Source organism: Pyrgilauda ruficollis, unplaced genomic scaffold (genome assembly GCF_017590135.1).
Source record: "Pyrgilauda ruficollis isolate IOZ18807 unplaced genomic scaffold, ASM1759013v1 scaffold9, whole genome shotgun sequence".
NCBI lineage: Eukaryota > Metazoa > Chordata > Aves > Passeriformes > Passeridae > Pyrgilauda > Pyrgilauda ruficollis.
In genome coordinates this window covers 2,377,818-2,436,455 of record NW_024531043.1, presented here as the reverse complement: position 1 = coordinate 2,436,455, position 58,638 = coordinate 2,377,818, and the positions used below count along the sequence as shown (strand labels likewise).

General features: G+C 47.8%; 2 protein-coding genes across 2 annotated transcripts; one reads left to right on the top strand and one right to left on the bottom strand.

The window, feature by feature from the left end:
• Positions 1-21,781: 21,781 nt before the first annotated feature.
• On the top strand, positions 21,782-32,604 carry GGT1 (gamma-glutamyltransferase 1). The gene is made up of 12 exons (XM_041488702.1): positions 21,782-21,953; positions 22,610-22,737; positions 22,967-23,056; positions 24,044-24,236; positions 25,374-25,531; positions 26,378-26,527; positions 27,026-27,162; positions 27,987-28,174; positions 28,979-29,106; positions 29,398-29,510; positions 30,535-30,648; positions 31,806-32,604. Exons 1-12 carry the CDS (start codon positions 21,796-21,798, stop codon positions 31,947-31,949), a joined length of 1,701 nt encoding a protein of 566 aa, XP_041344636.1. The 5' UTR covers positions 21,782-21,795; the 3' UTR covers positions 31,950-32,604.
• Positions 32,605-34,813: 2,209 nt separating this feature from the next.
• Positions 34,814-52,105, bottom strand: GGT5 (gamma-glutamyltransferase 5). Its single transcript, XM_041489030.1, has 12 exons — positions 51,795-52,105; positions 45,382-45,512; positions 43,755-43,844; positions 42,136-42,325; positions 41,680-41,837; positions 41,120-41,269; positions 40,584-40,717; positions 39,998-40,200; positions 39,488-39,579; positions 38,593-38,702; positions 38,147-38,254; positions 34,814-37,943 (listed from the first exon to the last, which is right to left on the bottom strand). Exons 1-12 carry the CDS (start codon positions 51,953-51,955, stop codon positions 37,797-37,799), a joined length of 1,674 nt encoding a protein of 557 aa, XP_041344964.1. The 5' UTR covers positions 51,956-52,105; the 3' UTR covers positions 34,814-37,796.
• Between the last annotated feature and the right edge of the window lie 6,533 nt (positions 52,106-58,638).

Here is a 58,638-nt window from a genome sequence, read left to right as displayed (position 1 = left end):
TGAAGCAAATGCTGGCATGTGTCTCTTCCAGGGGCAGCCTGTGGTCCAAGGGGCTGCTTTTCTGCCCAGCCACCTGCCTTTGTTTGGGGCACAGAGGTGGCTCTTGCCTGCAGATGCTTTCACAAGGCTGTTGGGATGTGTAGGGGAAGGCTCTGGGACCTCTCCAGGCATTACCATACATTAGACCATTTAAGAAGCTGATCTACGACAGGAAAAACATTGGAGGAAAGCCTTGCAAGGACTTAAAATGTACCTTGCCATGGGGCTGTGGCACTTCCAGCTTTTAAGAGGCAGAAATGTCTCATCTTATAATACATCCCTCTGGAATCCCCTTTATTTTTTTTTTTTTGTGTGTGTGTCTCATGAAAATATTTCTGAAGAGCTTTTAGAAAACCTGGCTTAGAAGCTCCCCACTTGAAAGCTATGAGCTGGAGTTATGGTTTCTTAAAAGAATTAAACCATCTTAAGCCCCTGCAGGAGAGGCTGAAGGCAGCACCCGGTGATGCTAAGCTTCTTTTGGAATTTAAAACCACTAAGTGCACAGATTATACTGGCTCTAAGCACCTTAGCAAGCAGTTCTAAACCACTGAGGGCAACCACAGGCCCTCAGGGGAGTGTATGGACCAGGCACTGGAGGCCAGGCTGTGGAGTCTGACCTGAGCAGACACAGGGCATGGAAGTGCTGCTGCCTGGTTTGAGGGGTGCTGCAGGGGAAGATCAGTGCTCCCATCACTGGTTCTGGCAGAGGGAAACAAGTCCAGCCAGCACATGGCACGATAGATGTCCTTCTGCTGAGGAGGGTGGGCTCCCTGACGAAGACTTCCATGTTCTGCAAAGATCTCAGCACTTCTTAAAATGTGTTTACAGTTCATGGAAGGGCTGGAAAAGTGACCATCTGGTTTTATTTCTTTTCAGTTTGACTTTATTTTCTCCATTTATATCCAAAGATAAAAAGACATCTCTTGCCTAAAAAAAACCCCAAATGTTTGAAGAAGCAGAACTTGGAGTGGGAATTGAGGCATAAAAGCCTTTTTTGAGCATTTCCTTCTCTGCCCAGCAACCTTTCAGAGCCAGGTTGTTACACACCAGTGACCCAGCATTTAGATTTAGATGGCTGATCAGGAGCAGGTCTCTAAGCCTGTCAGGGAGAGCCCAGTGTGGAAGGGGCATCTCTGGCTGTTCTGCAATTCTCAGCCCCTGGACACTGAACTGGAGCTGTCCCCAGGACCTAGCATGAGTCTCCAGGTTTTGCCCAGGTCACCAGTGCCACCCACTCCAGTATTTAGAAGGTAAAAGCCACCGAGCCAAACTGACCTACTGCCTTGTTTGCACCATGGGTGAATTTGGATTTTACACTGCAGGCATCTGAATTACGTTTGTCTCTCACCTACAAAGCCTGAGGGATTCCCCTGTGGGGTTTGACCCAGGTGATCTCTAACCCCACTGCATCTGCAGGGCAGTGCCAGGAGCAGACAGACAGGAAAGGGTAGTGCTGCTGGAAAAGCAAACAGGCTTTTCCTTGGAGACTTGTCTGTGTCATTAATACCTGGCATCACTGAGCTGCTCAGCACAAAAGCTCTTTTGGGCTTTGCCAGGCTCAGGTTTGGTTTGGATAACACCCATGTGTGCCACTTGTGCCCTGTGCACAGAGCTTGCTGCTCAGTGCCACCCTGCACATGCTGTCCCTCGTGCCCTGCCATGGATGGAGCCATTCCAGGCAGGCTGTCCGAGCCTGTGATCCTCAGCAGAGGCATTAACTGGGTTAACCTTTGAAGTAAAGTGAATTTCTAATGTCAGAACAGCAGAGGCCAACATACAAACTTCCACCTTCCCATAGTTTTTTTTTCTGTCACCACAGAAAGCATTTTGGCTTTTCCTGTGCTTACCACAGCAGTTTTGTGTGGCTTAGCCCTTGTTTGCCTCATCGCGTCAGTCCACACGGTTCATTGGGAAGGAATTTCATCCACACCTTAAAGAAATTGAGGAAGATGAAGCTGGGAAGGTTCTGGGGTGCACGTCCTGCCTCAGTGATTGCAGGCAGCAGTGCTGAAAAGGAAGAAAACCAGGAGGAAGAGTGAGCTGCTTTAGAGGAGCTACCTTGTGACAAATGCTTTAAGAGCAGTGACTAAGTGCTTCCCTCCTTTGCACCATCATCCCACAGGACAAAGGAAAGGTGCTGGGTGCCACTCCCCAGAACTGGCCTGAACCCAGAGGGACCCCTGATGGTGTCCCTGGCTCTGGCTGTCTCTCTCCACACTCCAGGGATCAGGTGCTTTTTATTGTCCTGGAGGATGATGACCAAGGTGCAGCCTCACAGTGAAACGGGACAGGCCCTCCCAGGGAGGATTTCCACCCTCCTTTTGAGGCAGTTTAAGCCAAACCAGGTATATTCAGTGGGCCTGAGCTTGGTGAGGAGGGGCAGACAGGAGCAGGGGCGCGGATGCCACAGCATCCCTGCGGCGCTTTGGCCGCACAGGCCGGGGTGTGAGGGGGTGCAGCAGGGCAGTGGCAGCGGGGACACCCCGTGGAGGGGACACCCCGTGGAGGGGACACCCCGGTGGGATGGCAGCGCATTCCCCGTGGCAGCAGCCCCGCTTGTGCCAGCGCAGCCCCGGCCGGGCTCCCCGGCAGCGCCTCCCGTCTGTGCCATCTAGTGCCCAGCGCAAGAACTGGGACTGACCAGCCTCTCGCCCGCAGGGGAACGGCCCGGCTGCTCTGGAGAACAGGCTCTCCTCTCCCTGGGCCCGGCAGGGATGCGCTGGCACGACCCCTGAGATGCCGCGGCACCCTTAGCTCCAGGTAGGAGCGGCCGCGGCCGGGGCGGACGGAGGAGCGGCTCTGCCCGGGGGCTGCAGGTGAGCTGGGCGGGGGGAGAGCTCCTGCCACAGGCTCCAGGCAGGCACTGGAAGGCTTGCAGCTCTTGGGAGTCCTGCCTCTGCTTTTCAGGCCTTGTGCCCCTGTGTGCTCTAATGCTGCGCACGTGTTTTAAGGGATGAAAATAATGACCTCTGACTGGAATTCTCCTATTTGGACAGATTTCAATGCTATTCCAAAGGAGCTGCAGTTAGTTGTATTTGAGTGAACAGCCTAGACTGAAAACACTTTATTTTTCAGTGTGTTGGGCATAATCTTTGTTAGGTCATTTCTTAGGTAAGTTCCGTGTACTAAGTTATTATTATTCTCAAAAGTTTCCATGGCTGTAGCTTGATTTGCCAGCTTTGATTCTTAACTCTGCCTCTGTCCTCTTTATCCTTTTCAAAGGAATACTTTTCCTCTTTACAGACCCAGTTTCATTTATAAGCTTTAAATGAGAGCCAATGAATCAGGAGCTAACAAATTCTTGCTTCCTTCTTGCTGCATTTTTCCCCCCAAATCTTTGTAAGAGATTTAATGGTGGTGTAAGGAGCTTCTAACTCAAACCCATCAATATATACCTATCCTTCATATTGGTTTATCACAGCCTGGCATTACATATTTCTCTATAATGGATTTCATTAGCTGTTATTTGCCCTGTTTCACAGATGTTTTCAAGTTTTGAGTTTTCCACAACTTTTGCTGGCTCCGTATGTTATCTTTATTATTTCATTGCTGGGTCACAAGTAAATATATTGAATATGCTGCCTCTGGCATCCATAGGACACCCCACTCAACTTTTTCCACTTGAAGTTTTGATCATTCATTTTTCTCTTGTAATTTGTATTGGATTAAAAATGATCACCTGATAGCTGCTTCCCAGGACATCCTGTTAGTGACTTCAGGAAGTTAGTGGTAAAACTGCTCAAGGAGCAGATGAGCATGTCCTTGCTCTTGGGATCACATCCAATATCTGTGAGCTCTGCTTCTCTTCCCTTGTGAACTTGTCTGTGGGTTTGCCTCTCCAGGATATATTGCACAGGCACATTGTGCTGCTTCTGAAATGTAACATTTCCTACTGATTTTTTTTTCCCTTGGTACCTAAGTAAGGCTGACTGCTTAGGAAGTCTTGGGAGCCTTTTCAAATATGAAAAGGTAGCAGTGCCTCTTAGCACCTGATAGGTAACTGGCTGTAGTGAAAGCCTGGTGGTTTTGGAGCTGGCATGCTTAGAGCTCTCCTGGGCCTGCTATTGATCTTGGCATGTTCCTGCTTTTGAAGGGACTGATCTTTGAAACTAGGCTCCAGGAAATCATTTAAGGGTGTGTTTGCATCCTGCTGAGCACTGAAACTGTGAGGATTTCAGTAGGAAGGAAACTCATCTTGAAAGAGACACAGTCTTTATCTTCCTTCCCTAATTAGCATCCATCTTCCTGGAGGTGATACCCTCCACAGCATCCCCTTGGCAGCAGGAAACCAGTGCTGGGGTTAAGCCCCACTTGCCCAAGGCTTACCTGGTCCTGTGCCCTGAGAGCTCTGTTTCTGAGGTGCCTGAGCTCGGGGCAGGTTCTTGCTGTGCTGTTTGCACACCTGTGGTGCCCTTCTGCCAAGACCAAGTGTTGCAGAGGCACAGCTGGTTCTCCAGCGGGCTCCCAGCTCCTCACAGGTCTGTAAGCTCTTTTATTGATGTCTCTCAGTTCTTTGGAACTCAGTTTCTAGGGCTTTACACCTTCCCCTGTGTAATCCACTCCCAGGTCTGTTGTGTGCCACAGTCAGGCTTTAAAGTGTTTGGGTACCAGCAAGAGTCTATTCTGTGGTTTGTTCCCAGAGCTGCTTAATTTTAACAGGGAAGCCCAAAATCTCTGTTTTGCATGAAAACAAATGGAGGCTTGGACAGGCATTGTGCTAAATTATTGCAATAATTTAGCACCAGAAACAGGAGAAACCCCCAGTGCTGTAACCCCAAGGCCACCTTCCCCACCCCCTGCAGCAGAGTCAGGGTGGGTGCCCAGCTGTAACTGGGGAGGTTTGGTGTAGGAGGGCCCCCTCCCCTGTGCTGAGGGGGTGTTTGGCCTCACCTGCATCATCTTCATCTTCTCTTGTGGCATGACAGGGCTGTGTCTGGGCAGGGCTCAGCTGAGCCCAGCTCAGGAAGGGGTTGTGTGACAGCTGTATCCCCAAATGTCCATCCCAGCTTTAATTACTCTGACACTGCTGCCTGGCTGTAATTAGCAGTTGAGAAAATCTGAGTGTGATTTTAATAAGCTGAGAGTAATGCAATTTGTCTTTTCTGTATGAGATGCTTTGCAAATAAAAGCTGTAATTAAAAAGCACAGGCACAGGGCAAACAGCAACTGTGCCATGGGTGTGTGGCTGCTCGGTGTGCAGCGTGCCTGGCACATGGCCTGGCCTGGCACAGGGGTGCCCCTTTGGGACAGTTTTCATCATGGGGCTCCTGAGAGAGTGTAAAAACTGCAGCATGTAAAAACTACAGGATTTGGCTCAATTGTGGCTTTTACAAAAGGCTCTTCCCTGTCTTCACAGATGCCCTTTGATATACTGTTGGTTTTTGATAAGAATAAGTCTCCTGGGTGTCCTCCTCCCCATTGCTTTTCATTCCTGTCACTATTGTGTTTCTGTGTTCTCACCCAGGAGCCCAAATTAGCTCAAGGCTGGTGGGATCTCTGTGGCAGAGGCCAGCAAGGCAGCCAGGGTGGCATGGGGGGAGTCAGGAAGCCTTTTCAAGAGCAGCCAGCTTTTCTGGTAACCTCAGATCTGAACAGTCAGACCAGGCCCTGGGCTCTGCCTCTCTTTCCTGCTCCTTCCTGCTTTCTTTAAAAAAATCCATATCTATAAAAGGATAATCTCTTTTATCTAGTCTTCTGTCTCTGCACAATTCTGTCCTGCCCTGCTGGAGTTCAAGGTTCATTTCTGGCTGTGGGAGCTCTCACAAGGAAGCAACCCTGTTAAACCCCAAGGTCTGTTTCCCACAAACTCCTGTGACACATCAGGCTGACCTCAGTGCAAAGTGTTCCTCTTCCTCAGGGCTGTGGGGCGGCTGTGAGGGGACAAGGTGGGAGACAGAGGCACAGCAGCTGTCAGAAAATGATTGTACCCACAGCATCACAGGGCCAGAGCTGTTGGCTGGGGAGAGTGGGAGCACTGCTCCAGCCTGCAGGAAGCCCTTTTACCTCTATCTGCAGGGGAAGGTGAGAGCCTTTCCCAGGAAAGGCCACTCTACCCCCTGCAAAAGTCCATTTGTACCTGATGGTGCTCTGAAAGTTTAGGAGGTGTCTGTGTTTGTAGTACCCTGCTCTCGACCTGTGGGAGTGCACTGCCTGTGGCATCCCCTGCATTGCCATTTCTCCCTGGGAAGGGCAGGGGGGCAAGGGGCTCAGGTGGATAGAGAGGGGTTTAAGCAGCTTTGTGCTGTGCCATGCAGGTGTGGCTGGCCCTCTCTGCCAGCTAATTGCAGCCCTGGCACCTTGGGCAAACAAACCAAGCCTTCCCCAGAGATCGGGGCAAACATGGCAAGGGCACCCGTGGGTCCCACTGGGAAAGCACTGGGAAAGCAGCAGCATCTGCCCCACGCCAGCCCAGAGAGGCTGAGCAGCCCCTGTGTGTGGCAGGGGGAGAGCTGCTGGGGCTGAGCTCCTGTGCAGGGCTGTGTGTCCAGCCCCTGCAGCCCGTGTGCTCCTCCCAAAGCCAGGTGTGTGTTCCCAGAGCCGTGCTGGTGCAGGCTCTGCCTCCAGCCCAGCTGACCTCCTCACACTTTCCTACACAGGTTCCAAGTGCTTTGAGGCAGAGGTTTGTATTCTGCTCTCTCATAAGCAAATGGCCATTTCTGGTGCCCTTTGCAGCACCTGGACAAGCAAGTCCTGAAGGAGGCAGGAGATGAAGCAAGCAGGGATTCTTCTCTGATCTGTACTTGACATGTGAGTCCTGTTCTCCTGGTAGCATGAGGCATCTTTCAGGACAGGAGACTTGTTGGTGTTTGACCTATCCTTTCCTCAGTCCTGTGTTATGCTCTGCCCAGAGGAGGAAATGCTGCAAGCACCAAACCTGCCAGATTTCTTCTTTCAGGTGCAGAGGCCAGTTGAGACAGGCTCCTGTCTCTGGAGTCTCCTTTTGTAGGAACCTTGTGAGTGCCCTCCTGGACAGCACAGAGTCACCCAGTGGTGTCAGTGCTCAGCCTTGGGCTGGTGGAAGCTGAACATGCTCAGCTGCTTTGCTGTGGGGGGCTGTGAGAGGAGCCTGTCCCACGGTACAACAGTGCCCATCCCACAGGTGGGCTGTGCCTCGTGGTGTGCACCAAGACTGAACTGTGCTGTGTACTTCTCTCCTAAGGTCAAAACTGATGGGTTGCAAATGGCTACACAGACATGAACTGTATTGCCCAAGCCTTAGCTGGGCTAAATATGAGCCTGAAGCACTAGGACAGTATTGGATCTGCAGTGAGTGACTTCTTTAGAAAGAAAAATTCATTTATTTCCTGAGGCTGTTGGTCTAGGGAGCAAACCCAGAGCGTATGAAGTGCTGAGAACCACTGGAATAAAAGAGTTGTATGTCCAGATTCTCATTTAGGGCATGAGCTGTCTTGCATGGTGTGCACCTTTCCTGTGTAGTGCTGTATGAACTATTTGTATGTCTGCTGAGCACCCTCCTCACCTGCCCACAGCAGGAAAAGTGGCTCCAGTGTAAGGGTCCATGAAACTCTTGCTTCTGGGTTCATCCCCAGGATAGGTTTGCCCTCTGAAACCTGGCAGTAGTGTAGCCAGAATGTACATAGTCCCTTTCCACTCAGTGCAAATTAGAGCTTTATCCACAGCCTTCTCAGGGGCTCAGTGGGATTTCTTCCCTCACAGCACCTAACAGCCATCAGTGGCTCCTGCCTGGGTTGATTCCCACCACTCTGTGAGCCCAGTGCCCTGCAGTGCTGGCAGAAGGCACCCCCAGGGCTGGGGAAGCAGCTTGACAAGTGGGGAGAACAGATTTGGGGATGGCTGCACTGCTGCTGTGCCCACCCCTCTCTGAGAGGCTCTGCCCTGACCCTGCCATGGGGTCCCGTTGAAATCTTGCCACACTGAGGTAACCCAGGACAGATTCTGGTTTACCAGGACATGCTGAATTTGATGCTGAGGGGTTTCATTTGTTGCTCCAGTGGCAGTAGAGAAGTAGAGATCAGAAGTAGAGCTGATCCTTCAGCAGAAACTGCTGAGAAAGGAACAAGAAGTTGTGGGGCTTCTTGAGAAGCCCAGCTCTCCCAAGGCAAAGTTTGGGTGGGCTGCACACAGATCTCTGTGGGCCAGTGTTCATTCCTGTCCAGGAATAACTTCTGAGCCTCACGTCTCCAAGTCCTACTGATTATTAAGCAGAATGGAAAGTGGACCTTGGCTCTCGCTGGGAAAGTCTGAGTTCTGCTGATTTTAGAGCCCTCTTCCTTAGGTTAGACTTTAACGGTGAATAGTTACCCAACAACTTTCTAACAATCTGCAAGTTTTCCATTAAGTGGCAAACACTTTGAACTTCCCCCCAGCACCTCTGTTGCAATCTAATCTGCTGTCATTTTTCCCAAGGAGATGGAGGGTGCTACCTCCACGTTTTATTAATTTCCTGTTTCCAGTGGAGGAGAGACCAAAGCCGTGAGGAACACTGAGCACAACATCCCATGGAGCTCTAGGCACAGTGCAGTAGATCAGTGTCAGCTTCTGCTGTCACTTCCAGCTGCCTCTGCATTTACTGTATATACCAGGCATGTGACAGAGAAGAAAGGTGATGTCTTGGAACATGGTTAAGGAATCTGGGGAAAGTTTCCTTATTCCAGCCCAGGCACTGACCTGCTCTGAAGCCCTGGGCAAGATTGTCTCTGTTGTCCTGTCTCTGAAATGAGGATATGAATGCTTTTATCATGTGGGCCTGTAAGGCTCTCTGGCCCTGATAGCAGCTTTAAAATGCTGTTAAGTAGTGATTTTTTTTTTTTTTTTTTTTTTTTTGTGGTGATGAGGATAAGAATTCAGCAGTCTGGACAGGTTGTGGACTTTGCAGATCTTCTTGTAGGTGCAGCAAGTACTGGTGGCTCATATTTGGTAGGCAGCTTTGCACAGTCTCCCCTGTGTCTCTGTCTCATACCATGAGTATCAGTGGAAAAATAGGGGAAGGGACCTATTATGACTCTGTTCTTCCTCTTTGTGTTTACAGTTTGGTTAGAGTTTACTTTGTCACCCACCCAGCGTGTTTAGGCTGTCTCCAAACAATGCTGTAAAAAACATGCTGCACCTTGAGCGAGTGGGGAGCTTTCCTTGGGATGGATGGGGTCTGCTGCAGTTGTGGCTGTACTGAAGACAGTCTGGGTCAGATTCTTGTTTGGATAATGATAACAGAACACCTTAATGTTAATTGTTGCTGTTTCATACCCAATAGCTCCAAAGCCAGGCCCTCCCCAAAACAACAGAACAAGAGGGAGTAGTTCATTGAGATTATGTAATTTGCAGAAGAGTGCAAATATAGTATATCTTACATCTGTAACAGAGAGATAGTTTGTCCTGGATCTGAAAAAATCTCTTAGGCAACATTCCTGGCAGTTAAAAGGAGTTCTCAGTTGTGTATCTGCTTTCAAGTCCCTTGACACTGTCAAAGCAGACCCATTCCTCAGGGTAAGAGAGACCCAGACTGTGATGCGCACAGGAATGCTCCTTGCAATGTTGTAAATACCTCCTTTACTGGAGCATCTCTGGCTAGAAAAGTAACCTGTGAATGGTAAAGGCACTGTTCTTCTCCAGTTCAGTTCACTATGCATTGCACAAGCAGCCCTTCTTGCAAGGGCATTCCCAGATCTCCCTTCCCCACCCAAATCTGAGAATTACCCATGGGGGTTCCTGTCAGTACGAGGCTTTGGTTCTCAGAGCTGGTGGCATTTGTTTGTTTGCTCTTGCATGATCCTGTGAATCTTGGTGCAGTTCCTGGTAGAGGACAGTAACTCTGTGAATTCCACTTTGTGAAAGCCTGGACTGGCTCCTGCCTTTTCCAATTGCCTCATCTGAGAGCCCACAGAAACGTCTTGTTAGACCTGGACTCTCCCTTTATACAGCAATGACAGACCTACCCAATTGATTGTTGATTGTTTATACAGCAGTTACAGACCTACCCAGCCTTTGAGTTAGACAAACCTTGTCCTAATGCCTGATGTGGCTTTTCATGGTCAAACAAGCCCTTCAGTGAGCAATCAACAAAACTGAAATGAAGGAAGTCAAAAATTATTTCCCCTTTGGACAGCAGTGGTACATCCTTGAGAGATTTCCTCTTCATTCACAGGGTTCAAGATTTCCTCTGATGGAGAAGGGGAGGATGTGCCTCTCAAGTGCTTCCCAGGTCAGTGTCCAAGACACCACCATTTATGGGATGCACGTTTCTTCTCCTCTACAGAGCTCTCAGCCCCTATGGCCATGGAGCTGGGCAGTGCTCCAGCATCAGCCAACTTGGAGGAGTGTAGGAATGGGATTTTCCCTGTCAGGATGGGTACGGGGTCACCAGTGCTCTAATGCAGAGAGTGTCCTCCTTGTCAGGACTTGTGCCAGGGAAAGCCAGCAACTTGGCAGAGAATTGTTTGATGCATGAAGAAAAGAAACAACTCTGCCAGTACAGATTCACTCCTGGGACTACCTAACATCAAAGTATTGTCTCCATTCAACTCTGATCTTTGCTCTCCACCCTCTAGACTGTTCCCTTTACCGTGAGAAAGTACAGCACGGAAAGTGCTGGACCACTCTGTTCTCATCTTGCCCTGTGAGCCAGCAATTCTTCAGGGACAGGGAGGGGGAAGGGTGGCATGCCTTTACTGCTCAAAGATAGGGCTTCATTACATCACCCTCCCCGCCTGACCACTCCCATATATGAAGCCTTGCTGCCACTCAGCTCTGTGTGACTGGTCTTGTTTTTGGAGTCCCTACTTCTGGGAGCTCTTGAGGAATAAGGGGCAAGAGAGCCAGCCAGAAACGCCTTCTTTTGGTGAGCTTCACTGGCTGAAGGTGAACTGCATCCAGGGAGAACAGAGCTTTTAAAGTAGTGAGTAAACAGCTGATTTTATCTTGTCATCTCCATATTGGTTGGATTGGCGTGTGAAATAGAGGAGTTGTTTATTTCCCTTTATTGCGTACCTTTCTAGCTCGTTAATCCTATTTCATTAAAGGGTGCCTTTGTTTCACAAGCCTTCAGGCTCAGGTTTGAGGGGCAAGTGTTTCTCTCTTGCAAAGATGGATAGGACTGGATGTACTGTGTTGCTTTTGGATTGGCTCAGTTAGCAAAGGCAGCAGGGTCTCTGTCCAAGCAACCTGAACAGCTGCTGAGCCACCCTGTAGGGGAGCTTCTGTGGCTTGGCAGGGTCAGCAGCACGTGGACTGGTGGCTTCAAGGACTGGGGCTTCTGACAGGCTGAGATAAGAGCAAGGACATGGAAGTCTAGTGAGCTGGGATCTCAATTCCATCCTGGGGAAGACATTTCACCTCTGCATGGCCCGTCCAACCCTTTGAAGTTACTATCTACCACCCAAGCTGATGTTGGTCTCTGCTCCTTTTTGGGTTATAAAGGTCTATGGAAAGGTTGGTGCAGGCTCATTGGCCTGAGTGTCAGGTTTTGCAGGTAGTGTAAGTGACAAGGATTGCTGATAAAAGAAGTGTTGTTTTGGCAAACCGACAGAAGAAAGGCTCCCAAAATCACCAGAGAGATCAGAGCTACACAAACTTGGAAAGGCAGATTTCATGGGGTCCTAAAGATGAGAAATTCTGACTTCAGTCAATGTCCCTCTGGCAGGTGGTGCCCATCAGAGGAATCAAGGTCTAAGCGGCTGAAATCCATAGATCCTGGATCCCTCTTCTTTCCATGTCATTCTGTGCTTCCTGAAAAATGTAAGCTCTGTTAGTGTGGGAGGTCAAGCACTGGCAGGTTTCTTACCTGGTACCTGGGGGAAAGGCCAGGAGGCAGGTGCAGAACCAGAAAAGCTGCAGGGACAATGGGATGATGCTGAGGGTGTGATCCAGAAGCAGGGTGGGAGGGCAATGCTGTGGGAAAGAACAGAGCTCCTGGTGCAGAGCAGGCAGAGCACTCAGTAGAGCTCAGGTCAGGGGATCATTTGTGTCTGTGGAAACTGGCCTGTGAAGGACGAAGAAATACTCTGAAATAAATCAAGCAGTTCACGTTTAATTCTTGGTAAAAAAAAAAAATAAATCTGTTGCAAAGAACTATCAAGGGCAACTGTATTTGTATGAAAATGAGCAGATTCTGCCCAGGCAAATGAATATTTAGTCATATGAAGGACCAGAACAGCACCTGTGACACTCTCTGCTCATTACCAGACCAAAAGAATGGCCCTCTCCTAGGTGTGTTTAGAATTTCCTGATCCAGGTGTCCACAATAAACAGGAGTGAGATCAGGAGAGGCACAGCCATTCAAACCAGCTCTATGGTCATTAAGGCATTCACCTACCTGTTGTAGAGTCTTGGTTTAGCAAAAATAGGTGAATTTAAGCAGGTAGCTACAAATTTTTTTCAGTTGGAAACAGCTCTTTTCCAGCTTCAGCTGAAGTCTCTGAAACATCTTCAGTGAATTCAGTCTTGAGTTCATTTATTATAACAGGAATCCAGGGTTTTTGGTGGCCTCACCCACCCATCCAGATGCTCTACAGTCTATAAAATACACAGTTATCTGCCATGGCAGGTACAACATTACATAAACCTTACACAAGCCCTTCTGCAGAGCACCAGGAAAGTCTAAACTTCATCTGTGTTCTGAGAGTTTTGATGTGCATGTGCGGGACTGGTCCAAGTGCAGCAGTCAGGTGAGACTGGGGAAAACCTCTAGCCTTGAGAGAAAAGGCACAGTACATTTTTTGCCCTTCACTGTTGTATTGCACCAAGTCACAGATTCTTACACTTCAGTTTCCCCTTTTTCTGTTCTTTCACCTTTTTTGTCCTCCTATCTTCATTCATTTATTTTGTCCCACTTTGTTCCCACTTTCTCTGTTTTTCCCGTCACCAGTTTAGGTTTTCTTCTTTCCCTGTCTCCAGCAGCCCTGTCCCTTTTTATTTGGGAATGGTGAGGCTGAGGGGAAGCTGTGTGGGACTGTGTTGCTGAGCTCATTGCTGGCTGCTGGGGAAAGGCAGTTCTGTCAGCTGCAAGAACACAGTCCTGGCAGAAAGGCTTTGCAAAGATTAAAGGGCTTTATAAAGCTGCCAGATAAATGGTACAGATTTATGTAGGTTTTGGAAACTGCAGAGCTTGACATAAAAGTAATGAGTAAGATTAATTTGGGACAGCAGAGAGATAAGACTGAGGAAAAATGAGAAAAGAAGGCAGAACTTTGGACAGAGGACAGCCACCCTGTTCTGGAAGGGAGAAGCAGAAGGGCTTCTTCTGCAACAGCAACCAATGACCTCCAGGCACTGAGGAGCCCCAGCAGTTCACTCAGCACTGTCCCAGCAATGCTGCTGCATCTGCCTCTGGGCTTAGAAGGATATAACCAGAACTGGTTAACCAGTGTGGCTGGCAAGAAAAGGTTAATAAACCTCCCTGTTTACCAGTTATCTTCCACTTGCTTACCTTTGTCCCAGGGAAAAGTGTGCACCTGTGAGTGATTATGAGAAAACAGGTCACTAAAATGAAAGCATGCGGGTTCAGTGTGTGGCTCAGGTGAGTTCCAGTGAAAGCAGCTCTCACTGGAAGGGAAGGAGGTGCTTGGGCTGTGGACAAACATCTTCTTGTTTATTTTCAGCTCTGTAAGGCAACTTTTGTGTCCCTGCTCTTAGCCAACTCAACCTTTTGCACACTAGGCATATTTTCCATTCTTAAAGTACCTTTTCTTTAAGTCTCCCCTAGTGACTTGTCCAGGACTTTTCCAAGACTTTTTCAGCTGTGATTTCTTTTTTGAATCAGTGTTTCTTAGGTCATGTTTAGCCTAAATTAGAACTGTCTGCTACCCATACAGCTGACAGGTAGCTTCCACTGGTTGCCCTCATCATGGAAGAGTAGAGCAAGGGGTCAAAAAGGGAACTGTTATTTAGTAGGAAGAAGCCTCGTGTGCTTATTAACAGCTCTGTGTTAGTGGGCACTCGAGGTGCTGTTTTTAATGCTCATGTTCAGTAGTATTGGACTGCAACACTGCTCTGTTAGAGGGGAAAGACTTCCTCATGGGAAAAATAGCTAACCTGCAACAAGAGGTAAACCTAAGGTACAGAACCTTGTAACAGCATCTATTCCAATAATGCACTGGGATGTTAAAACATTGGGAAATGGAGGCCTTGGGTTGCTTGTTCTGCCATAAAAAGTAGGAGTCTAAACTGTTGACCTGGTCTGTGCTCTGTGAGTCTTTGCTGGGTTGCTTCATGAAATACCTTCAGAAAAAATCAACAGGGGTGGGGGGAAAGAAACAAAAAGAAAAATTCCCCGAAGTGCCTGGGGTTGCCTGATGCTTTTCAGTATCTGCAAGCTCCGTGACAAGAGGTGTGAAGGCATTGCTTCATGTGCTGAAAGATGCACTCCTGTGTTGCTCAAGTTTCAATGTAACAGCATATGCTAATTTTTGGGAAATTAAAGGTGGCCATGCCATGAACATCACAGTTGAAAGAAGGTGGCAAGTCCTTCAGGAGATTTTTTTTTTTCTTTATTTGTAATGGGTTGAGAAGAGCAAGTCAGCAATGCACCTGCATTAAAAATGGCATTACTGCTTGAGCTGTGGCTTTGCAGCTTGAAACATGCAAGGCTGAATTATAACAGGGCTCTCCATTCTATTAGTGCCTAGACAGAGATGCCTGATAGTTGCCAAATACTATGTATAGCTGAAATGAGGTAGCTGTGCATAGCACAACCTGTACACAGCAGTGTTCACCCTTTGGAACTGCAGGCACTGACTTCAGGTTTCACAGCTTTCTCTGACCCCATCTTCAACTCCACTTGTGCATAAGTGAAAGAGTAACTTGCTGAGGAGCATCCAACTTGTTCCAGCTCTGTGCTGGTAAGAACATGACACTGCATTGTCCTTGAAGGAAAGAATTTGCTTCATTTTGTTGGGTCACTGATATAAACCCTGCCTTTCAGCTGTGGGGGTGAAATATTACAGTGGGATAAATATGATTTGGAACTGGGTTTTCTTACAGCCTTTCCATGTCACCTTGCATCCTCTGAGACAAATGTGACAGGGAGACTCTTGTCTGACCTAGACCCACTTCAGGGATGTAGCAACTTTAGCACTATGAAAATATTAAGAATAGAACCTGGTACCTGATGCCTATAGGGTCAGTAAATTAAGGAAAGGGTTCTGCTCAGTAGACTGCATCTTAAATTCCCCTGTTAGTATTAAAGGTGTGACAGGCTGAAAGTGCAGGTTGATTTATTTGGGGCAGAGACCAGACACCTTTCCATGCTGTCTGCTTTTTCAGAGGATAGCTGTGTGCTCCTGTCACAATCTTTTTTGTTGAGCATGATGAGTCTCACATCAATAAATCAGACACAGTGAGAGGGGTGTGTGTTAACAGCTGAATGTGGCCTGGACTCTTAATATGTAGTTCAGACTGGCCTGTAGGAACAGCAGATACATCAAATCCTTCTGAGCCTGCAGAGTACTTTCTGTGCCACTATCTACTTTCCAGAAAGCTTCCATTTTTCACTCAAGACCTCTTGGGTAATAGCAATATAACTGAAGGGGCCTGTTCTCTTCATACAATATCTTGAAAAGGGTATTTGAAAGTCACCTTTGAAAAATGGGCACAGGCTCTATTCCCTCCAAATATCTCAGGGCTGAAATGCTCATGTTTTTTAGTACTGATTTTTCCACCTCTAAATGTTAAAGAGAACTCCATTTTGTGGCTATTATAGAAAAAATGATGTATTTTTAGGCAGGGAAAATATCATCCTAAAGCTTTTAGTCTTGGAACTTGGCCAAACTTTGTTAATGAGTCAGTGTAGCACAGCTACTGTCCTTCTGCAGCAAGTGGAGATGTGATGAGTCAAAGGTTGGAGTGGGGCAGGGGGCCTGGACTGGTGTGGAGCTGAGGCATTAACCTCTTGCCTGACCCCTGTAAATCCAGCATCTAACAGTGCTGACTGCCATCCAGGCAGACTTTGCTTCATCCTGGGTTTGCAGAGAGCCTTCTGGCTAAAAGTCAGTCTTAAAACATGTGGGCTTGGATCCTCACTGTGCCCGAGTTTCAGGCAAGCTGTGATTTGCTTGTGTTACATTCTGGTTGGTCATTCAGCATTCCTGGATGGGCATTGAGCTTGTGCTCAAGGGAGGGTCTGGGGTTTCTGGCAAGCCATAGACAGACACAGTGGCCTAAGTTTGAGTAGCTGAGTCCATAAAGTCCAAGGACAGTTTGTACAGCTCCTTACCTCTGGGTTCTGCTGGGTTTTGTGCAGGTGAGCTGCAACTTGGAGCTGCAGCTGTGCTTCCAGACTTGGCACAAGCAGACATGGAGGATTGTTGCTTAAAACCCTCCATGAGATTTAGTGATGGAGGGCAGGTTTCTTCATCCCTGCCTTCCTGCTCTGCCAGAAGGTGCTGCCGTGGCAGCAGGCCAAGCGGAACAGGCATTGCATCTTCTTGTTGCAGCTGGAGTATTAATGTGATGCCAGTTGAAGGTGGCGTGGCTGTGGTTGCTGAGGGCAGCTGTGGGAGCTGAGCAGGTGCCCTGGCACTGCCTTGGCACACAGGTTATTCCCACCAAGTGTAGGCACAGCTGAATCTGGCGGTGTCTGGGTTTTAGCTGAAGGGACAGACTCCAAATCCAGTCTGTCTGTGAACACAAGGGTGTAGGCAGGAGTGGTGTGAGGGTACCTGGCCATGTGGAGACACCATGTGTTTAGAATCACAGAACCATTTAGGTTGGAAAAGGCCTTTAAGATCATTGAGTCCAACCATTAACCCAGGAGTTCCAAATCACCACTAAACCATGTTCCCAAGTGCCATATCTGCATTTTTTAAATCCCTCCAGAGGTGGTTACTCCACAATTTTCTGAAGCAGCCAGACCACCATTTCAGTGAAGAATTTTTTCCTAACATCCAATCTAAACCTTCCCTGGTGCAACTTGAGTCCATTGTATTTGCTCAGTTGCTTAATCAGAGCTTCAGAGCAATGAGGTGAAATATTTGTACCACATAGTAACCAAATCCAGGAACACAGAATGATTCTGCTGTTGATAAACAATCTTCGTGGATCCTAAAATATGCATTTTGAGAGGTGTGGGTTCTTGACTCTTCACCTAGTCAATGATTACTTCTGCATTCCTCTGGTACTGTGAATTCAGACATAATGAGTTTCAATGGGTTCATCTGTGTGAGCAGAGCAATACAAATACCAAATACGAGTTTTGGAGAGCTTTTAAGGGAAGATAAGTGATTGCTGCTACTCCTACAAGGATGTTTTGCCCCTAGGAAAGGGTTCACTTCCTGAGAAAGGACATTCAGAGGAGGTCAATACACACAGGTCTGTGCAAAAGGACAGGATCAACTGGCAAATACTCTTGAGGTAAGGGGGAAACAGGAATTACCTTCACTGAGCCATTCCCCTCAGCCTGGAAGTGCTGTGTGGGATTTCTTATTCAACAGAATGTGTGAAAATGGGACTTTTTTAGGAAGCAGATGAAAGCTTGCCAAAAGAGAATGATGGGACCAGACTAACCAGTCTGAATGAGTTCAGGTCTAACAAACAACTTCTAGTTTAGTGGCAAAAAAGCATCTGAAAACATCTTTTGCTACAGTTGGGAGAACTGAGCTATTTTGGTGAAGCATTTTGACTTTAAATTGGGAGTGACCATAACAATAATGGTTTTTATGGGTTTCTAAAACTTTAATAACTTGTGGTTTTGAGATTGAGTTTGCCAGTTGTGGATTTCTGGGAGGTCCTCAACTAGGAAACACTGGGGAATTCCGTATTTACTCCACCTTTATGCTTTTTTTTTTACTTCATAGTTTATGCTGAAGTGTCTTAAAAAATATTGGATTTGATGCTAAAATTTCTGCAGGGAGACATGAGGGATTTTTAAGGAAAAAGTTTCTTCAAGAGGAAATTATTGTCTCTCTCTCAGTGAACTCAGAGTTTGATGTACATTGGGCAGAATAATACATGCCATGTGGCTTCAGAAAGCCTGTGCCTGTGGAGGAGTCACAAACTGTGATTACAAGAGCTCTCTTTGAGTCACAAGAGCTCTCCTGAGCAGCACCTGGGGCCCAGCTGAGCAGCCCCTTCACTCACGGACTCGGCACTCAGTTCTTTCCAATGTTGATTATCTCAGCAATGAGCAGGGACCACTGATCCCCACTGAAGCCTTTCTCCTGCAGACTGATGTGTGTCCACACGAGTCTGCAGTGCTGGGGTTAACCAAGAGGGGGGTGCTGGCCCCTGGTCAGGAACCCACGAAGGCACTGTCAGTGAGGAAGGCTTTAAATGAGTTGAATGGAGTTGTGTTTCTCCAGGGACTGCTTTGTCCTCCTGCTTCAGGTGGGAGCAGTGCCTAGGTCTGAATTTGGAAGCCTCTTTGGGCTTCTTCATGGCTTGGCTGAACCTCTGTTTTAGTTCCCTTATCACTGGTGGAGCTGCAGGCTGTGCAAGACTTCCATTAAAATATCTCCTGATGGAATGTCACAGTTTGTGATGTGTCACAAGAGCATGGCCTGTGTCTTGTGACAAGAGTCCAGATGTCCAAACTATCCTTGCATTTCTTGTGCTGCCTGTGGAAAGTAGGGGAGGATATCTCAAAGCTGATGGCCCAGTGGTGGCTGCTGGCTGCGAGCGGGAGCACAGGGAACTCTCAGGAGAGGGTGCAGGGGTATGGAGCTCTTGCAAGATGAGTTTAAAGCAGAAACCTCTTGGGTTTGAGTTTGTGCTTAAAGTTTTAGGTGTTGTCAGTGGATGCTTCATTTACTACTTCATTTGGGAACAAAGCAGTGCCTGATCATGCCTGGGGTCCTTTGTCATCTTCTGGTATCCCACTGTTCTCTCCCTACTGCTCTCTGGCCAGTACATCTCCTTCTCCTCTTCCAATTCTCCTGGCACTTTCCCTGACCATGGCAGATTCCTTGTCTCTACACAACACCCCAGCCCTCTTGGCAGAGATGTCAGGCCCTGCATCTCCTGCCTGACACTAACTAGCAACCCCCTGTTGCACTGGGGTACTTCTAATTCAAAGCCAGTGTCATGTTTAAATAAGGTTGTGCATGTTGTGACACACCAAAGCTCAAGGGGGCTGCTTGTACAAGCACAACCCTGCTGCTTGCTGGTCCTCCCCCTCTCCTAATGTAAAGTAAGGCAATCAGGCTACTTTTAAAATTCCATAGCTAAAAGTGGCTGGTGGACCTTTATAGCAGTGAGAAATAATTGTATTGCTTTTAATTGCTTTATAGCCCCTATCTTCTGGAGATATTTTGCTGCTGCCAAAGCACTCTGTGACTGAAGCCATGCTTCCAAACAGCTGGATTTGGCAGAGATATGGAGATTAAAGGCAGCCTCAGCAGACAGTAGCTGGGGAGCCTGCTCAGGTTGTAGCCTGCAGCTGCTGCTCCACTGCCATTAATAAATCATAATGGGGACTCAACTCAGAGCCAAGGTTCAAACAGACCATTGGTCCAAAAACTCAGCTGGCTCTGCAGTGTGCCTGCCCAGGGCACAAGGAGTATGGAGGGGTGGGTTAGCAGTGGGTATCTGCAGGCTCCTGATCCTTCTCCTGATTTCTGTACATCAAACCAAATGCACATTTGGCTCTGCTGTGCCACAGCTGGGAAGGCAATGAGGGCTGTGCTTCCCTCTGGGGCCAGGCCTGGGATGGGCTAAGGAGCTTATGGAAGGAGTAAAGGTGGAGAGGATTATCCTCAGCTGGGGTTGCTCTCTGCTCATTGCTGGAGAAGAGAAATCTGCAGGTCTGGAGCTCATACACCTGCTGCTTCCTGAGCAGGATCAGTGTGACAGATTGCACAGATACACCTTCCTTAGGAGCATTCCCTTGAGTTACAGAGGCCCAGGGTGGTGCCACGGTGCAGCACAGGTCAGTGTCTCTGCATGGCAGCCTCTGAGTGTTGCTGCCCAGTGGTGCATGTCTTATCCTCATGCCTGGCAGGCCAGGAGCTGTGCCTGAGTCACATGAAGTTGGTTGGAGGGCTCTTTCCAAGGTCTGTGCACTCAGCAGGCAGCAGGACACAGCATGGAGCTCTTCTGGGTCTATGGGATGCTCACAGGTGTGATCCCATTCCAGAGAGGAGGTGAGAGCAGAGGCAGTACCTGGAATTCCCCCTTCTCTCCTACTGTCAGAGTAACTTGCCTGAGGAGGCAGCAAAGCTCTGCAGGGGCCCAGCAGTGAGACAAGCAGCTGTGGAAAAGAGCTGCAGAGCCCCAGCCAGGAGCTCAGGGGTTAACTCAGCACTACGGGGCTTGAGTCAGCCCAGGCTTGAAGGACAGCCCAGCACAGAGCAGCCTTCAGACCAAACAAAGTACCTTCTGCTGAGCTGGGGCACAGATAAAAGATCCCATGGCATTTCTTGTGTAGCTTGGAGGAGACTGCCAGTGCTGAAGCTGAAATATCTCTGCCAACAAACAAAACTGTCTTTAAACTCTGAGGCTGTGTGTGAGCTATTGTTGGGGACATAATGGCTTCTCTGTTTCCCTGCACAGTCATTGCTCTGCAAACACATCACTGGTCTCTTTTAAAAGTGGTTGAGTGTAAATTAAGTTCTAAAACCTGGAAAGAGGTTTCCTCCATTTACTTTTACTACCCTCAGCTGACACTTGTTTACAGAGCAGCACATACAGTAGATTTACAGCTGCTTTACCTGGATGGAGATGGGCATCTTTAGTGCTCAGGCTGAGACTGACAGATACAGGGCTCGGACAGCAAATGTGTATCTCCTGGTTTAAGGCAGGGAGTGAGGCTGGGGGGGCTACTCGCTAACCACCCCCCTCTAAGAAAAAGTTTTGGTTTGGCTGGCCTGGCCAGTTTCCTCTAGTTAGCTCAATGCTGGCACACTCACTGCTGCCTAATCCTGAGTGTGTGGCTGCTGCAGGGCACTGAGTGCTGCCCTGGCTGGGGGAGTTCACTCTGCCTTGGGCTGCTGGGCATCCACAGTGGGGTTGGTGCATCTGTTCTTCACCACAATTCCATGGACTGGCTTTTCTCTGAGGATGGCAGATGCTCTGGTAAGGTAAAGGACATCTTGGCTATTGTGCTGAAGTTGTGGTAAAAACCCAGAGCTGCAGTACAAAGGGGTGAGGTGGTCTCTGAAGGCAATATGATTAATTTAGGTCTATTTTGCTGGAATGGTCTTGTAATGGAAAAGAAAATGGATCAAAGAGTAGCTGCTCAAGCTGTATTTGCTGAACTGCCTGTCCCAGGAAGGTGGCAGTGACTGTCCATCCCCTCAATAACTCTGCACAAAGAGCTCCTTGGCATTCTGTGCTCACTCTCACATGAGCTGCAGCCCCGTGCAGCCCGAGAGCAGCTGAGTGCAGGACTGGGACACGTGGGGACCTGAGCACTGGCCATGGCCCTCTGGAGGTGCTGGGCTCATTGGGAAGGTGCTCTGGCCCCAGGCAGGAATGGGTGCTGTTCTCACACTGGGCTCTGCCAGGCAGCTTTATCCAAGGTTGATTCCTAATGACCTAGATGTGTTTTGTACTGGTCCTTGGCAACCTTCCAGACAGAGACTCCTCCATAGAAAGGCATTTAAAAGCAGATTATGTGAAGTTAAATTTTTTAATTTTTTTAAATTTTTTTGTCCTGAAGATGATGTTAGCAATGATTGACAGCAGTTGTGTTCTGCTCCTTGGATTCTCTTCTCACCTCTGCATCTGGAGGTCTCTGTGCTGTTTCCTGCCTGCTGCAAGGCAGGCTCTTACCCGGGTGATAGCTGCTGGTTTGAGGATATGAAAGGAGGTGGCAGCAGGGCTGACAATCCTGTCTCTTTCCACAGGAAGATGAAGACACGCTGTGTGGTGGTGGCAGTGGTGGCTGTAGCCCTGCTGGGGCTGGTCCTGTTCCTGGGGCTGTTCTTTGGGCTGCGCTCAGGGGACACACACACCTACAGCAGGGCGGCCGTGGCCACCGACGCGGGGCCGTGCTCCATCATTGGAAGGTACCACTCACTGTGCCCTGCCTCTCATCAGCTCTGACAGCTCTGGCATGAGACACAGCTGCTGCTGCCCCCATGTTCAGGTGCAATCCTTGCAGTTGCCCAGCATGGATAATCAATCCCTAGTCTCCCTGTAGAGAGGGAGACTCTCATGGTAAAAGACCCCAGCTTTTACCATGCTTGACCAGCTTTACTGCAGTTGCTCACAGACAACATAGCAGGCAAAGGTTCCTTGGATCCATTAACAATGAGAACAAGAGTTTTCTTTCTTGCTTCTTTAAAAAAAAAAAAAAAAAAACATTTATTGAGATATCCTTCAGTTCTAGTCTCAAGTGCTGCAGATCCAAGGCTCCTCAGAAAACTGTAATTTCCTATGACAGTGTAATGGATGTGTGTGGAATGTCTGTCCCTACATGTACTCTGTCACATCTCACTGTTTTCAGGCTGGTTTGGATGTGTCTCTAATGAGGGCTGACCTGGTCTGCACACTAACCACTAAGGGTCTGTTCTCTCTGGGGACAGAATTCCTGAGGAACACATAGGCTGGGTGTGGACAAATGTGCCTCAGAGAATCTGTCATAGCTGCTCTGACGTGGTGCATGCACTGCTGACAGGGAGCTGAGACACTGTCACATGTCACCTTCCCTTCTGCTGCACAGGGACATCCTCAAGCAAGGGGGCTCCGCAGTGGATGCCGCGATTGCAGCCCTGCTTTGCGTGGGACTCATGAATGCTCACAGCATGGGCATTGGAGGGGGCTTCTTCTTTACCATCTACAGCAGCACAGGTAAGGGACAGGGCCACACGCAGCTGGGACAGTTGGAGAACTTTATCTAAGGCAGGTGGTTTATCCTACCTGAGGGCAGGTAAACGACTGATGCTCACAGCCTCTGGGGGAATGTCCTCAAAATAATTGCCAAGAGACTGGCTCATGTTGGCCACAGTCCTCCAGCAGAGACCATGGCTGTGGGCTGAGTCCAGAGATAAACGTCATCTTCCTTGCTCTGTCATTAAAGGAAAAGTGGAAATCATTAATGCAAGAGAAGTGGCTCCAAAACGAGCATCGATGGACATGTTTGGGAACAACACACAGCTCTCTCTGAAAGGTATGGCAAAGGCTGTTTCACTGCTTTGGGGGGACCACAGAGCTCCAGCATTCACTGCTACCAGCACATCTACAATGAGAACATTTCTTATGGTTATGTTCTTGCCTACCTAGAGGATTTCTCACCTAGAAATATCCTGGAAATATCCTCTTACACAATCTGCAAACTCTGGTCTGACAAAGAAGCTAAGAACAATGCCCTTTAAACTAGTCAGGGACCCCATCACTTTCTGCTTTTCACTTTATGAAAAAGCAGCTGAATGCAAAGCACTGAGTATGACCTGTTCCACATGTGCCATCTTTTCTTTCCACCTCTTTGAATAAATCTTTGTGTGGAACACCTTGGGTTTTGTCACTTCAGGTTTCCTCCCTAAATTACTTCTTGTGGTGGCTTCAAGTGATGGCTTGGGGTCTCCAGAGAAGTTTCCTATCAGGAAAGTATTTTCTAATAAGAAATAGAAAGAAATACTAACTAGTTCTCTTCATGGTCACTCTTCTAAGCAAGAAGGAACAGCACCTTGGAGGGGGTTTGAGCAGTGTGTTGAACTTCCAGAGATGCTAGTGGAAACAGGATTGAAGCAAGCTGCTGCATCACTGTGAGATGTGGAATCAGTCTGTTCCAGTTGTAGTTACAATGCTGCAACAAAGTGTTTGGTTCAAGACATCACAGTCTGTGTCCTCTCCCCATGATAGCTTCTGTGTTCTGAGCAGCTTTGCTCTGGTGCAGAGCCTATGGAGGGAAATGACCCTAAAACTGGAGTTACCACAAAGAGGACAGAGGGGTTTCAGCAGTTCAAAATACGTAGGCAAAAATGTCAGACCAAATTATCCTGTTAATTCTGTTAATTCTCACAAGCTGAGCAGGTCACAGTACACACAAGCCCTGCCTAAAACCAGGGCTGGCAGAGATGCCTGCCCTACCTCCTGCTCCATCAACCACTTTCTTTTCTTGCTGTGGGAGACTTAACACATTCCTTTTCTGCTCCAGGAGGACTGTCAATTGCTGTTCCAGGAGAAATCCGTGGCTATGAGCTGGCTCACAAACGTCATGGCAAACTGGCATGGAAAGACCTGTTTCTGCCCAGTATCAAGCTGGCAAGAGAAGGATTCCCTGTTGGGAAAGGCCTTGCTGCAGCCATCAAATCAAAAGAGGAGGCAATTGAAAGCAATCCCTTGCTGTGGTAGGTAGAGCAGTTGCTGTTCTATGCAGAGAAATTTGGGGTGGCTGCATCCAACCTGCAAAGTCCCTGTGTTTGTGCAATGCAGTGTCCATGAGGAGTGTGCATCCCCTGCAGTAACCACACTCACTGTGCCTGCTGGTGTCACTGCAGACACCTAGAGGTGCTAAATCATGGGGAATGTTCAGTCCTGACCTTTAAAGGGGGAGAAATTCTACTCCTGAAGTCCATTTGTCTGAGCAAGGTGGAATTAGAGTACGTGCTGGGATCAGTGTGCCCAATGGCAATGTATTTTCTGAATCCCTGCTTTTCCTCATGCTGTAAGTGCACCAAGCTGATCTTACCTGCATTTGGAGTAATTGCAGAGTCTCCTTGAACATCTCATCTGCTGTCAGGCAGTGGGAATTTGGATCACCTCTTACTCTACAATCAGCCTTCCTCAAGCACTGCCTCTGACCATCCACTTCTGGCAAAGACTTTGAGCATGAAGGGTTTTAAATACTCCTCACTTCTTACAGTCAAACCCTTAGTGCTTATGTCCAGCCCTGCTGGAGATCATGCTTAATTCTCTCTTCTCCTTAAAATCTCTGCCAGCTGCAGGTTTGTTTCCTATCTAATTGGTAATGTACACCCTGGTCTATCTCCTGTCCTTCCATCAGGCAGGTCCACAGCAGCACAATCATGATCCATCATGAGGGAGCTAGAGAGGAAACAATCTATCTTAAAGTGATCTATCAAACAGGGACTGAAACACTTCTGGATTTACTGGAAACTTTGAACCTCATAGCTTAATAGACTGTGCTCTGAACTGCACTGCTGAGATCGAGGACTGTGGCCCCTACTGTACATCTTAAGGCACTTGTTGCCTTGGGGTGGGCAGGGAGGGTGGTGCCATGGTGAAAATCCCTGCTGCAGGCCCCATTGAGCAAACTGAGCGTGTGAAATTACAGGTTGTAAAACACTGTTCAATTTGGTGTCCCAGTGCCAAGATCTGAGGACCCCTGGGCTGTGGCTCAGGCAGTTTCCTTCTCTCCAAGAAGCACCTAGCATGAACACTCATGCTGGTTCAGCTGCCACAGACACACGTAGTTTTGAACTTGTCTCTCAGACCTGATCTTCTCCATCTCCTTTCTCTGTTAGTGAAGTGTTCTGCAAAGGAGGAAAAATTGTGCAAGAGGGCGAAACCATCAAGATGCCCAAACTAGCCAACACCTATGAGACTATAGCAAATGAAGGAGCAGATGCCTTTTACACAGGAAGCCTGGCAAAGCAGATCATTGCTGACATCCAAAACACAGGTGAGAACCAGGACATCTGTCTCAAGCAGCAGGAGTGACCACACTGCTCAGAGCCCAGGGAGGAGCCAGTGATCTGCAGAAACCTTGGGAGAGGTCAACCCTGAAATGCTGCCTCTGAGATCTATGGCAACAGGACACCCAAAAGAAGTGCTTTGACACATGTGTTTGAAAGTCAGAAAGGGAGAGTGTTTGCTGTGCATTTCTGTATCACAGAGCCTCCCAAGTCTGTGCAGCTCAGGCTGCTCACAGAGCCTGAATCCAACGGGTTTGTGCCTAAAACTTTACATACGTGGTGGTCCTGTGAACTCTGAGCTGTTTGGTCTCTCGGTACCACTAGATGGTGGCAGTATCCTGTCCTCACCAGCCAGCACTGGCTAGCTTGGTGAACTTCCTGTGAATAATTTACTGGCTTTATTTGTGGTAGATAATTACTTACTCTCTTCCCCCTTCAGATAAGAAAGATGATGGAACACTCAAATTATTCTGCCTGTGGGATGCCACAAAGTATCTGCACCCAAAACTGCATTTTTGTCCTGTAAACAGAATTCTTAAGGACATTTTGTAGCCTGACACAGCTGGTGTCCTTTGTAAAAAAAGATGGATCACCAGAGTTGTGGCTGCTGTAAATCAGCCCAACTTTGTGCTTAGACTATCTGAGCCTGAGATGGATCTATCAAGGAGTAAATCTCCTGGGCACACATCTTTGCTTTCTTCACCTTATTACTTTTTGGATTTGTCCATGTTCCCTCCAGTCCTTGCTGTGATTCATGGTGGTCATGGAGTATAACCTCCTCTTCCCACCAGAGATCACATAAGCCCACATCTCTAGTTTCCTTCTCTTTCCAGGGGGAATTGTCACTTTGGAAGACCTGCGGGACTACAATGCCACAGTGATTGAGGACCCCATACAGATCAAACTTGGGGAGTTCACCCTCTACACACCCAGTGCCCCCCTAAGTGGCCCAGTTCTGGCCCTCATTTTCAACATATTGAAAGGTGAGAGTGCCACAGAGCAGTGCCCCACATGCAGCAGGAGCTGGGAGAGCTCCAAAGACATCACCCTTTTTGGGGGAGCAAGGCCTCCCTGGTAGCCCTCCAGCAGGTGAGAGGTCTGAGGGCCCAGGAGAGATCAGAGATGCAGAAACATTTCTCTACTGCTGGAAACTCAGGGATGTTGCCTTCCTACCTGAAATACAGGTGCAAGAGGAAAAATATTTTCCTGATGGGGGAGCTTCCATGATACTTGTATGGGTGGAACCTAACATGTACTTGAGGCTTCTTTGGAAAATACCTCTGCAAGTACAAATTCTGCTGGTGACTCCCACAGTGCTGAAAACTACCAGAGCTCCTGAGTTCTCCATGTGGAGATTAGGACAGTCCAGTGACTGCATCTCTGTAGAGACTGGGCTTCAAGGTTATACATTTGACACAGGCGCATTAGCAATCCATTGACCCCGTGCTTTGTGTTCACAGTTGTTTGTCCTCTGTTGCCAGGATATAATTTCTCTGCTGCCAGCATCAAAACCGTGGAGGAGAAAGGTCTGACCTACCACCGCATCGTGGAGGCCTTTCGCTTCGCCTACGCCAAGAGGACTTTGCTGGGAGACCCAAAATTTGTCGACATTACAGAGGTACCTGGCAAAAGCCTTTTCTTTCTGCAACGCCAAAGTTGACTGGAATGTGGCTTAAAGTTTTTGGGTGACTCCACTTTGTCAGGCATGCTCTGTGCCAGTTGCTGTTGACGGGCACTGAAACAGCTCTGAGTCAAAAAGTGATGTCCTATGTGGCTCGTGGCTGAGCTGTGCGGGCTGTAAATGGAGGCAACCTTCCTGCTGTAAGGAAAAGCAAACTTCTCAATTCACCAGGACAACTGGAGTACATTTAGGTCTAACTCTGCCTGGTTTTATAGTGTTTGAAGCCTTATTCACTATATTCCCAGCTTCCTTGTGGCTCTCTAACCAGAGTCTTGCCTGTAGTAAAATGGAGCAGCAGATGGGAAGAGGTGACACTGGCCCCAGCTTTGCACTTTGTGCTTTACTTCTGTGCCTGCAAAAGCAGCAGACACTGAGCCCAGCCCAGCTTGATGAACACAAGTTTTCAACTTACAGAGCTCTGGTCAGACCTTGCCTTGTCCCAGTCCGATCCCATTCCTCTTGTCCCTGAAGCAAGTGTAGCCCTGCTTGCCTCACAGCAGTGTGGAAGCAGCTTTCCGTAGCACTGCAATAATGGATGCTGATCAACTTCACACAAAGTGGCGACTTTAACAGCTGCTCCTGTGACAGCTAAAATGATCTTTTGCTACAGTGTCTATCTTCCAAGAAGGAAGACCCTGGGGGAGAACTGTAGCCTCAGTGCTGTGGTTTGCCACTGTTGTGTGGTCTGAAGTACTGGATATCAGCCTCATGACTACGTGTCTCTTAATCTGCTGAGTAACTGCACTGGGTTTCTCTGACAGACAATCAGAAACATGACATCCGAGTTCTTTGCGGATGATCTCCGGAGGAAAATCACAGACAACACCTCCCATCCAGTTGACTACTACGAGCCCGTGTACTACACTGGAGACAATGCTGGTACATCCCACGTCTCCATTGTGGCTGATGATGGCAGTGCTGTGTCCGCCACCAGCACCATCAACCAATAGTAGGAGCTCAGACATTCCTTCCCTGTAGGCCTTTGCCATCTTCCTAGTGCTGGTTCTCGGTTTGGTACCAACACCACTGAGCTGTCCCCTCTGGGGCGGGGTAGGGGTCAGTAGTGCTGGTGATGGGCACTTCTGCTGAGCTTGCAGGTCAGTGCTCAACACAGAGGCCTCGTGCTTGTGTCAGAGGACAAGATAGGTCCTCTCTCTTGTTGAATTGAATCACAATATTCACTGCATCTGGATCTTCTCATAAGCAGAGCTATTGCTGCTGGTTCTGATTTCCCAGGCTTTTGGAAGGAATTTGAGCTAATACAGCTGGCCTGGAAGCACAGCGTTTGGCTGTGAGTGCTGTCAGAAAGAGCTGTGTTCACACATATGGCCTGGAGCCAGGGTGTGAAGCTTATTCTTATCCATAGAAAATGTCTCCAGCTCAACACACCTAAGCAAACCCCCTGTCATCCCCAAATATGCCAGCCTTTGAGCTGTGCTGCCTCTGAATGGAGTGCAGTACTGCTCACCTGGAAGGGGCAGTGGTTGTACGGAGGTGCTGTGCTGCTTTTCCCCATGGGGTCCTTCAGGGGAGCTGTAGAAGGGCTCTGCGCTGCCTTTCCTCTGTGTGTAGCTGTATACTCACGGCATTAACTGCTTCCTTCCCCTAGGGGTGACAGAAAGTCCTTTACAATGGGAGGGAGTGGAGCGTTACTCCAATCAAATCCCAGGTTTCCAATTGCAGTAAATTCAGCTGAAGCTCTGCCTAGATTTGCTGTGGTTTTGACCTGACTTTTACAATTTGTTTTCTCCAGCTTTGGCTCTGATGTACGATCCAGCGTGAGTGGAATCATATTTAATGATGAAATGGATGACTTCAGCTCACCTTACATAATCAATGGATTTGGGATCCCTCCTTCTCCAGCAAATTTCATAGCTCCAGGTAGCTGTAAACTACCTTCCTGACCCAACCTTTTGGCTGTGTGTGCATGCTCACACTGCAGCATCTGTGCCATGGGACACAGGCCTGGGACCTGCAGGGGACAGGGACAGGAGACAGTCAAGAAGGAGATGAGTGCAGGAGATGGTGAGATCCCCGAGGACTGAGCAGGACACAAGCGGAGTCAGGAAGGTGGATACTGAGGCTCTGGGCTTAGATGTGGAGCAAGAGCTGGAAGTTTGTGAGCTGCAGGTAGAAAGCTGAGCCTCTGTGTTGCCTCTGTGTCCCCAACAGGTAAACAGCCAATGTCCTCCATGTGCCCCTCCATTCTGGTGGATAAAATGAAACAGGTGAAGATGGTGGTTGGTGCTTCTGGAGGAACGAAAATTACTACAGCAACAGCATTGGTATGTGATGGTGTGGGCAAATGGGGGCAACACGAGGCAAAATGGGAGAGGCAGCATTTGGGGGGACTCTCATCTGCACCTGTGACAGGCTCATGGCTGTGGCTCCCTGCTGGGGGCCAGGGGCTTGAAAAGGAGGTTCCTGCCTGGCATTCTGAGGGCCAGACCTCAAACACCAACATGCCAGGGCTACAAAAGGTCTGCTATTAAATTGCCTCCTTTAGTGACTCCAGTGTCTCCTTTAGTGATGTTTTCTCTGGCAAGTTGTTCTTACCACCTGCACAAGATTTGCTATAAGTTCTGTTCTCTGCATCTCCATGAACCTGTTTATCTAGTTTAGAGTTGTTCCCATCCAACATCTCAAACTTTGGATCAAAGTCACACAGAGAAACTAAATAAGAACTCAGCTCAAGAACAGTGTCAGGCCTGACAGGCAGGGCCTCTGTGAGCTGCTGTGGCAGCCACTCAAACCACCCAAGAGTGACTGCAGCAGTGACTGTCCCTTGTGCCAGCAGCACCAGGCTGAATCTGGCTTTTTGGCTGAGGTAGAGGAGAAGTCTGTAAAAACCACTACAAACAAGTTCCTAAGCCCTGGACTCTGAGAGTGTTCTCACTTCCCAGCAGCTCCAGCCTGCAGTTCAGTCCTGTAGAGATGAGCCAGGCCCAAGGGAACTGGTTGTACAATAGCAGGAAGCTGTACATGTAGTGTTTGCTGAGGTGACTCTGGTGTGCTTAGTTACAGCAGCATAAATCCAGCCACCATAGCTTAGGAATCTGATCCTTTTCCTGTGTTAATTTTAGTCACTCATGGTTTCTTTATGTAGAAATCCTCCTAAGCATATACAAGCTGCAATGTACCTGTGTTTTGCTTAGCCAAGAGAAGAACGACTGAAAGTCACGTAACCCAGAAATGGTGCCTTTTGTGTGCTCTGATGAGCATCCTTGAGGCACCTCTGCCTGTGTGGCTCCAAGGGCCAGACTTCTCTGAGCACAAGTAATTAACATGAAGGCATTTTGCTTCTCACAGGCAATCATGAATTCCATCTGGTTTGGTTATGATGTGAAGAAAGCAGTGGAGGAGCCCAGAATTCACGATCAGCTGTTTCCCAACATTACGGAGCTTGAGCAGCAAATAGAGGAGGTTGGTGTCACTAGAGCCATACATGGACTTCTATGAGCTGGACCCCTAGTGCTGGGAAGGAAAGCACTGTGGAAAATCATCAGGTTTGGCCAAGTGTTCCTAGGTGAGCAATAGTAAAGCTGGTACAAGTCTAGTGCTGAGTCACAATAAGCTCAAAATGTTCAAAGTGCAGCGTCAGTCTGTCACACAGGTGTGAAGCCAGTGCACTGACGAGTGACTTGTCTCTGAAACTGAGCATCTGCTTGCAGTGATGTTTGGCACAAAGGACTTGCAAAACAGCAAATCACATCAGGGCCCAGACCATCCAGCAGTCTAAATCCAGTCAGTCTCAGGGAACTCTTGTCCTGCTGAGTAACCTCATGATGAATCTGGAAGGCCTGGCCCAGAGCTAGCAAGGAGGGATGCCCACAGGGACCTGGGAACAGACTTGAAAATATATTCACAGTAAAGATGTCAGCACAGTACTGTCAGTTGCAGAGCTGATGGCAAGGTCTGCCTTGCTCTCCAGACCACTCACCTGAGCTGGCAGCTTCATTCACCCTAAGAAGCTACACATCCCCAGAGGCCTGAGGCAGGCACAGGCGTTGTACATATCTCATGCGTCTGTATCTGCCTCTTTGTACCTTCATACCTCTGTGCCTCTGTGTTTGGGAAAACAGTCCTACATAATGCATTTTTCTTATCAAACTCTGCAGAAGTTCCTCTGTTAATAAGCTTCTTATGAAGGTAACACCTGAGGTATCTGCCAGCACTGGGGAGGATGCCCTGCTCTCTACAAGTCCTGTGTTTTCCACCACTGCCAACAGGATCCATCAGTCCTGGCTGTTAGTGTGTGAATATCTGTGACCAAGAATAGTATTGGTAACCCACACTGAGCACCACACATATCAAATTCTGAATTCCACTTCTTCAAAAGTAGGGCATCCCAGAAGGCAAAGGGAGGAGGAGGAACAACACGTAGCCCTGTGTGACACAGGCCCTGAGTGCTGGCTGGTTGTGGGGGATGCAGATTGCAGGGTGCAGCAGGTGCATTTCCCTGTGTGCTGTGCTCACACAGCTGTGCATTGCAGGGTGCAGCAGGTGCAGTTCCCTGTGCATTGCAGGGTGCAGCAGGTGCATTTCCCTGTGTGCTGTGCTCACACAGCTGTGCATTGCAGGGCATCGAGCAGCAGCTGAGGAAGAGGAGGCACGACACGGCGCGGGTGAGCGGCGGCGCGGTGGTGCAGGCCATCCTCAGAACGGAGCGCGGCTGGGCCGCCGCCTCCGACTCGCGGAAAGGGGGCTTCCCTGCGGGCTACTGACCTGGCTCAGCTCCTTCTTCCAGCGCTCTAGTGACACCAAGGTGTGTTTGGGGGGAAGATCCTTTAGATCTGCAACTCAGGGACTTCTCACAGGAAAGAGAACACATTTGCCTGTGATTCTGTTGATGGAACTGGGACAGTTCTCTACAGCCATGACCGAAGTGCCTCATGCCACAGCCGTCTGCTAAGACAGGCACGTCCACCAGGACGTGCAGTACTTACTTGAAGCGTCTGTTCTGCCTTGAAGAGTTTGTTCCCTGCCTCCTCTCCATCCCACAAAGACAGATTGGGTGCCCAGTTTCTGCAGAAGGTCCAGCTCACTCAAGCTGCAGGAAGCGTTTCCCTTGCACGGTGTCAGCTACCTGGAATGTCCCTGTCACTGCTAGAGAAGATATTTGTTTCCTGTTGAGTAGGTGGGGGTTACAGGACTCTGGGACTGGGTTTTCTAAGTTACAAACTAATAGGCCTGTGCCATAGCAGGAAGCCCAGCTCTAGACTGGGATAAGCCAAACTCACCACTCTGTTAACAAAAGCTGTTTCTGCATTTCACCCAGTTGATTTTTGGAGGTGAGTGGGAAAATGGGGAAACGGCTTCAAACTTTTTTATATTTCTGTTGAGAAGGTCTAAAGGGAAGATGCTACCTGTAAAACTCTGAGCACAACTGAAATAAATACGGAGTCACACGTTTTCCTTGCCTGCACTGTTGCTGCAAAAAGGGATGGTGAGAGTCTGTGAAAGAAGCTCTTCTGAGACTTTTGTTTTTTCTTCACTGCTTTGATGAAGTAATGAGTAAACAATAATAGTTACATATCCAAAACAAATTTGTTTTTCTCTACTTTGCTTTTTATGATGTTGTACTGCAGACGTGAAATATTTGAGTTTGGGGAAATGAAATTTCAAAAAAGGGCATGCTGCAGCTACTCTTGTTTAAAGGTAAGTTACTATTAACCAGACTTTTAAGGACCTCCCAGAAATCCCTGTCTGATATGGAGCAGCTGAGAGTGTTTGTTACCTGCATGAAGGGGTTTGGTGTTCACCTGCCAGCATGGACCAATACATCACATCACATAAACTTAGCCCAAGATCAAAACCAAATGATCCAGGGGGTTGTCAGGCTCTAGTGGTGTTTTTGAAATCCTTGATACACAAGTGGCAGTAAGTTAGCTCATCTCTTTGGCTTGTTGAAACTTCCTGTCAGTTTGTAAGAACCTTAAAATACAGAAGAGAAAATGAAAGTCTGAAGTTTTAAGCATCATGCAGTCTCTTTCCTAGAAGTGTCTGGAGTTGAGGAGAGCCCAGTTTCACAGAATAAAGTGATAGCTTAAATCAGAGTCATGACTTTGACATACATATTTGCTTATATCATTTGACCCAAATGAGTGGCTTTTACCAAACGTGCCCCTGGTGTGCTCTGGCTCCTTTTCCTGAGCTATTACTGGTGGTGCTGCTTTAGGTGCAGCAAAGGCAGTGACTGTAAATGACCTCTAGTCACTGTGTTCCCTCTCGTTCCCTCAAGAGACCAGTTTGGGGCCAAGCCTGTGTCCTCTTATTGCCAAACTAAGACTTTCACTTTTCCACTTCTTGTAATTCCACTTCTCGTGTTCCTCAGTGTCAGGCTGCCTTTGGAATTGGGACTATAGCTGAGTTCTTTCTTGGCTAGGTGTGACCTGGGAAATAAAGGAAATTACTGCACAGCAAAGTAAGCTTATTGGAATCTTACAGTCTCTACAGTTAGTCCAAAATAGGAAGGAAATTGACTTCTGGGAAGTGCCTGTTGGACAATCCTGATTTCTGATACAGGTCTGAGTGGCTGCTGCTGGGCTGCATCTAACGGTTTGTGGTGCAGCGGTTGTTCTTATGTTCCTGAATTTCTTCTTGCTAGTCAGAAAATTTCCCCCATTTTTATAACGTGCGTTAAAACGTTTCCCCTGTGGAAAGCTTAAAACACTCCTAGTTACAACTGTTCTTATATAAATGCATTTGAATTCTTATATAAATGCATTTGAATTCTTGCTTCTGCAGAAGTTGCTTTGTTTAGTTGTTTTTTAACGGTAGGAAAAACAAAGGAAGGAAGAGGAAGGATTTGTTAAACTGGGCTACAGCTGCAGAGGAAGGATTTGTTAAACTGATTTGTTATACTGTAAGCTTGCACTTACCCCCTATGTTTTTAAAAAGCTGTGGATACTTCTGCAAGCTGTAGTCATCTGCATGTCATTTAGACACATCTGTACACGAAGCAGGCACTTCTGCCACCTGCTTGAAGACCACATCCCAGTACTCACCCCAGAGGTCTATCCAGAGAAACCGTGGCTGTGCCATGCCTGGAAATATTCAAGGACAGCTTGGATGACACTTGGAGCAGCTGGGTTTAGTGAGTGACATCCCTGCCCTTGACAGGAGGATCAGAACAAGGTGGTCTCTGAGGTCCCTCATCATTCCATGTCCCATCTCTTGAATGCAACCACCTGGCCCTGCTCCTGGGTGCACACAGTGTGTTGGTGTGGGCTGCCTGCCCCAGTGCAGGGCATGGAGAACAGGACACATCCCATGAGTGATTCCAGCTGATGTGAAAGGAAGCTGTACCATCAAAAGGCAATTCAGATCATGAGCTGGAGGGTTCACCTCTTGCCCCTATTTTTCAGGCTGACATTAGCACAAGTTTCTTTTGGCAACCATCCAGCCTCTGCAAGGGAACAAAACTCAGCAGTGAGAGACAAGTGGCATGAGCTGCACTGTTCCTCAACTTCTCCAGCAGCATGTGAGGCTCCAGAATGAACAACTGTTACTGCTGGAAACACCTGCATGGAGTCCTCTGTGCTTGTGTGATGGGGTAGGCAACAGGTTTAGAGGAGAAAATCCCAGACAGGTTTAAAAACACTTTATTAAAAGTATAACTTAAAGACTTCATTAGAAAATAGAGCAGCTTCTGTACAACGATGCTTTTAAAGTCCGTGTATGTTGATTTCAGTACAAAAATAATGCTCTCTTTTTGGGAGGAGCAGGAATATGGAGAGACCAGACTGAGAGGCTCTTGACCCATGCAGATTTCAGCAGCAGTGAGGAGGTGGCAGGGCAAGAGCAGAGGTGCCAAAGCAGGTGCAATCTCAGCTTCACCAGGTATTCTGCTAGGAAGGACTGCAGGACTGGAAGTCTCTGCCACGCTGAGAGATCTGCACTCCCATTCCCTTCTGTCTTGCAAATTAAATCTGTGATGGGTTTTTAACCTGCTTCACTGGCTCACTTGCAAAATTAATAGCAAAGCAGTTAAACTGAAGTGAGTACTGGACTAAAGATAATATTCCTATGTCTTTGTGGTGGGAAGTAGCTGTGATACTACTGCACTGGAAAGGTGATAGGCTGGAGTGCTGCAGGGTGCTTCACCCTAAGGTGTGTGTCAGAAGCAAAGGTAATGGAAGACTTGGTTACTTGGTGACTTGGGTTTTCTGCAGTGAAACATGATGGAGAGGGCCCAGAGCACTGCTGAAGGTGGTCCTAATAGGGAAGCTGGGAGTGCTTTCCCTGTCTCCAGCCAGTGCCACTCTCAGTTGCTGCCTGTAAACTCTCGGCTCAGTGGGGTTAGCTGGAAATAACCCCGGTTCTTGCCAGAGGCAGCATCCGGTCTGGGCTGTGCGTCTGGTGCTGCGGCGGGAGCTGCAGACGGAGTCTGGCGCCTGTCAGTGCTTCCCCTGCACAGCTCCGGCAGCTGCTATTCCTGACACCACCACCGATGCACCCAGAACTGCTGGCTGGGACAGGGGAGTGAATCAAGGCAGAAAATGTCAGCAAATTAGGTAGATTTGGTTTCTTTGGTGGTCATAGTCAATGTAACCCCTTCCAAGGGAACATAAAACCTGCCCTTTGACAGCTTTTGGGGCTGTTTCCTCTCCCATTCAGCAGCACTGTGATGCCACCTCACAGGGTGCCAGGCCACTTCCACAGTGTGGGTGAGCAGCTCTGATGGAGAAACCAGCAGTTCTTCCTGAATTGGAGGATTTAAGATGAATTCCATTTGGACAAGGAGGGAGCAGGGCAGTGCATGGAGCTGGCTGCATCCATGAGTAACGCGATTTCCAGCTGGGTGATTGAGTGCTTGTGGTTATGATCTGGTAACTCATCAATCATTCACTGATCCAGCAGGGGCTGTGCTGCAGTCCTTGGGGTAAAACTTCTGAAGGAAAATACATGTCTGACTCTGGTCAGCTTCCACTAAAATGCAAGTGAAGGCTGAGATTTCAGTAAATGGATGGCTTTATTGGACAGGCTTTGTGGGTAAAAACATTGGCGTAAAATCTAGCTGGCCCTGTTTTAATTTGTGTTTTTAACAGTGTGTGCTTGTTATGATTTATCCCAATTTACAGAGGGATTCTATTTGTTGGAGAACTAGGAGTCCCATGGGCTCTGTGTGAGGGGGAGGGCTCTTCTAGTGCCTGGCTCTGGTTTCTTTCTCTTTCAGACACACACACAGCACTTGCCCATAGGGCAATCAGGCTCAGAAGCTTTCAGAAAATGGAATTTTGCAGGATTCTGGGAATTTGACCCTGCATATTTGAAGAACTTTGGGGGTTTTCTGGGTTTTAGGTTTTATTTTCATAAATGTTTGATTATCTTGGTCATTTTGAGCAGGGCAAGGCTATGGATTAACTGCAAAAGACCTTTTGCATCCAAGTGCAAAATCCAGGACCTGTTGCGTTCAGGTCTCTTCTCCAAAAGTTTTCTCTTTCTCTGATAGTTCTTAGAGTCCTACAATGCCCTCCGTGTGGTTTGAAGGGAACACTAGGGACAACAGGCTGTGGTAAATAGGGATTTGGAGCATGTAAGATATGGGAGAACTCTGCTAATGCCTGATCACTTCTCAGCAGTCCTGGTGGTTGCCTGGCCAGGCTGAGCTCAGGGCTACAAATGGCATCTCCTGATCACGTATACTTCACAATTTGAAGAAAGTTCTAAAGTTTCCAAAAGCAACATTTCCACTGCCTTCCTGACCTGCCTTCCCAAAGACTGATGTACCAGTGTTGAGGAGGGAGAACTGGCACAGACTGGGACCCATCTCACCACAGGGAGAGGCACCTCCAGGGAGTTCAGCTGAAGCCTGTTCGTCCCAGGAGCAGGGAAATCACATGCCCCCATGGGAGGCTATTCTCAGAGTCACCGTGTGCAGGGCTGGAGGAAGTGTTGGTGCAGTTACCCTGAGCTTGTGGTTGGGTGAGCTTTGCTCCCCTGAGGCAGGGAGCAGCAGGCAGGGCAGCACTTGTGCCATGGTGTGATTTCATCTGCCACTTTGGGGAAAAGCTGAGCTTCTTTGGATGGGAAAACAGAGGGAGAGTGTGGAATTTTGATCTCTTCCCTTCCCAAATCCATGCTCTAAGCCTGAATGCTTCAGATTTTAAAATCCTGACCGTACAGATGCTTCTTGTTCATGGCTAAAATAGTTATGTATTTCACATTGCTAAGCCCCAGCAATAAACTTATTGTGGAACAGCCTGAAAGAAACTGAGATTCCATCAGGAATGGAAGATGCAGCTGGGCCATTTCACAGTGTTCTCAGTCGGGTTTGGACCAATTTTCCTTTCACACTTTGTATTCTCTCATTCTGAGTAACTGATGTGCTCAAGAAATATGTTCTCTGTGTATCACATAAGTAATGGAAGGTGTAGCTCTAAACAAGGTAGGCTGACCTCTCCTTGTACTGCCTGAGGGTGACCTGCAGTCTGCTGGAATTAGATGTAATCACAGGCTGTGCCCATGCTCCAGGAGACATCCTGATGGGAACAGGAAATTATGGGCATATCCAAGCAAAGCATGTTCTGAGTCTCCTGTGGCTTTGTGGATCGTGATGGCATTTCACACTAATATCCAGCCGACTTCCCCAGCTTCCTTTTATCAGAGTAAGCAGAAATGCATTTTCCTTCCTTGGAAATTCCCTGTACAACATTCATTGCAAATTTATCTTTCTTCTCTTTATGTCCTCTTCCCAGTAGGCCAGTCCTAACCTCCTGTGGGGGGAGAGAAGAGGAAATGGAGTGAATGGGGCAGGGGCCTGAGATCTTAACATTGCCAGGTGTGAAACTGTACGATGTGTGTGTGGAGCCTGGTTGAGGAATTGAGGTTTTAAACAAGAAGGAGGTGAGCCAGAGGCAAAATAAAGATTACCCAGGAGAGTTACAGAAGCAATCTGCTCCCCACCAAGGCCACTCACCTTGCTGAAAGACTCCTCAAATAGGACACTGTCACCCTGGGTGTGCATGACAGGAGCTGAAATGGCGTGTTCCAAGTCGTAACCAAACCACAGCTTGTTTATAATCGCCTGCAATAAAACAAATCCCACACTGCCCAACTGGATATAAAACCTGGGCTCTCCAACCCAGGCTGCACTGAGCCAGACCCACAGTCCTACCAGCCTGGTGTCCTGCTTTCATGGTGACCAATACTAGATGCTTGGGGCAAGTAAAAGAATAGGATGGGCATGTAATACTTCCCAGAATGCTTTCCCTGGCCTACAGTCTCAGCCTTTAGTGACTTCTAAATTGCAAATTAACAAAAGCACGGGGAGTCAGGATCCAAGGAGAGGTGAGTAGGGACTGACCATGGCTAGAAATCTGAGAGGGCTGAAAAAAGTGGCAACTTGCCGTGGGTTTCACTTACCATGGTGGTAGCACTGATAATCCAGCTCCCTCCAGCTCCTCCAATCACCAGCACGTCTCCTGACTTAGAGATGAGGATGGAAGGCACCATTGCTGAGGGAGGCTTCTCTCCTAGAGCAGAAGCAGATATTATTCTTTCCCTGTGGCTCTAAACAGGGTAGGAGGAACACAGGTTCATCTACCTTGCCTTTCTTTTGTCCCCCACAGAAAAACAAGCTGCTGCTCCTTCCTCAAGATGCTCAAGACTTCCAGAAAATTTTCCTTGTAGTGAAAGCCCATGTCCCAGGAAACTGGGACCTTTCTGGCATAAGCTAAACAAGCTTCTCTTGAGGCAGCACAGGGCATCTTACAAGTATTCAGAACTTGTTGCAGCTCATTCAACCAGATGAGGAACCCTTAGCAGAAATCCTGCCACAGCAGCACTGGTGTCCTCTCCCAGCAGGCTGAGGAGGATGCAGTAGGGACAGCTTATGGCACAGAGCCATGTCTGCACCAACACTGCTCTGTCACAGAGCTTGGTGCAAGCCTGTAGCAGCTCTATACTCAGAATCAGAGATGAGCCTAAAATATCAGCAGGCTTGTCTTAGCAGTAGTTTCTCGACTTCTTCCCTCCCCTTCCCATCAGCCAGTGATCAGCTTCAGCAGTTTTTTTTTTAACCTCTGATTTCTCTGGTTAGAAACCAGAACTCCTGTGTTTCCATACAGGGAGATATGTGAGAAGACACAGACACACTACAGGGCTTTATCCTCTTTTAGTCTGAAATAAACTTGCTCTCATCCAGATCTAGGAAAGAAAAGAGTGTCTGTAAGTTTACAGTTTGTCCCTGCCCACTTGTGCAGAGCCTGTGTATCCAGCCCCTGGCCCTGTCCTTTATTCTGAGGATGAGGATGCTCACCTGGTTTAATGCTTCTGTTTGCTATGCAGAAGTCAGCAAGTTCATTATTTAAAATGATCCCAGTTTGGTCAGAATACACAAAGGAGCCAAATCTGCAGGGAGGAAAGATGAAGTCTTTTAGTGCCCAGGGTTCTCCTATTATGGATGACATTTACTGCACATGGCACCCTGTAAGTAACTTCTGTCTCCTCCCAGCCTGCAAGTGTCCCAGTGAGGGTGTCCAAAAGGAATTTGTGCTGCTGCTGGTGACAGAGATAAGTTCCCTGTTACTGGTGCCACGGAAATTCAGCAAGAGCCTCAGCAAGTTCTTGCATCCTCCTGAATTATGACAGCTCTTGGAGTTGATGCTCACAGATCTTTGCTGTCACATGAAAAAGGCACTCACAGCTCAGAAGCTGCCTAAACCAGTGAAACCCAGGGGTTTTGCTTTGCTGGTAGCCAGCCCTCACAGCTCCCCTGTGAAGCTGGCACGTGGCCTGTGTGACTGTCCCCAAGCCCCGGGCTACTCACGGGTAGTTGATGGTGCTGGTGGCCGACACGGCGCTGCCGTCTGCAGCGAGCACAGAGATGTGGCTCGTGCCCATGCTCCTGTGGCTCTCCTGGTAGAGGGACTCCAGCAGGCTGTAGTGGCTCAGGGGGTGGTCACCACGAATATCTATCTTCTGCCTGGCAGACTCAGCAAACTGCTCAGACAACAGGGTCCCCACAGGCACCTGCCAGCACAGCAAGGACACTGAGCTGGTCACCAAAGCACAGGCCTGTCTTTGGGCTCAGGAACTGAGCCCCAATAGTCAGAGCCTGGGGCCCTGGAGTGGCAGCATTCAACCCCAGGCCACTCTCATCCCAGAAAATGGACCAAGCTCAGCACTGAGGCACCTCAGCATGGGCAGGAGCATGTGCATGCCCTTTGTCAGGCAAGTGAGTGCCAGCCTACAGCTGAAGCTGCAGAGTAAACAGCTGATCCTGCCCCTGCGTTGGCCAACTCAGTCTTCAGTAGCAGCTCTAAGTATTTTCTTTCCTTCCAGGCTGCAAAGAAGGAGCATGTCAGATCATTGTTCGGTGCTGTAGCACTGTACCCACACACCATGGAGCTCACCTGAGCTTCAGAGAAGGCTGGGTCACTCATGTGGGGTCTTAGCATGTTGCCAAACTTCAGGGCCTCTGCAATGTGGTGATAGGTCTTTACCTTCTCCTCAGGTGTTGCCAGTGATGCTTTGTGGAATTTATACTCTGTGGAGCAGGATGACATAATTTTGTTAATAGGCCCAAGGCAATGTTTTTTCAAGAAGTGCAAAAAAAAATCTCCTCTTCCTACCCCAGTTCTTATCAGATTTCCCCTATGTTTTAGCAGGATGTGGATGCCGAAAAAACCAAGTACTAATTTCCACTGTGACTTCAATTTCTTTTGAAGCACTGGGAAAGGCATGCATCCTTTGGCCTTTGCAGCAGCTGTGGTGATGCTGACCCACTGTACAAGTGAACCAGTTCTTCCTCCTGTTGCATAGCATGGTCACACTACTGCTTTGGGCCCCATTCTGGCTCAAAAACTCCATTTCTGCCCATTGCATTTTATCACTCTGGAGCAAAACTCTCTGAAAACCTCTTGCTGACCCCTTTCCATTAGGAATTTACCTTCCAATACCTTGAGGATGAACATGAGCACTGCACCTCCCAAGGGTGGTCCTGGAGCAAATACTTTGGTGGTGTTGTTCAGGGTGATGTTCAGAGCTGAGGACACCTCTGCTTTGTATGCCCGAAGGTCCTCCAGTGAGAGACTGGACCCTTCAACAGAGACCCAGGAGCTGCCATCAGCACAGCAACTTAGACCTGCCTACATCAGAGTCTTGGTAAAGCTTGTGAAGAGCCATCCCTGTACAGCCCAAATTCCTTCTACACAGCACAGCACCGCCCTCACACATCCTCATGTGCTGCCAAACCCCAGGACGCCACAAAGCCCAAAGCAGGCAGAGGGGCGAGTGCATGAGCACAGTGGGCAAAGGCCAGAGCAGTGGATGGTCTCAGCCCTGCTTCTGGGCCTGTTACAGGAACTGGGGAAAGGTGGCTGCTTCCCATGTCAGGTACCACCCCAAGTGACAAGCAAATGGCATGTGTTTCCCCTGGTACAGGCTCACTGTGAGCCGATGGCTGGGAGAAAGGCTTGTGTGTGAGGACTCCCTGTAGCTGTTACTCACCAGCCTTCGTGGTGTCCTCCAGCAGGGCCCTTCCTATCTCTCCCTCATAAAAGGCTGCAGCTCCGTGTTCTGCTACAGCTTGCAGCGTTCGCTGCAGCGCTTGCCACCGGAAGGTCTCACCAAGCTTCAGAAATCTTTGACCGTCACACAGCAGTGGGCTGTTAAAGAAGAACATTCTTCAGTTTCACAGCACATGAACTTGCTCTTGCCCAGGGCCAATGACCTCTTTTTTGACCAAGAGCTGATCTGGATTATGTATGCTGTGTACTTTCCAACGCAGGGCTAGACTGCAGCCTCTTTTAAAAACCCACTTCTGTGCTTCTGTCCCACTCCACAGCAAGTATTCCCCGAGCACAAACCACAGCAGCAGCCTGTGCTCCACGTCAGCATGTCAGAGAAAGGGTCTGAAGCCGAGGGAACAGTGGCCCTCACACTGCAGTCATTCAAGGGTCTTACCACAGGCTTTTCCCCGGTACAGAGAAGGCTGGGTGATGGAGAATTTTTTCCAGAACTGGAGAAATGACCAGTGGCTCTGAAAGAAGCTTGATGGTTGGTTCAAACAGGGCTTTCCATGGTAAGCGGCCGTGGCGCTTATGGGCTTCCTCATAGCCACGGAGCTCTCCAGGCACGCCAATCCAGTGGGGACCTGAGGAGCACAACAGCAGTGTCACACCAGTACCTCACTGGCTTGGGGGCTCCACCTCTCTGAAAGCTCTCCAATCGAAGTCTGAGTTGGTAGATGTGGTATTTTTGGGGACCCCAGGACAAAGGAGGAATTGAGAATCTGACTCCATGTTCTTAGAAGGCTATTATATTATATTATATTATATTATATTATACTATACTAAAACTATACTAAAGAATAGAGAAAGGATACAGACAGAAGGCTTAACAAGAAGAAGAATGAAAACTCGTGACTCCTTCCAGAGTCCCAACACAGCCTGACCATGATTGGTCATTAAGTTAAAACAATTCATGTGAAACCAATCAAGCATGCACCTGTTGGTAAACAATGTCCAGACCACATTCCAAAGCAGCAAAACACAGGAGAAGCAAATCAGATAATTATTGTTTTCATTTTTCTCTGAGGCTCCTCAGCTTCCCAGGAGAAGAATCCTGGGCAAAGAGATTTTCCAGAAAATATGACAGTGACAGGTAGAGGCAATGAAGGCTTCTAAAAGCATGCTTGGTTTGTTTATTTGTTTTCCTGCTCATGTGTTTCCCTGTTACTGAACAGCAGGGGTGTAGAGAGGCTGGAGCCAGGCCTGAGGTGTGCTGAAAGCATAACAGGGAACAGGCACGTGCTGCAGCAAGGGAGGTGGCAGCTACACACTGGAGAGATGGCGCTCATGGGGCCTGGGCAGACACTGGAACAAGGGAAGCAGTGAAATCCTCCATCCCTGGAGAAACTAAAAAATGTGACAGGACAAGAACCTGGGCAGCCTGAGCAACACTTGACATCATCCTGCTTTGAGCAGAACTCCAGCTGTCCCTTCCAACCAGAGTTGCTCCTGATTCCTTTTCAGGCTCTTCCAAGGATAAGAACATCTCCAGAATCTAGGACACCCCCAGAAGATAACATTCTAGGGAAGGAGAATGAACACAGCAAGAAATGTGGAAAGATCCAAGATGTGCTGCAAAGCAAGAGTGCCTGAGCCCAGCAGTTCAACTCCTAATGTGCCAGTGTGCTTCCCCAATCTATGGACATGGCAAGCACACGAGATTGATTCCTTTTGTTTCCCGAAAGCTACTGATGTTATTTTTCTCTGTAAGGACTTCTGGGGAATGAGAGCTTTGGGAGATCCAGTCTTGAACTGCAGACTTCCTATGGAGAGAAGTTACATTGTGATTTCGCCTCATGCTGGCTCCCCATTGCCTCGCTGGTCAGGTTGCCAGTGTTATTACCAAACAGGAATTTTTATGGTTATGGACATAGTCTTTTTAGTTACTTTTGCAAAAGACAATCGAGGTGGAGGGTGTTAAACGAAATAGAACTCCAGACCAAGTCAGTGAGGTGCTCAGTTCCCCACCCTGAGCTCTGTGCACACCAGGAGGGCACACAGCTGTGTCCTTACCAATGGGGAATCCAGCACCACAGCCAGACAATAAGTTGTGAGGAAACACTCGTGGGACTGTCTCGCGGGCGTTGATCACCTCAACTGCTCCTAGAAAGAAGAGGGAAATGCATAATGTTGTCTTCCTGAAGCAGGTGAACATCACACTTCAGTCAGTGTAGCACCGCATGTTCTGCTGGCCCAGAGCTGAGCTGCTCTGGAGCCTTTTGCCAGATGTGCCAAGTGCACCTGCAGGGTCAGGTGTCAGCACAACTTGTCCTTGACTCCTGTCCTTTTATTTAGAGCAAACCAAGCAGTGCCTACACAAAGGTACTGAAAGTACAGAGAGAAGGTCAGGGCTTATCTCCAGGTAGCAAAGGTTCTCCCCAGGGTTCATGGGCTGGGACATGAACTGGGACGTGCTGCCTCACACCTGCAGGTTCCTGCACTTCTACAGATAGGACATGTCAGAGGCATAATGTGAGCCTCATGCTGATGGGAGGGCCATTTAACAAATGATGATGAGGCAAGTCCATCAGATTTGCAGCCCTCTATGTATCAGGGAGCTTGAAAGGACAAACCCAAACCCAAACGCTCACTTGCATACACTCGTATTTCAGGTCTAGTCTATCACTTTACTCCTTCTCTGCCTTGTATTTATCTGTCCCTGCCACAGTCCACAGAGCCAGCTGTGCTGCAGGAGCCCACAGTGCTCCCTGGTGTACCAAGTGCCTGAGCTGTGCATGGCCACAGGCAGCTCTGTGCAGCAGCATAACTCAGGTAGCAGAGGAGGATTGTTGTCAGGAAACAAAATTAAATGGCTCTGCCAAAAGGAAAAAAGAAGAAAAATATAGGTGTTCTGCCAAATTAAGCTCTTGCATAAGATACACCCAAACAGTTCCACATTTGTGACTCTGTGAAACTACTTGGCAGGGATTTTAAAACTATTATATTGTTACAGAGTTCATTGTTGATATTACTATTAGATATATAATCTCTGGGGGTTCTTGGAAGCCAAGACCATAAACTCCCACACTGAAGACATAAAAGCAAGAAAACAACACTAGAGTTTAAGCCAAACACAGAAAGGCTCCCCAGCAGACACTGAACATTGCTAGGTTTAGATTTCTGAAGTGGAAATGCATCTCCTGGGACAGGAAGTCTCACCGCTGCTTTGGGGAGTCACAGCAGCACTGGTGACAGCAGTGTGAGACAGCCCCAGGGCCAGCAGGCACGGCCAGAGCTGCTGGGGCAGCACAAGCCCCTCAAGTGCCATCCCGAGGGCTCAGCTGAGGCACTGACAGCCCAACACTGCCAGCACACCCCTCCTGCCTGCTTCACTCAGCCACTCACACCTGGCTGCAGTCAGCTATGGGACTTTGGAATGTACTTTGGGATTGTTTTGGAGGGAGAAGGAGAGGCAAACTCAGCTCTTTTTAAATCAAAGCTCTTTCCTCCACACACATGTTCTTGCTGTGAAATGACAATCACAGCTCCCTGTAGTGGATGCTTTGGATTAAGAGCACAAGTGTGGTTTGTGATGTAGCTTTTATATTCAAAATATTGCTCTGAGAGAACAGGCAGGATTCTGATTTGTCCACAGCATTGTGTATCTGCACAGGGACAAGGCACCATGGAGAGGCCTTACCTGTGCTGGCATTATAGATGGTAAATATGACCCCACCACCCAGGCCCGAACTCTGAGGGTTCATCACTGAAGTGCAGATCAAGCCAGCAATGGCAGCATCCACAGCTGTGCCTCCACTTTTCAGGATGTTCCTGTGGTGGGAAGGGAAGAAAAAAGACACTGTTAAAATCCAGGAATGGCAGAATAGAGAAATCACATGAAAATGTCTCCTTGGGACCCCTGCAACTTGTGGAGAGCAGCTGGAGAAATGCAGTGTGGGCTGTGAGGGGCACCTTCCTCTGCTAGAGTGAGAAGGAACGATTAGAGGAAAAGAAAGGAGAGTCCACAGGAGGAAAGAGCAGCCAGGGCCAGACCTGCGGGAGGCTGGACTTCCTCTGGGCAAAGAGTTATGGGAAAGAGAGAGTTGCAGATGCTCACAAATGCTGAATGTGGACTGAAAGGGACATCAAGGAGTTGAGACACGGAGAGGGATGCTCTGAGCACAGAAGAGGGCTTTCCACACACTAGGAATCAAACAACTGATCTCTAGCTTCCCAGATGCCATTCCTTATAAAGGCATATGCTGGTCAACTGGACAGGAGCACTGAAGTGGGAACACTGGGTCCATGTGAAGCAAACTCCTGAGAAAATGTGTCAATAAGCTTCATTGTTCCTACAATGTGACTTCCTGGGCCTGTTAGCACAAAAATGCCCCAGCCTGCTCCCTGTATTCCCAAAGACAAAACCAACAAAGAAACAAACCAAACAGGAAAAAACCCTCAACTGCTTCTACCAAGGCACAGACATTAAGGCAGCCTCTTGCTGCTGAGCAACGAGGTCCTGTTAGAGAAACCTGTCTCAACAAATGCTTCCCCCAAGAACATCTGAAAACCATAATCTCCTTGCAGTGGAAATAGGGTGGCATTTCCTGCACAGCCTGCCAGCAGCCAGCACTGGTGTTTGCTAGGAAGGTTCCTAACTGCTTCATTGGATTATTGCTCAGATAAGGCAAAGCCAGAGAGGAGACTGGAGTAGTTCAGTAATTGCAGTGCAGCCAATCCCAGAGTTTGCATGGGAACACAGAGCACACACACAGACTGATGTTTATTTTCCATCCACTATGGCTGGGACCTGCTGGGTCCGGGAACAGGATGCTGCCAGCAGGCACGCTGATGTGGCTTTCCTTTGTTTCCCCAAGTGTCTTGGATCCACTGCCTGCAAGGAAATCACATGTGGACAAGTGGGAAGAAAAGAAATAGTAGGGAACATCAGGCTTTCTGTTTGGGATCTGCATGGCTTTTGGTCTCCTGGGAGTTCCCTGGCTGTAGCTCTGAACATGGAGGCTGAGGCTCAGGCTCATCCATCCAGCTCCTTGCAGCAGGGGAGGGACTCACCACACCAATGTCCCTGGGAGGTGTTTTTCTGAAACAGAAGCTGTTAATTGCTGATCACAGAAAGGACACGAGGGCTTCCTAAAAAACTGGGTCACCTCTGCAGAAGACCCAGACAGCGTGTTAGAAAGTTGGAAAAAGAGGGAAGAAGGACTGCAACACTGACTCAAGACAGTGCTCCCCAGAGCCCCTGGAGTGTGTGTGAGCTGTGAGGCAACACATGTACAAAGCCCGGTGGCAGGGAAAGGCATGGTTCTGGCAGGGAAAAACAGCTTTGAAAAGAAGCTTGGAGATGGTACAGTGCACATTTCAGTGCAATGCATTAAGACCTTAACATGGAACATCAGGCACATTTCCCAAAGCCTGAAAAGCACCATTCTCACCCAAATTCACAACACATTCACATTGGCCTCCAGCCTTGACTCCTTTCCCTCCAGCCTCTCCAGAGAATGAAACTCTACAGAAAATACACTGAGCTGGCTCTTGGTGTGACACATGTGACCCCCTGTGCATGGTTCACTCATTTCCAGTCACAGACCTGCCCTGTCCCTGGGAGTGATGCCTGGGGAATTTAGGGCCATTATATACAGCAAAACCGCATCTAGATTTATGTCCCATTATTTGGCTCACTTTAGATGGATCTCTGCTGCAATGAGCTTAGTTATTATGCAAAATCCTTAATCAAATTGTGGCACCTTACCAGGTCTCCCTAGAGATACCAGTGCTGCAGCTGACAAGATCTGATAACAATGTTTTGTCCCATATCCTTCCTGCCACTTAGCATTAGGGTTTAGTCATTAATGGAGTTTCCTTATAATAAAGAGCAGAAGAGGGTGTTAACAACCAAGTCCCGTTCCAGCAGCGGCAAACAGGGATTCACCTTCCCTGGAAAGGGTGAATGATGGCACTTTGTTCACAGCCAAAGATGGGCTGTGCTGGACTGCAGACTAAGACCTCTGCTTGCCCTATGCTAGAGGGAGCCCTGGAGCCCCTTTAAACACATTGGAAGTGCTAACATATTAAATTGTATTGACCCTTTTTTTTTTTTTTTTTTTATTGCTAAAGAAGGCTGGGGACTGGAAGACCACCCATTACACAGCAGCTGCCTCCTTAGGATTTATGAAGAGCAAAAGCAACAACTGCTTCTGTAAAAAAGGGCCAGTTACCAAATTTAAAATGTACAAGAAGGGAAACCAAATCCTTTGGGATGTAAACATACTTCTGAAATCTGCTGGGCCATCACTGAAAAGGATTTTTGCATCAGATTCTGTGCTTAGAACTGAGATTCCCAGGGCTGTAGACCTTTTCTGACTGTGAAAGTCTCACCATTCTCACCCTCCCCACAACCCTGTCCCCCCAGGGGGTGATGATTTCAAAGAAGACTGGTTCCCAGAGTTTATACTAGGCTGCACTGGAGAACTGGGATCAGAGATGGCTGCTGGGCCAGGCCAGGTCAGCTCGCCTTGCTGCAGTGAATATTAAACTTTTAAAATTTTAAAAAACAAGTGATTGGCATTTTTCAGACCACCACTGGGAATTAACATTTTTTCCTAAATCTGTCCCTGACCTTATGCTGGCTCTTGCTTCTGCCATTTGGGAAACAAAGGAATGCAGGGCAGTGGATGACAGAGCTCAAACAGCACACTGGTAGGGAATATAGAGCTTTTTTGCATGGTTGATGAAAAGAGCCTCTTCCAGGAGGGAACAAGTGGTTCAGTTTTGGTGGTCTTACTGTCACAGGGCAATCATCTCCTGTCTCCTCAGGGCTCTTGACATGAGGAGAAATTAGTGAGGTGAAATGTGGTACCAAATCCACATCCTTGGGTAAAAACTGCTCTGATTCTCCTTTCAGGCTCCCATCTCTCTTCATCAAAGTGTTTCACTTGATTCAGGGACAAGTTTTCTTCCAGAGCAGGGTCTTAGTCTGGACCAGACAGCTATACAAGGTTGTTTTCAGCCCCCAATTTCCAGCAGACAAACACAGCAAGAGACCCAGCCTTGTTGAGCTGGGCACTGATGGCTAAGGGGAAGTTTAGCTCAGGACCTGCCAGCATGGATGGTGACAGGCTGAAGGCTCACTGAGATTGCTCATGTTCAGCAGGGACCCAAAGAGTTGCATAAAGATTTCAGAAATCCAGAGTACATTAACACAATCTCCAGAGCTGGAAAACACATGGCCCTGAGTTTTCCCCAAACCACTATCCCACTCACTGAAATACAAGATTCCTCCTCGAACAAGAGGTTTAGTTCAGTTATTCTCAATAAGTTCAATTGACAATTCTATTAGGAACACACAAACACTCCAAAATGGAAGAATCTTATTCAACAGAGTATCATGTAGTGCCCAGAAATTCCATTCCTGACAACTCACAGAGCATATTGTTTGAGTTTATCTTTAAAATAAACAAGGTTATTTAATAAAAGAATAAAATCTGTAAGTAAGTCAGAGATTAGGTGCTGTTTTTAAATTCCAAGGCTTTAGGCACCAGACCAGTTCTCTGAGCATCCCCCACATGGATTCCTGTGAGCTCGGGCGGGCAGGGGGATTTATGAAAGGGGTGGCTGTGGGGTCACAGCAGGAGAGAGGGTCTGCAAGGTCAGTGAGGAGGAGCAGGGACAAACCAGCCCTGTAGTGTGTCCAGGGACTGGCATCTAGGGCTGCTTGGCTTTGCCCTGCTCTCACCTCATGGCTGAACTGAAGTGTCACATGAACTGCCAGTTCAGAGGTGGGGACAGCAGGACCTAATGACCAATACTGCTCTCAGAAATTGGATTTTATTGCTATTTCTGTGACAAAATTCCTATGGATGCTAAAATATTATTCAGCAAACATGAGGCAGGAAGCAGTTGTATGCTCATCATCTCATGGTGCTCCCATCAGGGGCCCTGAGTTAGCCAGAGTCACACAGGTCACAGAGCAGAGCTGATGGCTCTGAAAGGATGAGCTCCTGCCAGAGCCCCTCTGCTGTGGCATCCTCACAGTGTCACTGCCATGTGAGACTTCCTCACCAGTGAAAGAACATCATTTTCTCCCCTGCAGTTTGCTCTGAGAACTAATTTAGTGCTAAGAGCACTAAAAAGCATCGTGTGCTAAGAGCTGAGAGCTTAGAAAGTGACATAGAGGTATAACAGTACAGAAATGTCTGGGAGAAAATTAACAGGATCACATGCACTACAGAACATGCAATAAGCTTCCTAGAGGAAAAATGAAGCTACCACTGTGGGCCAGAGAAAGAAATATGATGACAGCAACAAGGAAAAGGGCAAATATATTACAAAGCTTCTTGTCCCAAGCTGTCATGCAGAGGAACATTTTTATAAACAATTTTACTATTATAATCTTTCACAAGGACATACACAGAAGAAGAAGCTGGGAGAACAACACAAGAGTTTGTCTCTTTCCAAGTCTAAGGACAGCATGAAATGAGCACAAAGATTTCCAAGGATGGCTGGAGGCAAAGGAGGAAAAGCAGCAGCAGTCATGCAGCAGGGAGTAGAGCTGACCACCAGGCAGAGGGTGAGCAGTGTAGAGTCCAGGCAAAGGAGGAGAATAGCCATGGCTGGAGAGATCCCAGAGGCTTGGCAGGGCTGGAGGAGAGAGCAGGACCTGATGTGCAGATGCCCCAGCATGGGCAAAAGGGGGAAAAAAATGAGATGGGAAGGTGGAGCAAGAGCAGGATTTTGTGGGGATCATTGGCAGACTATCTGTAGGAAATTTAAGTTGGTCCATTGGACTGGGGGGACAGCACAGACCTGTTAGCAAGTGTGCTGGAGGTGCAGCTGCAGCAGTGGTGGAGGCTGGGGAAACCTGTGGAGCTTCTTGCTGAGAGAAGGGAAGGAAACAAGGGAGAGCCCAGCAGCAGTAGCCAACTAGACAAAGCTGCTCAGTTGTTCACTGGCCACAGATTTCTGTGGCTCTCACTTCAACGTCTTCCAGCTGATTATACACCACATCAAGTTAAAGTTTACAATAGCTGCAAAAACAAATGCAGTGGTTTTCCCCAGCAGATTCTTTGGACAATCCAATTATGTCTTTTCCTCTTTTTCCATTAATAGTGATTTTAAAAAGACTTCTTTCTGAAGAACTAACATAAACAATAACACATAAAACCCCCATCTCACTGTTTGACATATGTGCAGCCACAGTATATTTTCTCCAGCTCCTCACAAATGCTGTGCCAGCACGTCAGTGCCAGAACCAGAGGTGAGACATGGCAAAGTGTGGTATTGTGGCACCACGTCTCATTTCACTCCCCCAGCCACGAGGCAGAGCACACAGCTCCAGCATCTATCACTGGAGCATCCAGCATCACATGTAAACCTCCATCCATCCTTCTGCTGCCATGGATACAGGCATTTAATAATTGAAAGAACAGTAAAATAACATGGGAGTCAAAATGTTTGAAAGACAAGTTTTACAAAAACTGAAGGTGTACAACCGGGACATCTTGAGAATTTTTTTAACCTACATCTTTCTTTCCAAGTGGTGGAAATATGTCTTCTATACTTCTACTGTCTTGACTGAATTTCAGTTAAATCTGCTCTTTGCCTTTTTCTTCATAGCAGACACACTTGCTGCAGGCTTCAGTCCAGAAACAGACCCCCAAAAGGCAGGGATACCAGTCCCCCTTTCCCTGCCTTCCCTTCCTTGTCTCTGTTGAAGCCTGACTGCACCTCTCTCCAAGCTCATTTAACTCCTTCATTTATTCTAAGTCCTTATCCGACAGCTCTACCACGCCATAAAAAGTAAATTTCTTCCTTCCCCACTTAAAACCAGCATTATATTTGTATACTACAAATATTTATCCCTTCCAAAAGGCCAAGGGTTTGCACAGTTGCAAACTTTTGGGACGCTGCAATGAAAGCAAGCATCAGAGAGCAGCGGCTCCGTCTGCTCTCCCGGCTGGAGCGATCCCGGGAGCGGCATCGCAGCGCAGCCCGGAGCGGGGCCGGGGCCGCAGCCGCTCCGGGCCGTGCTTGGTGCGTGTCCCGTCCGCCAGCCCGAGCCACGACACGCCGAGGAGCCGAGCTCCGAGCACGTACCGGCCGATGAGGGAGCAGCTCTCGGTGTCGGCAGCCACGGCCCCGTGCAGGAACTGCTGGGGAGCGCACCTGGGCTGGGTCAGGATGACCACAAGCGTCACGGCCACTGCCAGCACTCCCAGCGTCAGCAGCAGCAGGCAGCAGATCTTCCCCGTGGACATGGCTGTTCCTGTGCCGCCCGGCAGCTGCAGGGCTCAGTCCTTGCGAGGAGCTGCCTGCCTTGCTCGGGGGAAGAGGATATATCCCGAGCTGTGAGGGAGGTCCCGCTGCAGTGGGCTCTGCCCCCAACGATTACATTCCTTTACATTAAAAGCTGCTGAAAAGCGAACAGTGTGCTCTGTCTTTCCTACTGTCTTAGGTGTGAGGGGATTTTCACTCTTAATAAACTTTTCTTGCAGTTCCACAATCCGCCGTTTTTCTGTGTCTCTGATGAAAACATTTAACACATTCACTCCTGGAGCACTTCAAAGAGAAGTCTCCACACTGCTCCTCCTTCTCACAGCGTCTCTGGCTTCCCATTCTTGACACACAAATTACCTAACAAAGGTGGCCTATGTGAATCACTGGGAAAATTACCTCAGCCCTACACTGTAAACTTGGGGTGTTTTGTTCCTCTACAACTACTCAAAGAAGTAAAAGCTGAACATACTATACAAAGCTAGAACCTTTATATTTACTCTTTATTCACGTTATAGCTTATTATAATCTTATTTACTTTTTTCATATGTACATCTTGCCAGTGTCCACAGCATACATCTTCTGTAAATGAGCACAAGAGAACAACTGGAGTAAAGCAGCACTTTGCAAACACTGGTGCCCAGAGCACCAAGAGCTCTGGGGTCCAGCCTGTGCATGGCTGCTCACTGGGACAGACCTGATCCCTCACAGAGCAGTGATGAGCAGCAGGAATTGCTGCCCAGTGCAGCTGACCCCAGCTGGATCTTTAACAGCCTCTTATCTACACAGTTCTCCTTGCACTCGAGAAGTTAAAGACAGGGCTCCACATCTGCCTGATGTCTTTCTAAAAGATGTTACCTCTGATCCTTTCCCTGCTAGATTTGGGAGAAGGGGAATTCACCTGTGCAGATTTACACATGTATTTCAGAGCAGATTTTGAACTTGTCCCACTAAACTTTATCTTATAACTAACAACACTATTTTACATGTCATATTTCAATAAATGGATTTGATAGGCTAAAATGTCTTTTTTGTGATTGTATCTTCTCATAAGGTTACCTTGAGGAACTGAAAAGAAAAAGTTGGCATGTGTAAACAAGCCTCCTCTGCTCTAATGTGACTCTTCACTCCATTGCAAAATATTGCTGATTTTGTAGAGTTTCTCAATCTCTACATGACTTTGATGTTTCATTTTTGACAAAATACAGTTCATTTTTTACAAATTCATTTTTTACAAATTACACACTTAAAGAATCATCATCCTGCTGTTTCTGGGAAACCTCTTCCCTTTAAACTCATAGCAGAGCTGACCACTCAGTACCAGTAAGACGAGTGGATTTTGCCTATTTACTTTCATCAAATACTGTGAAGAATTCAACTGTAGTCTCTCCAATTTCTCCCAGTTTCCAGATTCACCAAACCTCTGCATCTGGAAAATTATCATTGTGCAGTCAAGGAGGAGACCTGGAAGAGGGAAGAGAGGTAGAGTGTCATCTTCCAGCCCAAGGGAGAGGCCAAGGATGGCCTGGGAAGGCCAAGACATAGTTATGACTATGCCAACTAACAGCTGCCTCTCCCAGGAAAACCAATTTTTCTTTTTGTATGGAAATGAAGACTGAGCCTCTTTGTCTTTTTCCCTGTGTAACCTTTACAGTCTTGGTGCAACATTCAACTTTGACCATACGATACTACAAGCTCTGCACTGACCCTCCCATGTCAGAAGATGTTTAGCAGTTCACATGCTGGGATTCAGGACTTTGACCTCTATTTTTCTGTTAGTTTGTCAAAACTTTTACATTTGCCATCATTATCTGGGAGCAGAGTTTGCCTTGGCAGAAATCTCCATACATAGCCCTTCACTCTCTAGTCTTCTGCTGCCAGCATGAAGGGCTTTGTATGCTGCTTGAAGGGGGACTCAGGTATTTAAAGACCCTTACAGGCCAAGATACACTCAGGGAAATTTTAACTAGAACTTTAATTATTAATAGAATCATTATTCATTAACTTATAAAAAGACAGAATATCTTTAAATTGTCCTTTACATTGTTGGGGTCCTGCTACATCTTTGTCCAAATCTGCAATCAAGAGATCAAATTTGAATATTATGTAATATTTGGAGTACAGGCATTGCTAAGGTTGACGTGAAGACCACAGGTGTCTTTCAGAGGGTAAGAAATTTTCAGATTGTAAATCCTCAGATTTCTTTCCCAATTGCCCTCTCAGGTTACTACAGGGAGGTGGAAGAGTCTCAGCCATTGGGGTGAGTTGGTGGGGAGAGTACAGGGAGTTATGCTACTGACCAAAGGGACCAGGGCAGGCTTCGGAGCAGGAGCTTCAGCCTTGCTGCGGATGTTGTGCACCTTGGTTAGTGTATTGCACTAAGCCAATGTAATTTTTCCTCAAGCTCCAGCATGTCTTGACACACAGAGCTGCCATCTGTAGTTGCTGCTGCTCTGACAGCAAAGCTGGTTTGGGACGATGGCTGCATCAGCCATGTTTGAAGAGAAGAAAGCTGGTTGCTGGTTGAAAGACATCCCTCATAACCAGCCTCGGGAGCCTGGCAGTGAGGAGACAATCCCAAAGAGCCCCAGCATCTACACAGGCTGTAAGCCTGCTTTTCATTTGGCAGAACAAACCTGGAGATGCAAACCAAGGAGCCACCTTCGGGGAAGATGGAGACCTCTGTGTTGAAGCAGGATTCATGACAGTCCAGGGCCAGATGAAGAAAAAAGAGGTTGCAGCTTTGTGTGCAGCAAAAGAGTAGGTTTGTGGCATGAATAACATTTCAAGCATTACACTTTGCCTCCTTTTCTTTCGTGCTGTTTTCCATTGATTGAGGGAAAGCAAAGAACAGACAGAAAGTCAGGTATTTGTACTCAACAAAGAAAAGCTAAGGTATTGGCACTCAGTTTATCACTCTTCATCTCATATTTTAAAAATATAAATTTAAAGAACCCTATATGCACACCAAACTCATAATCCATTCTCACAATAGTGTCCTAAATAACCTCATTTGCCTTGGTCTCTACACTGTCCAAATTATTTTGCAACATACTCAGGGGGATGCCTCTTTGTGTTGGTGTTTGTTTGCAGAGCATTGTCTACAGTCACCAAGCTCTTACTGTAATAAATAAGAAGTGCATTTTATATTTCCCAGCTCTAAATTAGGTTTTAACTGTTGGACAAGAGTCTAAGAAAGCTTCCAAGATCTTGCAACCAAAAGCCAAATTGGATGTATTTCATACACTGTTTGTCCCCTACTTCAGTCATGTTTATTTATAACCCAGGAATATCAATTAATTCTATATGATAATCACATAACCCAATAATAGGCAATATTCAGGGACTTTATTGTCCAGATTTTCTAAGGGACATGGCTGTGAGTTCCACAGTTGGTGCTCATAATCCATTTGTCTCAGTACTCAGTCCATTTGTTGTCAGAAACTGCTACACACTAAACTTTGCACATTGTTTTTCTTTGCACACAAACAAGTTTACTTTATTGAGGGTCATGGGTCTGCTCCCACAAAAATCAAGTGTTCAGACATCTGGAAAAACAGATACTTGGAATCAGGAAATTCTGATACTCAAGAATTTCTCATTCATATTTCTCCTCCCTCTGTTATTCCTCAGAATTCAGGATGATAGTTAAACCCATAAAGTGCCCTGATTCAGGAAAGCCAAATGATCCTTCTTTTGTTACTGAAATCAGAAAAGGGAAATATGTTCCTAATTTACTCATAGGTTTATGCTAATGCTTAATTAACATTTAAGGACCTTTTGAATCAAGGTTTTTTGGTTTTCCTTTTAATTGGAAAGCATGCCAGGGAATAACTCTCACACTTTTAGCTGAGAAACTTGGCAGTACTTCATCTCAAGTCTTGAAAACACACTTCTGGCTCCAATGTAATGGCTAAACAGATTCATCCAACAAAGCCTTGAAGGGTTGGAGGGTGATCACAAGCATTCCGTGTTTTAGAAGCACAGCAGCAGGGCAGTGACAGATGACTGGAGAGGACAAACCTACATCTTGAGGACAGCAAGTATCAACAGTCCAATACTACTCTGGCACTATTTTCCTCAACCGCACTGTCCTTCCGTTTCCCACCTAAAGAATGTCTCTTTGTGGGCTGCAAGCATGAGCAAAGGGAGTGCACTTGAATGGGACATCACAGGACACACACCATTTCTCACACCACTGAAAGCCTAAAGGGACCCACAGAATGTCAGAGACTCCTCTATCTTTGCTGAATTTTTCAAGGTTAAAGGCAGAGCTGCTGCTTCCTTCTTCCTTTCCTGCTGGTTACAAAGTAATGCCTGTTGGAAATGTTTTGTGGAACCCAACCAGAACAACCTCTATTTCACAGTGACGTTGGCCCAGTGAAAGTCAACTTTTGCACAGCTCGACTCAGTGGGACACATGGCACAAACCATTGCCCAAGGGGAACTCTTCTCCATTTACTTTATTCAGTGAGGATATCCAGGCACAGTTTACTGCAAACATCAGCACTTTTTCTTTCTGTAACACTGCAGCTATGCTCAATATTAGATTAACAGTGAAACCTTCCGATTCAGTCCTTAACTCTTGAGTGCCCTTCTGGATCAAATCCAGCAGTTTTCCTAAAGACTAAACCTCATTAGTACAATTACTATAACAGCTGAAAATATTGGCAGGAGAAAACAAAAGGGAACTTTGTGTGCATCCAAAGACACCAACAGCAAACTCTGCCTGAACTCTGTATTGTTTAAAATAGGCTGGAGTATTACATTAGTGACCCCAAATGATATCTGTGGAGGGTTTTAACCCACATGGAAGATGGAAGTACTAAATATAATATATTCATAGTGTAGTGTGTGTGTGTGTGTATCTATATGTAACTACCTACACAGCTGCCATCATATGCTTTGTATGACCTCGGTGAGCCCCAGCCAGAGAGTACTGGTTCACTGCCATGCTCATTCCAGAGCTGCCTGGATCAGTTTGCTCACTGAGTCCTGTGCAGGCTGGAGCTCCCTTGGTCTCCCCAGGGCCCAGCACAGGGCAACATGAGCCACTCTGAACACACAAGGGAAGCACATCAGCTGAGGAAGCTGAGGAAGCTAAGGAGTGATTTTTGCCAGGGATCTTCACAGAGAGAAGTAACATACTCAAATCTTGAACTCTTTAATACCAAAAGCTTTAGAAAGATGTTCAGAAAAAGGAGGGCTGTTGAAATACAAATTGGAAGTCAAAAAGGGAATCAATGAGGATGAAAATGCAACACCAGCAAGTCTCTGGCTTGGACTAAATTAAGGGGAATGGCTGACAAGGAGCACAGCATCACCCACAGGGACCTTGCTGAGCTTGAACAGAAACCTCATGAAGTTTGGTACAGAGCAGGACAGAGGTCTGCACGCAGGCAGAGTAAGGTGCTCAGCACAGGCTCTCTCGTGGGCTGCTCTCCATGTTGGAGAGGGATCCAGGTAAATGGCTATTTAAATGCTGGCAACACCCACAAGCTTGACTGTGTGTTCTCTTCCAAGCCCTCTACATGCTTCTCTAGCCTCTAACACCCTGGTTCCCCACTCCACAAAGCAGGAACTACCCCCCACCAAGCAATCCCACTTCTCCCTCCCCCTGCCATCCCCACAGTCTGGGTCCCTGGTCCATGTTCTGGCCCCACGCAGTCAGTCAATGAAAGTTCTCACCATGCAGGAGATGAGGGCAAACTCTCCATGGGCTGCACATACTGAGCCCCAGGCAATGAGGATGTCATATCTGCATTAGGCTGTTCGTGCAGCTGCTACAATATTTTTCTTTTCACTTTTTACTTTTTTTTTTTTTTAAGTTCCTGGTGTTAAGGGTATATAAAAACAATAGGGACTTTTATCTTAAGAGATCATCTGAAAACAACCTCATCCTCTCAGAAAAAGGAGCAAGGATGGGAAATATTTTCTAAAAATTCCCCTAAATGAGAACTGAGGCTTTTGTGGGATTCCCAGGTAAATGACAGAGCTGTACTGCTGTGCACAGAGAGGCTTTCCAAAGTGCTTAATCACACTGCAGTTTCTGAGTCAGGAATCAAGACCAGGAACAGCATCTGGATTTCATCTCCTCTCCAAAGTGAGCAGGACTGCTGAAATAGAGCCAAACTGATTGTACTTTCCTGTGAAGTCAGCAGGCCCCACCTCTGCCTATCCCTGCAGCCCTTCCTGAGAAATGAAAGCATCCACACATCACCCCCGCTGGTGTCCTGCAGTTTCCCTGCAACCTCACTGGAATCCAGTGACATCCACCAGCATCAGAGTGCTGAAAGGGAGAGTAAGGGGGAACACGTGCAGCTGGTGCAGGAAGCATAGGAAGGGAGCGGGATGTGCCTCTGGGAAGCCACAAGCTGCTGAAGAGATTCCCTCACACTTGCCTCAGACCCTTCCCTCATGAGTCCCAGCTTAAACACAGCCCAAGAGCTCTGCACCGCTGCCCTCTCCCTGCTGCACTTCCAGCTCTTTGGGAAGGATAAATTCCTGGGAACAGAAGCCAGATAGGTAAGTGCTGCAGGTCAGTGAGGATCTCAGGGTGCCAGCCCTTACGGAAAACCAGAGCAAGCCAAGCTTCTCCACAAGGGAATGGGGGAAGAGAAGGTTCTTTACTGCCCTCATGATCCTCATCACTTCACAAGCAAAGCAA

Bases quoted from the DNA above. Each gene is read 5' to 3' on its own strand.
- GGT1 (XM_041488702.1), top strand. From the start codon at position 21,796: ATGAAGACACGCTGTGTGGTGGTGGCAGTGGTGGCTGTAGCCCTGCTG. The intron at 21,954-22,609 runs GTACCACTCACT...TCTGCTGCACAG, and splicing joins CCGTGCTCCATCATTGGAAG to GGACATCCTCAAGCAAGGGG. The intron at 29,511-30,534 runs GTATGTGATGGT...TGCTTCTCACAG, and splicing joins TTACTACAGCAACAGCATTG to GCAATCATGAATTCCATCTG.
- GGT5 (XM_041489030.1), bottom strand. From the start codon at position 51,955: ATGTCCACGGGGAAGATCTGCTGCCTGCTGCTGCTGACGCTGGGAGTG. The intron at 41,838-42,135 runs GTAAGACCCTTG...CTTCTTTAACAG, and splicing joins GTACCGGGGAAAAGCCTGTG to CCCACTGCTGTGTGACGGTC. The intron at 39,580-39,997 runs GTGAGTAGCCCG...TCCTCCCTGCAG, and splicing joins ACCAGCACCATCAACTACCC to ATTTGGCTCCTTTGTGTATT.